Source organism: Lygodium microphyllum, chromosome 20 (assembly GCF_053477565.2).
Source record: "Lygodium microphyllum isolate KBCC chromosome 20, Lygodium_microphyllum_v1.1.10, whole genome shotgun sequence".
Classification (NCBI taxonomy): domain Eukaryota; kingdom Viridiplantae; phylum Streptophyta; class Polypodiopsida; order Schizaeales; family Lygodiaceae; genus Lygodium; species Lygodium microphyllum.
In genome coordinates this window covers 97,772,731-97,844,819 of record NC_141154.1, presented here as the reverse complement: position 1 = coordinate 97,844,819, position 72,089 = coordinate 97,772,731, and the positions used below count along the sequence as shown (strand labels likewise).

At 41.0% G+C, this 72,089-nt stretch overlaps 2 protein-coding genes across 3 annotated transcripts; both read left to right on the top strand.

The window, feature by feature from the left end:
- Positions 1-12,225: 12,225 nt before the first annotated feature.
- LOC148019155 (uncharacterized) lies at positions 12,226-65,601 on the top strand. Of its 2 annotated transcripts, none has more exons than XM_087660679.1 (3): positions 12,226-12,526; positions 44,985-45,249; positions 64,727-65,601. In XM_087660679.1, the coding sequence occupies exons 1-3, from the start codon at positions 12,400-12,402 to the stop codon at positions 64,935-64,937; spliced, it is 603 nt and encodes a 200-aa protein (XP_087516805.1). In that variant the 5' UTR covers positions 12,226-12,399; the 3' UTR covers positions 64,938-65,601. The 2 variants fall into 2 exon arrangements, with proteins under 2 accessions (XP_087516805.1, XP_087516806.1); XM_087660680.1 differs by lacking the exon at positions 12,226-12,526 and adding an exon at positions 38,635-38,777.
- Positions 29,771-37,696, top strand: LOC148019156 (uncharacterized). Its single transcript, XM_087701055.1, has 3 exons — positions 29,771-30,979; positions 37,382-37,465; positions 37,631-37,696. Exons 1-3 carry the CDS (start codon positions 29,771-29,773, stop codon positions 37,694-37,696), a joined length of 1,359 nt encoding a protein of 452 aa, XP_087557181.1.
- Positions 65,602-72,089: the final 6,488 nt, after the last annotated feature.

Here is a 72,089-nt window from a genome sequence, read left to right as displayed (position 1 = left end):
CAAAGCACATTGAGGTGCATTATCACTATGTGCGGGAGAGGGTTTTACTAGGTCTTATTGATCTAGTTTATGTCAGCACAGAGGATCAGGTAGCTGACATATTCACGAAGGCATTGGGCACAGAGAAGCTGCACAAGTTCAGAGACCTACTTGTGTGCAGGAATTAGGATTGAGCTCAAGGGGGAGTGTTGAGATATCGAGCTCCACTCGTGATATGCCAGGGTGACCATTGTGCATTTATGTCACTGACTTGTTAGCTGCAGATGCGGGTGGTACACCACCCATGAATAATAGCTAGATGACAGCTATCCTTATCTACTCTAGTTCGTGGCTCAGTTAGTATGCCACCTTAGTTAGTTGAGTTTGGTTTGAGATCCATATATAGGGTTCTTCTATTTCTATGTACTTGAGTTCTTTTTGGCTTACACAACTAAGAAGAGGAAAACTGTTTTCAGCCTCCACCTGTGTGTGTATTCCCCCATTGTGCAAGCAAGAAAGCTACAAGTGAGACTCCTTCCTTCTCTCCCACAATCTTGACACACATTTGCAATTTCCCTCCCTTTATTCTTCATGATATATGTCATGTACCAACTTTGACTAAAAGCCTTATCTCTATAAGATAGTTGGATAATGCTAGTTATCACATTTCTTCTAGTGATTCTCCATGAAAAATCACTCATGACAACCTCATTTCTGGTAGAGGTGCCAAGATTGGTAGTCTTTGCCCTTTGATTGTCTCTAGATCCACTAATCATGTATTGGCTATTTATTGACCTTCCTCAGGTATCTCTATGGCATCACCACCTTAGACATACGTCACTCAAAGGAATGAAAGTTTTGATCCATTTGCAGTATCTCTCGCCTTTAGATTATTCACATTTTGATTCTTGTGATCATTGTTTGTATGGTAGGTAGACATGTAACACACGTTAGAAGTTTTGTTCCATGTGCATAGTGTTGAGAAATAGACAAATGATGTATGCTCTAGGAAGAGATGTCTTGAATCCCATATGCATAGTGAGGAGAGTGGAACAACCCAACTTCTATAAAGTATTGTACTTGACTATCCCTTTCACAATGGAAAGGGTTCCCCAAAATTCTCTCTCTATCTGTCACAATCCGTGAAACCCTAACTGTCATCTCTGTGGGGGCAGCCATAGCCAAAGCTTCAAAGTTTGATATTTTTCACAGTTTCTTCTCACTAAAGTTATCAACAGTGATTTTAATCACCGAGAAGCACTCTCTGAAGTTTATTACAATTATGAAAGTGCTCAAGGAAGCTCAGAAGTCATCCACAAAGTTTGTAAGAGAAAGCAGATCAAGCACCGATTGGTATTCATTAATACTCAACTAGTGTCAATTTGACACTAATCTTCTTGTGTCTCTTGACACATTAAAATACTTTTTGCTCGTTAATTGAAGCTTATCAACATGGTAGAGCTTGAGCAAATAGCTAAATTCAATGGTGAAGGCTTTCATGCCTAGAAGGAGAAGACCATGTACCACCTTATGTGAAAGGACTTGTGGGACTTGTTTGAAGATGATGCAAATAGCAAGAGGGAAGATGATGAAGATGGGTTTGTTGAAGAAGACCAACTCAAAACCAAAGAATGGAAGAAGATGAATAACAAGGCACTAGGCATCATTGCATGGGAACTAAGTGATGATGTGCTGTATCATATCTTTGGTATTAGAGATGCTAGAACAGCTTGGGAGGAACTTGACAGGATGTTTGGTACCCAAGCAAAGAATTCAAAGGTAAAATTACTCATGCAATTTTATAAACTAGATATAAAAGACAGTGCTTCCATGACCATACACATTAACAAGTTCAAGAGCCTAAAAACCCAGCTTGCAACTCTTAAGAAGAATATCGATGAAGATGAAGCAATAGCCATATTTCTTGCAAGTGTAAACAAGGATCCATATGAGAATAATGTGTCCACCCTAAGTAATGTTCCAAGTCTCTCACTTAAAGATATTGAGCACTCTCTTCTTGATGAAGAGAACAAATAAAAGAACAAAAATGCAAAAGATAGTATTCCATCATCTAGGAAAAACCTCTTATACACCAAAGGAGCTGTTGGGCCCAAAGGAAGAGGTCGAGGATTCAACACCGACAACAAAAATCAGATGACATGTTATTATTGTGGTAAGACTAGCCATATAGCCAGTGAATGCTTTCATAAGAAAAGAGCACAGCTGGCGTAGAATGATCACCATCAGAACCAATTCATGAATGAAGAAGAAGAAGATGATGATTCCGCTACCATCAACAACTCTGACAGACTATTCTAAAAGAATTTTCATTGTATCTTTCATATGTTTTTCCCTTAGTGGATTTGTTTTATAATAACTCCTACCAAAAATGTAAAGTTTTAAGCTTTAACTTGACTAGGCTGCCTATAAGCTAGTCTCCTGTGCCATGTTATCATGTAGGGGGGGAAAAAGCCAACGAGTGTAGGAGCTCATCATTTGAAGGGGGGTGTTGAGAAATGGACAAATGATATATGCTCCAAGAAGAGATGTCATGAATCCCATATGCACAGTGAGGAGAGTGGAACAACCCAACTTCTATAAATCATTTTACTTTACTATCACTTTCACAATGGAATGAATACAATATCATGATGCTTGGTACTTACACATAGTATCTTTCTCATTGTTAGTGTCCTACACAAGATTGTGTTTATGAGTCCAAGCTAATCTACCTTGGAACCTAATTTACTTGTGTAACAGTTGCTCTACATTGTTTATGTCAACATGAATCTAGTCTTCATTTTCCTCTAGATCCGCATTGTTCACATACAGGTAACCCCTAACTCTTCTCTATTTGGATGTTTGTGGGCCCATACCCTATCAATCCTTAGGTGGTGCTAAGTACTTTGTCGCATTTATTGATGACTTTTCGCAAAGAGTATGAGCCTATCCTATAAAGCAAAAGTTAGAGGTTTTAGCCATGTTTCAATGCTTTGTTGCTTTGGTTGGAACCGGTCTACATCTGGATATAGGCTAAAATGCCTAAGTTGATGATAGGGGTGGGTGTGTCTCACATGATTTTGAGCAATTTTGTGATGATCAAGGTATTAAGTGTAAGTTGACCACCCCTTATATCCCACACCAAAAATATATTGTAGAGCGCATGAACATGACCATTGAAGAGAGGGTCTATAATATATCTAGTCATAAAGACTTGCCTCATACATTTTGGGCTGAGGCAATGAATACTACAATTCACTTGATTAATAGATCCTCATGCATTACTCTTGGTTATAGGATTGCTGAGGAGGTATGGTATAGTAAACGTCCCTTATATGCATCTTTCTTGAATATGATGATGTATGTGAGATGAGGGTGATCTTTTAGGAGGAACCTCATGTTACCACGCTGCCATCCCTAATTAGATAGCTTGCAGTTGTTCTTGATACTCTAGTAGCCCACAATCATCATGTTGTGCATAACCATGTTGATGATGGATAGAGAGGATATGATGTATCTGCTTGATAGCCAATTTTACAATGCTTTATTAGAGTCTCTATACAATTTATGTTTGACTCCTCGTAGAAGAATCATACTTGGTGTTTGGTTTTCTTGCCTAATGAAAAACATGCATCGCCATGCAAGTGGATGTATAAGCTAAAGAGCACCCTTGGTCACTCTAAGCCACCATATAAGATTTGATTGGTTTACAAAGGGTTTTAAACAAGAGATGAGAGTTAATTTTGATGGATCTTCTCCCCTGTGGTCAAGATAACTACCCTTCACTTGGTTTTGGCCTTGGTTGCATAGTTGGATATGGACTTATACCGAATGGATGTTAAGACAACTTTTCTACATGGGGACTTACAGGAGGACATCTATATGTAGTAGCCTAAAGGCTTTGTTAAAAAGGGCAAGGAACACCTAATGTGAAAGTTGAGGAAAAGTCTTTATGGACTTAAGTAAGCAGTTAGAGAATGGTATAATAAGTTTGATGCCTTTAAGCATTCATAGTCTTATACCCACAACACTATGGATATGTGTCTTTACATGAAAAAGGCATGTGATGATAGCCTTATCATTTTGGTATTATATGTTGATAATATGTTGATTACAAGGAGTGCTTATGGCGAGCTAGATATTTTGAAGACTCAACTCAAGAGGAGCTTTGAGATAAAGGACATGGGGCATGCTTCACATATACTTGGCATGTGCATTGTGTGCAACCACTCTAAGGACTTCTTTACTTATCATCAGAGAATGAGTATATTCACAGGGTATTTGAGCGATTTCATATGTAGGGTGGTAAGCCTATTGGTATCCCATTACGTTCACATGTGAAAGTCAGTTAATCATATTATCACCAATCATACAGTGAGAGGACCGAGATGGCCAAGATTGTGTATGTATTCACAGTGGGTCATTTGATGTATGCCATTGAAAGGAGTGAGCCTTATGGTGGAAGGAGCAAGAGCAAGAGAGAGAGAGACACAAGATATGGGAACTCCAATAGTCACAATGTGTGATCGGCATTCCCTTTATTCAATGTCACTGAAAGAATAAAGAATAAAGTGACAGTGATTGGTGCCTGCCACTTGCAATGTACAAGTGTGCAAGCAACTAATACACGGTGCAGGTACTATCAGTGTAACTAATACATGGGTGGCTAGGCACAAGTGCCTTTACCCCCAACAACCTCCCACTTAAAGGAAAATGTGCCCCAAGTGAGGAGAGAACAAGGAAAAAAAAGTGATAAAATACAAATGTACATAAGTACAATAGAATGAGAAAAGATGTAATCTCATCCTATGCCCATAAACTTCCTAAGGAAGGCAAAATACTCCACTAAGAGACTTTTAGTGAGTAGGTCTACAGGATTTTGGTCAGTTGAAATCTTGATAAGTTCAATGAACTTATCCTCATCAAAACAATGTCTAGAATAAAGTGATAACACACCTCAATTTGCTTCATCTCTACATGGAAGATCAGATTCTTGGCTAGTTGAATAGCACTCATAGAATCTGAATGCAATGTAGGGACCTCATTAGTAATGCCAAGGTCTACCACTACATAGCCTAACCAAAGAGCCTCCTTATAAGCCTCAGTGGCTGCAACATACTCAACCTCTGTAGTAGATAGTTTTTATGCACCTTAAACATCTAAGAAACAACACCTCTAGCGAAGGTAAAGACATAGCCAGAGGTGGACTTCCTACTGTCTACATGTCCTGCATAATCAGAGTCAATGTATGCCATAACTTCTATATCTTGGCCACCATATCAAATACACATAGCTATTGTGCCCTTCGGGTACCTCAAGATATCCTTGATGGTATCCCAATATTGTTGAATAGGTGTAGCCATATAGTGTGCCACAAGTCCCAATGCAAATGCTATGTCAGGGCAAGTGGTTATCATGGTATATATTAAATTGCCCACTGCGGATGCATAAGGAATCTTGGCCATCTCGGCCTTCTACTCATCACAGACTGTAGACAATCGGCCTAATAACCTTTACATGAGAAGGTAAAGGACAACCAATAGGCTTAACATCATGTAGATGAAACCACTCAAGGACCTTATGGATGTACTCCTTTTGTGATGAACAGTAAAGGAGCCCCTTACTGAGATCACATGTAATGCACATCCCAAGAATATGTGAGGCCTGTCCCATGTCCTTCATCTCAAAGCTCTTCTTGAGTTGACCTTTCAAGGCATCTAGCTCATCATGAGCACTCCCATCAATAAACATATCATCCATATAGAGGATCAAAATCATAAGGCTACCATCACAAGTCTTCTTCGTGTATAAACATGTATGAACATGAATCCATATTGCTACAGGAATAGCCCTATGAATGCATAAAAGCATCAAACTTGTGGTACCATTCCCTAGGTGCCTGCTTAAAGCCATTAAGACTCTTCCTCAATCTGCACACTAGGTTGTTAGTGCTAGGTTTTGCAAAGCCCTTACGTTGCTTCATATAAATCTCATCATGTAAGTCCCCATGAAGAAAAGTTGTCTTGATATCCATCTGATAAAGATCCAAGTCAAGCTAAGCAACCAAAACTAGTACCAAATGTAGGGTAATCATCTTCACAATATGAGAAAAGACTTCATCAAAGTCCACAATGTGCTCTTTCTTGAAATCCTTAGCAACAACCGATTTGGCCATGTATGCCGAGTGAGGGAATCTAAGGATACTTTTTAACTTGTACACACACTTGCATGGCAAAGCACGCTTTTCACTAGGCAAAGGAACTGAATTCCCATGCATGATTTTTCTGTAATGAGTCATACTCTGACTATATGGCCCTCTCTTAAGAGTGACTATCACCTCTGCACATAGCCTCATCATAAGTAAGAGGCTTACCAACATCTATCACTATAACATAATCCATAGAGGGCTCAAATCGTCTAGGGTATCATCTATCTCTAGTCAACCACCTCAAAATAGGTTGGGGGATTGGGACATCCTGTGGAGCATTAGGAACTTGGGCCGCTGGAGCATCAACCCCGTTGCTTCAAGCTCTCTAGCTGGCTGTACAATAGGAGGCTTCTCCTGAAATATCACCCTACATACCTCAACAACATGCTTAGGCTGCTTATGCATTTTCTCCTCATGGAAAACAACATCATGGCTACGGATAACCTTCCGAGCAGCCTATGGATCCCATAAGCGATAGCACATCTCACATGCATCTCCATAACTAAGAAATATGTATTTTCTAGACTTAGGATTCAACTTGTTGTGCTTGTTCTTGGGTACATATGGTAGAAAGCCTCACAACCAAAGACACACAAATGAGCATATGAGGGAGGTTTCCCAAACTAGACCTCCTCTGCAACTTGATAGTCAAGAGCAATATATGGGGATTGATGAAACAAGTGTACGGAATTAGTAACTACCTCAGTCCAAAAATGCTATGGTAGGTATGCCTGGCTAAGTATACTACAGACTTGCTCTTGAATTATCCTATTCATGCACTTAATCATATCATTCTAGGGTGGGGTATACAGGGCAGTCAATTAATGCTTAATACCCCTCTCGTCGCAAAACTACTCAAAGGCTTTAGAGGCATAATCACCCCCATTATTTGACCTTAGGCATTTTAGCCTATACCTAGATTGGTTCTTAACTAAAGTAAGCCAATGCTAAAATGTAGCCAAGACTTCTGATTTCTTCTTAATAAGATATGCCCAAACTTTATGTGTATAGGCATCAATGAAGGTAACAAAATACTTCGCGCCACCTAATGACTTACAAGGCATGGTACCATATACATCCAAATGAACGAGAGCCAATGGCTCACCCATGCGTGTCATACCAGACTTTATATGCGTATTATGCATTTGCTTACTGTATAAACAATGATCACAAGACTCAAAGCACTTATAGTCAAGGGGCAGAAGATACTACAAATGGGTAAGCATTTTCATTATTTTCAAGGACATATGCTCAAGGTGACGATGCCAAAGAGATACATATGAAACTGCATCAATCAAAACAGGTCAACTAATTCAGATACAAGCAAGAGGTAGAGAGTATTGGACTTAGCACCATGTGTAATGACAAGGTTCCGATGGGTAATCTTTCATGAGGATTGACCAAAGAAGCGAGTACATAACCTGCATAGTCTAAAGTGCCAATAGAGATAAAGCTCTTTGTTAGAGCTTGTATATGACAAACATCATGAAGAGTAAACATGTTACTTGAACCAAATTGCAGCTGGACATCACCAATGCCAACTATCTCTAATGCCAGGTCATTGCCCAAATGGGCAAATCCAGTCATTAGACTACAATAGCAGTGGAACCACTCTCTATAATGATGAATCACATGAAAGGAAGCCCTTGAATCTATCGGCCAACACTGAGTATTCCCTGACAAAGCATCGATCAACTATGAAATATCAAGAGAATAAGCTACAAGTATAAAATCATCAAAAGAATTAGTTTGCATGACATTAATCTTTTCAATCTTAACGTTGGACTTGCTAGGGACAATGCTACAATCATCATTTTGTCATGTACTTTGCCCTTGCCCTTTTCTTTGTGCTTGTCCTCATGCATTTTATGGTACTATGGCCAAATATGTCCTATTTTCCCACAGTAGTGATAAGTCAGTGAGGACTTATGGCCACAGGACTTACTACGAGACTGTCCATGTGACTAAGAATGAGATTGCTGTTGAGAGTCTCTCCCATGCTGATCATTATTGCTATTGCCATTATTTCCTCTAAATGTCAAAGCATGAGAGGCACGTGAAATATTGATATTCTCTCTATTAACCTCTTCATTCAAGAGTGTACCCTCTGCACCTTGTAACTCTATCCTATTAGTAGGCATGTTTACACACATAACAATATGAAATGTGTCCCATGATTCAAGTAGTGTAACCAAGAGGAACAAAGGGGGGAGATTGCACTTGAATTCAATTCCCTACGAAAACAAATGGCTAAAAATAGAATGAAACTCATTTAAATGGGCTAACATGGAAGTGCTCTCCTTCATGTGAAGGTCCATGAGTTGCTTCAATGAATACATCTAAGGAGTGGAGTTCTTCTTGTTATAGACATTGTAAATCTTATCCCACAAGTCCCATGCAGTTTGCCCATCAAAGACAACAACATAGAATACTTGCTTAGAGAGGGATAATATAATGGTGGACTTACATAACTCATCTAATTCAACCCAATCCTCTGCATCAATATGTTTGGGCTTCACATCCTCATGTTTCAAAGGCTTAACCTGGATTTTTTACATTAAAACTTGCTATATTTGGGCGTTCTAATAGTTGTAGTTGGTGTTACCCAACTTGTTAATATTAAAAATAGCACTATCATTCGAACCACCAGCCATATTGAGACCAGGTAAATGCATAAAAGGGCATTGCAATAACATGTAAATCAACCCCAAAACCTTTGCCAAAGTAAGTTGAAAAATAAGGGATACTGGCCAAGTAATGAGATGTCCACAAACTCAATTCAAAAAATTGTAAAAAATGGAGGTGACTGCTTGCACAAATAGTGTACTAAATTGCAATTACAACATGCTAAAAATGAAGTACGACAATAAGAAATCAATGCCAAATAGGAGCAATCACTAATGTAAGACAAACTGTAACTGCCAAGAAATAGCTTCAACTAGCAGTGAGTAAATATGGAACTGGCACAAAGAATTGTTAAAGGATTAGTGTATCAGATTGAGATACATCCCATAGGTATAACCATCATGCATAATGTAGGGGTAACAGAAGAGACCAATCAAAGGCACAATGGACCAAGCAATGTAATAGAAGCTCAATAAATAGCCAACCAAGATGTATACATCACTGACAATATCATGACACAGATAGATCCTGGCCCAAAAGTAATATTAGATCAATCCACTAAGCATCGACTGGATACATAAAGCAAGACGAGAGCATGTACATATCACCAAGTCCCATGGTCTCATTGTAAGACTCTTAAGCTCAATTGCATAACCAAATGTTCAATGTAATATCCAAGTGTCAAGTAGTGGCTCCCACTTGAATAAAAGTTGAATGCCGTATGAGCAAACAAAGATCAAAACATCATGTGGAAGGCATCCATACATCCAAAATCCAAGTAGCATATATCTGAGAGCATTCGATCCAAGCAACTTGCAAAGCTCTTATTGGAGCACCAAATAACCATATATAACAGTGAATGACAGCCAATGTCAAGATTCAAAGCTCCAATATCAGCTCAAGAGCATTCCATAAGCATAACCAAGCATGTAAGATCAATGGTATACTTCAATGTGGCATCCAAAGTGCTCGGGAAGCATCAACAAGCAATATGCATGAAGTTTCTCTAACAAAATAGCATTTAGCCTTGCTTATTATAGCAATAAAAAACCTCTGTAAAATTGAGCAAATGAGTGCTTAAATTAGACCCATAACATTTCAATACATTAGCATAACATCCCCTGATAATCTAACATCAAATAGACATCTCAGAAAGCATAAGTGACCTCTAGACAATGAATGAAGTGATGTCATGAACTATATGATAGCAAACTGCCATAAACTTTGAGCTAATGATTAATCACGAGAGCTTCAAATGATACCTAACTTAGTCCCAAAGCATGAAATACAATGCTAAGTAAATACTCAAGAGTGCTTAGGAGCTCAGGAGCTAAATATGAGGAGCAAACTAATAAGGGATGGAGGCCACCAAACTAGCGCAATTCACATTGAAGTGCTAGCCACTATTGTTGCCTTTGCTAAGTTGAATGTGGCACTAGGGAAGATCCAGTAGGTCCCAGGAAAGCCGTGACATGAAGAAGTCGAGTAGAAGGTAGAGCTCAATGCATACCTCGGGGTGAAGAATCCATGGCTGCCATTGAAACTATAAGTTGAAGGTATTTTCCATAAGTTGAGAAGCAATGTTAGGTTGACTGGTGGGCTCAAGCTCTTGAGGAAGATGGCTTTGATACTAGTTGCTTGAGTGAGCCCTGAGGTGGAAGCACATAGTGGAAGCAAGAGCTATGGTGACAGGAGCAAGAGCAAGAGAGACACAAGATGTGGGAACTCCGACAATCACAATGTGCAACTGTCATTTCCTTTATTCAAATGTCACTAAAAGAATAAAGAATAAAGTGACAGTGATGGGCGCCTGCCACCTACAGTGTATAGGTGTATGGGTAACTAATCCATGGTGCAGGTAATAATGCACAGTGCGGGTACTCTCAGTGTAACTAATATATGGGCAACTAGGCAGCACAGGCATCTTTATCCCCAACAGCCATGATAGCCACTAGAATTGACATAGCATTTGGAATGGGAGTTGTGGCTCATTATGCGGCGATACCTAGCAAGTGATATTGAGTGCTACGAAGGGTATCATGAGATACCTTATGGGTATTGTAGACTTACACCTTTGCTATTATGTCTAGGATACTAGAGTTGTGGGCTTATACTGATTCAGATTATACAAGAGATATAGAGAATAGAAAGTCTATCTTTGGCTATATCTTCATATTTTCTAGAGGTGTTGTTTCTTGGATGTCTAGGGTATAGAAATGCATTGTCTTGTCTACTATCAAGGATGAGTACATTGCAGCCCCACTAAAGCTCTATGGCTAGGTTGTTAGGTGGTTGTAGACCTTGGTATCACTTCTATGACTCCTACCTATATTTGGACTTTATGAGTCCCATCTAGTTGGCATGTCATCCGATCTTTTATGCAAAGACCAAAAGCACACTGATGTCTATTATCACTTCATCAAAGAGGTGATTGAGGACAAGCAGATAAAGCTTGTCAAGATCTCTACAGACAATAATCCTGCTAATTTGCTCACTAAAACTCTCATAGTGGAATGTTATGCCTTCCTTCAGAAGATGATCAACATAGGATAAGAAGATCTCTTTCCTCATCCAGTTGTATTCATATGTATACTTTGTATTTTTCTCCTTACTCCAAGCACATTTACCTTTGAGTGAGAGGTTGTCGAGGGATTAAAAGTCGCTTGTGCCTAGCAGCCTATATTTATATTGTACTTAGGATTCCCATACCTATACATTGTAGGTGGCGCCATCCATCTATCATGATTATTCTTCATCCTTTATTATGGAAGACAAGTTGCACATTGTAACTATGAAATTTCCAAACACCATTGTTGCTCTCTTGAGTTTAAACCTCCATAAAACCATTGCTTTTTTGCTTTTACTTAGGCCTGTTACACATTGGGCACAAGGCCCCACTTGGCCTCAAAATTGTTCCAACAGTTTATTTAGAATAGGGTGCTAGAAAGGTTGTCAAAAAGAAGCATTTGTCTTAATGGTAATAAGTGGTAGGGACTGCAAGTCTATTGGTCCCAGATTCAAGTTTTGACAATTGCTAATTCACTTTTTTGAATGTGCATGTTTGTCCTATTCCACTTGGATGATTTTTTCCCCCCTTGGACTGGGGACTACCCCTTGCCCAGACTTGTCTGTCGTGTGTGATTCACGAAACAAATCGGAAGTTGTCATGCCAGCCAAACACCCCTTCTTTTAGCATGCAAAATCGGTCATTTGGGTGTGTGTGTAAGCGGCCTTGTCTCTCACTCTGAACTCCTCCTCACACTTTCAAGTTATAGGCACAACCGAATAATACAAAGCCTTTCGCATCATCGAAAGCATTTAGTGGACTTATCAAAAATGCTGTCGTGGAAAAGAACTATTGGCTTACATTTTGAGTAGAGAGTCAGAGCCTTCAAAATGCTGCTGTTGTAGAAAATCAACCGAAGACTTTACATAACATGAGCAGAAAAGAAGCACCTGCCAGAGCCAATCAAACATGCCCGATGGCGCAAAGAAGTCGTTTCGTCCGCAGTGTGTGAGCCTGCAGGCCTCGTAGACGGAAGGCCTGTCTCCGTCCGCCTCAGTCTGATTCCACCAGAGGAGGCGAAATGGCAGGTAATGCGCTTCCGGTCTCACAAGACTATGGAGACCTCGAGGAGCTTCAGTTCTTTACATTCCAGGGCCGCGATCGGCATGGGCGAAGGATCTTGAGGATTGTCGGGAAGTTTCTCCCTGGTTCGTCTATACATACCGGATTGTTTGTCTGATTGATTCTTTCTTGTTGCCATTATTCAGTCTTATGCTTCCTCGAAAATGTGACGAATTTCGCCGTCACATTTTCAGCGATTCTCATTGCCGTTAACAGTGTCTATTGGCAAGAATCAATGCGCATTTGGATTGTGAAAACTATTTGGCAAAAGTGAGAGAGAAAGGAACAGGAGCAGAACAGACACACGATAATATGCTGAGGATTTTACCAAAAACTGAAATTTAGGGAATCATTTATCGTTAGAATTTTGGGAAAGCTTGACCGTTTAAGGAGAAGTTTTTTCAAGTCTTCCCAATGAGACTGTAAAGTCACTCAACTCTGTGCCTTTACCTTCCCAAAATAAATGATTGGGCAATTCCATGACTTCAATGCATTTCTTGGTACACTCCCACACAAGTCAAGTACCAAACTTGCATATCTAAAGGTGTATTCCGTCATCCATAACGAAGCCAACATGTCCAACTCTTCTTCATAGCTTCATTAGCCGTATTGGATTGTACATTATCTTCTTAAATTGTGAATAGGTAAATAATAGAATCACTTGTTCAATCAGCTTTATTTTCTTACTGCCCGTATCTTTGATGCATTTCATTCAAATGAACACATGGAACACTGTGTAAGCTTAGACAATGTTTCTCATATATCTCAAACAGTTACTCATTTCACTCGGATGGATGGCATTTAGCTCTTAAAGAAGGATTTTGAGGAAGCTAACTAGGACCCATTTTCCAACACACTCAATTTCTAAGTGAAGCCAAAACAACATCACACTGTCATCTTCATTTGCATTAAGTAGCAGATAGTTGTATATCTTCTCCACAGTCAAAAAAATAATGCTGAGGTATGATCTGAAGGTTGCAGAGGTGTTCACTTTGGCATTCAATTATACTAACTGTTGTGTATTCATACCTTAAAAGTGTTCTACACGACCTTTCATGAATGTCAATCAAATCCATTTGTTTAATAGTCTTCTCTGCCTGCTTTGTTGTTCAGTTTGTTGCATATTTCGTTTCTGAAAGTTTGCACTTAGCAGCTCTCATTCTTATACATGTCCTTCACTCCAAAAAATTCTGCAAACAGCTTCTTTTCCTATCCAAAGATTTTTTGCTTGCACATGTCCTTCACTCTTAAAAATTCATATAGACATGTGGAAGGAAGAGATCTGTGAATTGAAGAAGCAAATGTTTACAAAACCTTTTGGAGTAAAGGACATGTGCATGTGGATTGAAGAAGTAAACGTCTACAAAATATTTTGAAGTGAAAGACACATATAAGATGGAACCTTTTAGAAATGAAATAAACAACAAACTGGACAAGCAAATGGGGAAGAGAAATGAGATAGATGGATTAGATTGGTATCTGTCAAAAGTGTTGAGCAAGAAAAATAAAGGCCCAAGTTAGCACAAAATTATCATGCATCTGAGCCTAATTTAACTCCACAAAAACAGCCCCAAAAATAATTATTTATGAAGAAGGCATTGTTTTATTTTAGTAAGACAAATGCTTGAAGATGCCCTTTTCCAAGACTGCAGCCACATGACAGAGCATGTGTGAGACAGAAAAGTGAATGATCTATCCATTGACTATGTTTGCTATATATAGTAGAAAAACTAAAAAATTGGTTGACTAATGTGTGCCGACTGCATTAAATGCACTTGCAAAAATAGTAATGTGGCAGTCAGTCAGTCCGGAAAAAATTGTAGTCACTTTGGGGGGACTGGAAATTATTTGGTAGGGCAGCACAACTGACAAACACACCAGAACTGAGAAGAAAGACACAGTTAGAGCTCCAAATGTCCTTGTCAGACTCTAATTAGGGCTCACAACTAGGAGATGACATATTGACAAAATAAGGCTAACACGCCCTCTCAAATCTTGGGAGAGTTGAAGACCCAACAACAATCACATGTGATGAAGCATAGAAGCCTTGGGCTTAGGCTTTGTGAAGAGACCCACTGCATTGTCCGTTGTAGGATAATAGACCATTAGTAACTTGGATTCCACGATTCACTTCCGTACATAATAATATTTAACTTTTATGTGCTTTGTGCAAGCATGAAACACGGGGTTCTTAGCCAAAGCTAAGGCACTCTGGTTATCCATGCGTATCTGAGTGGGACCTGTTTGCGAAAAGCCAATGTTGGCGGAGCAAAATTACCTCCATATAGGAGTAGAACAATGGGCACGATACTTTGCCTCTGTAGAAGATAGTGCCATAATAGACTGCTTCTTACTGCTCCATGAGATAGCTCTTGATCCAAGGGAGAAAGCATAACCTGTAGTGGAGTGCAAATCCACATCACTTGCCCAATCTAAGTGACTCCATCCAAGAAGAGTGGCTCCCTCTCCACACGTGATCTTGTAGGATGGAGTCCACTAAAAAAAGTGCAGATGGTGCAAAGTGACTCTGCTATGAGTGTGAGTAGAAGTCTTCATAAAAGAAGACAACAATACCACTATAAAGGAAATATTTGGCCCAGTGTGAATAAGCTAAATTAACGAGCCAACAATACAGCTGTATCAAGTAGCATTTGGAAGGGGATCATTGGTTGTCAAAAGCTTGGACTCTAGGTGCATGGGTAAGAAATAGACCAACACTCGGCTATACCAAACTCTGAAAGTAACTCGGAGGTGTACCTGCCCTAGAATATGAAGATGCCCTATGCCATTTGATAGATCTCCAAGCCAAGGAATAAGTATAGGATCCCTAGATCTGTCATGTTGAACTCCTGTCTCAAGATCTTCCAAGTCCAATCAACCTCATACGAGTCACTCCTTGTGATGATTAAGTCATCCACATACAAGATGAGGAGCATACACTTGCTACCCACAATCTTATAATAAAGGTTGGGGTTATGATTTGATCGATGAAAGCTGCTTTGTAATAAGAATCGATCATTTCTTTGCTACTAAGCTTGAGAGCTTTGCTTGAAGCCATAGAGGGCCTTTCGTGTTGAGATGGCAATGTCAACATGTACGGACATTGATGATGGACCACCTGGTTAGATGGGTCCGCACATCTACACTTAGCACGTTAGTGGTCATTATGATGCTTACATGGGCACTAACTTATCACTTATTATATTTGGTTTATTACACTTGTCTACATCTAGCATAATTATAGCGCCAGTTGATTAGTATAGTCAATTATGCACTATTTGACTTAGTAGGCCACTTTCCTTTATGTTGTAACTTTGTGTACATTGTATTTTGTGTGAAAAAAGAAGAAGAAACTGGCAGGAAAATATTTTGGCCTTTATCTCTCTTCTTGGGTCTTAAGTGAGTTTCTTCTTGTGTGTATGGTGTGTGTTTGGCGCAACAGCTCAAATAAGCTCCCCCCACCATGCAATTCTTGACATGGTATCAGAGTGATGCCATTGAGAGAGGTTGGTTTTGAAGGTTAAAGTGAAGGAAAAGAAGCAAGGATTCGAGTATGCAAGCAATGGGTAAAAAGCTCTCCCATTCTTTTACTCTTTCTCTTGGATAGTGCATGTGGAGGCACCAAAACCAGGGTAGAGTAAAAATCTTAGATTGCTATGACATTTAGTATACGAGCAGATACAGATAGATCCCTTTAGGGCTTTGTCTCTACCTTTTTGGCAATCTGAGGCCATTTTGGGTCTCATTTTAGACCCGCAAGGTTACATACAACAGTTTTAGGGTATATTTGTAATTTTGGTTGTGTCAATTGAAAAAGTGGGTGCACAAGCTACAAATTTTGAATTTGTAAGTTTTGAGGTGTTTGTCAGGAAGCAAATACAAGTATTATTTGCTAACAGGTTGCAGATCTCTTTTATTGTTGAGTAGTCAGTGAAAAAGATTGCTTGGTGTATTGCTATGCACTTGTTGTGAAAGGTTGTAGAAGACTTGCTGTTTTATATTGATTTTGCAATAATGACAGATAACAATGGAAACCCAATCATTGAGAAGTCGGATAAGAACAACTACCCATCATGGAAGTTTCGTGTGATAAACTTCCTTATTGGAAAAGTCCTCTATGAGTTCGTTTCTAGTGAAGAAAAGGAGCTAAAGCTAAGAAATTCTATGACTGCAAAAGAATTAAAGGCGTGGAAAGAATGGAATACAAAAGACAAAAAGGTAATGTATTGGCTATGTGCAATCATTGATAACACTATGTTGGGGCATATTAGAAGTATAGAAACTTCACATGTAGCTTGGACAATCTTTGAGAATATGTTTTTTCAGTAAACACAAAGACACAGAAGATTCAACTCAATGAGTACCTTGAAGAAAGGAAATATGTTTCTAAATGAGTATGTTTTGAAGGTGAGAAGCATTGCAGATGCCTTAGCAACTATTGATGCAATGGGTGATGATGATGATTTGGTTTCATCTACTTTGGATGGCCTTAACAATGAGAAGGTTTAAAAATCATTTGTCACTTTTGTATATGTACGAAAGCCGTTTTCAGTTTTTGATGAGTTGGTCTCTCTCATGATCATTGAAGAGATCAACATGCAATGTGAATCATTTGAAAGAAGTGGTGAATATGTCTAAACATTTTACCTCAATTCAGGAAGAAAATGTGATAGATCCTTTTTAAGAGGCGATGGTATGGGACGTGTTGGTAATAATCAACAAAACAGGTGGTAAAATGCAAGTTTCAAGAGGCATGGAAACGTTAGAGACAGTGGAAGCTTTAGAGAAAAGGTGGATGATACAATAGAGATTCTAGTAATTCTAGTATTGTTTATGATTATTGTGGCAAAACATGTCATATTGTGGGCCATTGTTATGCTAAGAAGGATGATATTTGCAATGGTAAATTGCAGCAAGAAAACTATGTATTGTCTTCGTGACAGAATGAAGATAAAAATGAGTGTCTGTTTGTTATGCAATATATGATGAATGCTGTTATAGGAAAGGGGATACATGATGATGTATGGTATGTTGATTCAAGTGCATCTAATCATATGACCAGCCATGCGGAATGGTTTGGATAGATGTAGGATTTACAAAATCCAGGTTATATGTAGACGGGTGATTATTCATGCGACCGAATTTCACGCATTAGAAAAGTTTCATTATCCTTGTATGATGATTAGTATTTGTTGGCCAGATGGTAGAGCAAGGGCTGTAGGTTTGATTTAATGCAAAAGGTTGTTTTGTGGAAGACTTTAATGATAAGTATAAGTTGGTCGCAAAAGGAAGTAGAGTTGGCCGCATGTTCACTTTAGATGCTAGAATTCCTGCTATGAATGTTGTTATGTATGCTAAAGGCAAAGGAGTGGTTGTTTGCAGACATTAAAACATGGCACAAACATATTGGATATGCAAATGTGCAAAGGTTGAAATTAATGCAGTGAAAGGGTTGATTATAAAATTGCTTACTTTTAGAGTTTTAGAATTTCATAAAGTATGTGAAGCATGTTAATTTGGTAATAGACAAGATAACCTTTTTCACATGACAGAGATGTGAGCATGAATATACTTGATGTTATGCATACAGATGTTTGGGAGTCTACACAGAATATATCTCTTGGTGACAACACATATTTTGTCACATTTATTGATGATTGTTCAAGAAAGCTGTGGGTGTATTTCATGAAGGAAAAGAGTGATGTATTTGAGCACTTCAAAACTTTCAAGATTGCTGTTGAAACAGAAACATGCTTGAAAGTTAAGTGTTAAAGGTCAAATAGAGGGGGAGAGTATCTCTCTAATGAGTTCAGTGACTTTTTGAGGTTTCATGAGATAAAGAGACAGTTTACTTGTAGGTATATTTCATGGCAAAATGGGATTGTAGAATAGAAAAGTAGATATATTATAGAAATTGCACGGGCGTTGATGGTTGAAAAGAATTTGCTAAAACATTTTTAGTTTGAAGTTGTTCATATTGTTATCTATATTATGAATAGAATTTCCATAGTTGTAGCTCATGGAATGATTCCCGAAGAATACTTTACATACAAGAAGCTCGATGTGTCACACGTAAAAGTGTTTGGTTATATTGCATATATTCATATTCATGTGCTAAATGAGCTGCAAAAGAAGCTTGATTCAAAGATTGATAAATGTATTTTTATTGAACACTCTTTAGAGCAGAAAGGATATTGTTGTTATAACTAGGGTTGTCCACGTTTGATTGACGGGTTAACTTGTCTGACCCGTCTAATCTTGTCCATTCCCTCTGGACCTGTCCAACTCGTTTCCTACCCTAATTGCGTGCGTGGCCTCATATACCATGTTCATAAAAGTGACCATTTTTCCTTCTTTCTTTTCTTTCTTTTCTTCATTTTTATTCTTTTCCTTCTTCTTTTTCTCTTCTCTATTCTTTTCTTTCTCTCTCATCTTTCCTTTCTTTCTCTCACACAGACTTAAGAGAAAAGTTTAAACTAACAAGTTTAAAATCTCTCTTCTTTTCTCTCCCTCTCTCATGATTCATTTCTCTCTCTTTCTCTCTCTCATATACACACAATTGCAACCATCCTCTCCCGTAGGCTACCATTCAAATTTCAAATTTAAAATTTAAAATTCTCTCTCTTTTCTTTCTCTCTCTCTTTCCTTCCAACCTAAACCCTAAATCACTCCCTCTTTTTATAAAAATATCCCCCCCTTCATCTCATTCATCCTTTCAAGTTTTCCACCCCTCCTTCTTTCAAGCTCTCCGTCCCTCTCTCAAGCTCTCTCCTTTCTTAACTTCTCAACCCTTCCAACTTCCTCCTCCATCAAGCTCTAGCCTATCTCTACTCCCTTTAGCTCTCTACTCCTTCAACTTCTCTACCCTTTCAACTCCTTTTTTCAATCATCTTACCCTCAACCATCCTCTCTTCATGAGGCCTTTTGCTTGCATTGTGCCTACTTCGAACGAGTGAAAGAGAAATCCAACACTTGCAAGTGACAATGAAAGTATTGCTCAAAGCTCCAAATCTCATCCGTCACTTGTCTTCTCATTTGTCTTTGCAAATTAGGAGGGGAGGCTGCACCATGCCCCTATATTTCCGATGATATTTGTGAAGATTGTTGTTGGAAATACTTGCCATTAAAGCGACACAAAGGCCTTTCAAGGGCAAGAGAGGAGATGGTCTCTCTCGATCATGAGGCCTTGGATGTGGAAAAAGATGCCTCTTCAACCATCTCGGTTTCCTTTGTTGGAGGAGTTTTTTCTATCTTGTCTAGAAAAAGCCATTTGAGTGGTGCGAGGCAAAGGCAAGGGAAAATAGAGATTGCATGCACTATAATTGAGTGCAATCTTTCTTTGCATATTCTCAAAATGGATTGATGGAAGCGGATGGTGAAAGGTGTTGCCGCTATTAGTCCATGTGAGGGACGGTATGGTGTTACATACAATGATATGTGTACCAAGAAACTCGATGGGGAGAGAGAGGATTGATAAGTCTCTTGAGCTCGTGTGTGCTGGTTGGGCAAAGTATGGATACTCTATTCTATTCGATGGATGAAGTGACTACAAAAAAGAGGGATTATCAACATCCTCATCTCTTGCCCGCTTGGCATATACTTTGTACGAGCGGTGGATGCGGATACAAGGGAAAGTAGAACCACGGGCTTGTTCATGTATTGGCACATATGACAAGCCATCATTGAGGTAATGCTTCTAAATCCATTACTTTGTAATCTCTATTTTCTTTTAACTTCTCAAATTTATTCTAACTTTATCATGTGTAATCTTATAGGTTAGGCGGCAAAATGTTGTGCAAGTTCTTACGTACAATGCCTCGAATTGTATATCTATGGGGTGAAAATTGAAAGCCGAGTTTTCGTCCATAGTATAGTATGTCATGTGCTACACATTGTCTAGATCATCTTATGGAGGATATAGGTAGTTGGAGTTGGTGACAAGGATTGTTAACGATGCTTGCACAACTGTTGGCTTTGTCAACTTCAAGGTCCGAGTTTTTGCGATTTGTCGCTCATACTTGGATTTGGAGTTGAAAAAGCCTTTCAAAGTCTTGATTTACGGCCATGCGGCTTCTCCTCAAGCGTCTCTATGACGTTTGCAATAAGCTACAAAAATTGGTCGTTTCATATGAATTCAAGGAGTGGCTTAAAGGGGAGTCCACATCAAGCTCACATCAAGCCAAGTGGAAGGAAAGACCGTTCAAAGGCTTTACTTAAAGGAGGAATTTTGGATGGACGTGAGAGACATTGTCATTGTCGTTATTCCCATCGCTTCGCATGTTGGACATGGAGGGGTTTATTATTGGCCTCCTCTATCATCTTATGCGGATGCAATGGAGGAGATACAATCATTGACCATCTTGGATGGGGAGGCCTCTTTTTTGTGGTATTCTTTTTATTTTTTTTTCTCAAAAAATGATTCATGATTCTTTTTAGTTTTAGAATTTATAATTCACATTGTCTTACTCTTTTTCTTTTTAAATTTCCCCTCTAAATCTCTATCCTCTTACACCTATTGTAGTGACATGTTGGATACTACCCCTAAAAGAGATGATATTCTCTTTTTGACGAAGAAGAAATGGGAGTGGATGAAGTGACCCATTCATGGCTTCATAGCACTCTCACATCCCACTTTCAAAAAACCCTCTCTCTTCATGGATGCCAATGTCCTTGTTGAGACTGCGATGCCTTTCTTCTAAAGGCTTTGGTGGAAAAACACCATGGTGCCTTCCTCTAAGAGGTCATTAATTATAGCGATCAAAGGGGCACTGCTTTTGCATCTACCATTTGTTGGAAGCGGGAATCATTGGTGAAACTTCTTTTTTGATGGGAGTAATGTGGCTACCAATTGCCCCATCTCTAAAAAGTGGCCTTACAAATTTTTGTCTAGGTTTAAAAATCTATTTTCTTTTTTCATTTGATTCTAGTTACAACTTGTAAGTTTAAAATTTAAACTTATTTTCTCTTTACATGGTTTAAATCTCTTCTCTTTTTTCATTTGATTACTTATAAGTTTGAAGTTTAAACTTATTTTCTTTTTAGATGGTTTAGGATTGTTCGTTAGGTGCATATGAGAGGAATCGGTTTGCCTATTCCCTTATGCACACTAAAATTTGTAATAAGCTTAGCATGTGGCAATTGAAGCGACTAATTTATTGTTGCTCCAATTTCAGCATGCTACGTAATATGCATGAGATATCTATGGCAAGACATGTATCGTATACCTAATTTTTATATTTTTTAGTTCATAAATTTATTCATAAATTATGAAATATATTTAGAGATGTTTTATTTGTTTAATCTAGTTGTACCATAGCTTCTATCCCAATAGATGGAAAGTTTATTGGGTGCTTCTACTATGGCAAGAATGGTCATCCCACCGAAGACTATTGACTTCAACCTTTGCTCCCCATGCCGTCGGAGCACACGTGTCTATCCCTAGGGACTCTTTGTGCCACATCTCCCTTTTGGGCTACAAAGATTGTTCTGCATTGGCTATCAGAGTATTACGCTCAAGGCAATAAGATGCATTTGATGCGACCTCTTGGAGACCAGTATGCTATGGAGGTTTCCCCCATCTTTTTTTGGGTCCAATGGCTTCTACGGCCATAGCCTGCGGTTTTGCAATCCGCTCCATTGAGAGACGGTGATTCAACAACCCCAAAAATGTTTATTTAATGTAAAGACCCCTAAAATGGGGAGTGTTTCGAGAGAGAGAAAACGAGGAGAGGTTCTAGATTGCTGAGGACTGAAACTTTCTATAGATAGACATGCTACCCTCCATTCAGCGTCAATCTCGTTTTAGCAAGTTTTAGGTGCTCTAGCTTCATTGCCTACACCTTGTTTGCGGAGGATATCTTAGCCAAGGCTGCCTGACATTGTCTCTATTCATTCGACACTTGTTTCCAGCCTCCAATCGGGCAGTCTACATTGATTTTTGCTTTGTTTGCTGATCAGCCACATCGTCTACAGCTGGCAGAATCGAACCAATCCAGTAGGGCTGCATGATCCATTGTTGTTTCCTCACGGGGATCCTTGACGGGACAGGGTATAGGTAGGGTAACATAGGGTAATAAGCTTTCACAAATCGAAGGTGTCAAGTATGCATTCCACCTTACAAGACCAAAGCGACTAGTTGGAACCATCTAGCCAATCCTCTTTGGATGAAGAAGGGAGAACAAACAACTGGATAGGTGGTGCCATGTTAGGCAATTTAAAGCTAGCAGAACGGGCTCTATGGGGAACATGGAGGGAGGGGGGAGGAGAAGAAGAAGATTGCTCTGAACATTGAGAATGTATAAAAAGTCTCCGTGGCCTTCGATAATCACGCTACCATTTGGAGAAGTGAAAGGAGATCTCCTTGTTGAATCATCAAAGCCTGTATATTAGGATTAGACATCTTGGTATAACTTGCAAACACACAAAGGTTGCTGCATTTTGTTGTAGGAGAGTTCGAATGGAGGGAAAGTTAGCAACACCTACAAGAAGAGAGTTATGGATGTCCTGCTTTTGTCGAATGTCATCTCGAAAACTCAAAACATTTGTGCTTACAACAGCGAACAGTGGACCGAAATTTGAGTTTTCAGCAAGAGTGTGGTCTCATCTTTGACCGGAAATCGTCGTTAAGTAGGGGATGATACTATGTGAGAGTGTACAATGGAAGAGAATCGTGAATATGGAGATATGATCTGCACTAAATAAAGATGAAAGTTGAATACAATGGGTATTGATCACTCTCTACATGTAGTTGAAGGCATCGGTGAGGGCACTAGATCAGGTTGAATAATGATGACAACATTTTCAATGGTGACAGAGATGTTGAGAAACCACTTCTTCAGTTTTCACACTTCATTTAGGGTTTTGCAATGATAGCCCCAAAAAGGGCTGGTGTCCACATTTTGGCCACTTTTTCAGTGGGTGCCCACACACTGGTGCACTACCCTAGACAACTTATGCCTATAAATAGGTAGTTACTTCATTCATTCACTACTACCTTCTTCGGTCACCACCCCCACTTTAGTCATTATTTACCCCTCTTTTACGTCACTTCAACACTCTTCCCTCTTCACTCCATTGCTGCCCATACCCCTACGGGAGGACATTGCACTTTGTGGTCACCCTTTTGTCTCTTCTTCAGGCACCCTGTTTCCATCACCCTATAAGTTGCGTTTGGAGGTTTTCATTCTTGTTGGCGTCATCTTCAGATTGCTGGCGACATTATTCTTCACTTGGCGTCACTCCTACGGACTGTTGGCGTCATCTCCAGTGTTGTCCACATCTACATTTTCAGCCTAGATTTTCTCTCTCCTGCCTAGTATCAGCTCACACATCATTGGCATCATTTTTCAGGGCTCAAACACTTGCGTTTGCAACTCATCATTCCTAGACATCTATGTTTCTAGCTCCTAGGCTTCTGACGCCATCTTCCATTTGGCGTTTTGCTACCTAGCCATCTCCCTAGCATTTGAGGATTGTGGTTTGCTCCCTCGATAGCTGATGATGATCTTCTTCATCCTTGATGGTATCAAAGGATTGTGGTTCGCTTCCTTGACAATCGTCCTTTACCTACTAGTGATTTCTTCAATAGCTTATTGTGCGGAGGATTGCGTTTTACTCCATTCATTGTGCAGGTTCCAACATATGTTGCCACCCGATTCAAATAAGACAATGCAATCATCTTCTAAGCTTCGGCTCCGTTGTATCAACTTTTCTTGTCATTGTATGATGCAGTGTTTCATCATTGTATTTCTGTGTTTCTAAGTTTCTCTTCTCTCTTAGTGTTTGCCGTATACACAATGTGTTTCTCCCCGCAAACCTTGCTATCTCTCTAGTCTCTTTCTCATTTTTTTTGACATGGTATCAGAGCGAGAGGCGTTGAGTGAGCCACAAAGTTCCTCTACATTAGAGAAGGCAAAGACAGGTTGTGGACTTCATATCATCTACTGATTTTCCCCTATATTTCCGTTGCATCACCAAGAGACAGAAATATCCTTCTCTTTCTCTCCCACCCACCCTCCCTTTTATAGGTTGACACTTCGGTGCTATGAATTCTCCACAGGATGATGGATAGACCATTGGGTGCTTCTCTTCCGGCATCATTGGAATCTCCACCGATGCTTGCCGACATGGACCTTTCCTCTCTACATTGCCGGAGTATATACGTCTACCCCCAAGTACTCGTTGTGCCACCTCTCTCTTTTGGGCCACAACAAAGAGACCAAAGAGACAGTATGGTTTGTGGGGAGAAACAAAGAGTGTGTATGGCAAACATCGAGAGAGAAGAGAAACTCAAAAACACAAGAACACGATGATGATGCACTGAATCATGCTATGAGAAGAAAAACCGATACATAGGTCGAAGCTCAAAAGATAACTGCATTGTCTTGTTAGGCAACAACACCTGTGGGAATCTACACAATGAAGGGAGCAAAAGCAGTCCTTTGTGCAACGATCTATTGAAGTAATCATTGGTAGGTGAAGGACAACTGTCGAGGAAGCGAGCTGCAATCCTCTGATGCCATCAGGAATGAAGAAGAAGATCGCCACCTTCTTTAGTCACTACCTCCTTTTTATCCACCATCATTCTCCACCTAGCATCACTCCTACATGCTGTTGGCATCATCTGCACTACTATCCGCATTTGCATTTTCAACTTGGATCTTCTCTCTCTTGCATGGTGTTAGCTTACACATCATTGGTGTGATTTTTCAGGGCTCAAACACTTATGTTTACAGCTCATCATTGCTAGACACTTATATTTGCCGCTCCCAGGATTCTAGCGTCATCTTTCATTTGGCGTTTTGCTGCTTGGTCATCTCCTTGGCATTTGAGGACTGTGGTTTGCTCCCTCTTCTTCATCCCTGACGGCATTAGAAAACCGTGGTTCACTCCCTCGACAACTTTCCTTTGCCTACCAGTGATTACTTCAATAGCTCATTACCTAGAGGACTGCGTTTCGCTCCCTTCATTGTGCCATGTTAAAAAAATGACAAAGAGGCCGAAGAGACAATAGGGTTTGCAAGGAGAAACACAAAGTGTGTATGGCAAACACTTAGAGAGAAGAGAAACTCAGAAACACAAGAATACAATGATGATGCACTGAATCATGCTGTGAGAAGAAAAGCTAATACAGCAGAGCCGAAGCTTAGAAGGTGACTGCACTGTCTTGTTTGTAATCATTGGAAGGTGAAGGACAGCTATTGAGGGAGTTAATTGCAGTCCTCTAATGTTGTTGGAGATGTGGAAGATGATTACTAGCTGTCGAGGGAGTGAACTGTAGTCTTCTGATGCCGAGGAGTGACTTGGGCAGCGAAACGTAAATCCCAGAGTATCAGAGTTGTCAAACGTAGAGAGAGCAGCCCAGATATTGACACCATGTGGATAATGATGACGCTAAATGATGGAGGATGAGCCGGGCTGCAAAATCGCAGGTCGTCCTAGCAGCCTCTTTGATAGAGGAGTGATGCCAGGTGATGGAGGAGGAGCCGGGTTGCAAAAAAGTAGGTCCCAACAGCCCCCTGATAGATGAGTGACTCCAAGTGATGGAGGAGGAGCTAGGCTGCAAAAACGAAGGTCCCAACAGCCCTTTTGATAGACGAATTATGAAATCACTGACGCTTGATGATTTAGAATGCCTCTCGAGGCTAGGATGCTATCGGCAAGCTAGAGATGATGACTCCTAGCAAGGAGAAGACCTCCAAACTGAAAAACGCAGGTGAAAGTGGAGCCTGAAGGAGAAGGGTGCTAACGCTAAGCAGATGATGGTGACTCTAGGTGGAAGATGCTCCAAATGCAAGGTTTGATGTTGGAATAGGGTGCCTAAAGTAGAAGAGGAAGGGTGAAGGCAGCTACAAGCCACGAATTGCAATGTCCTCCTGAAGGGGTGTGAGGGCACTAGAAGGGGCCGGTGAGAGAAGGGAAGTGGTGGTGGTGTCCAAAGAAGGTAGTGAAGAATGACTAAAGCAACTGGTAGTGACTCAAGCTGTCTAGGGTGATGCACCATTGTGTGGGGGCGTCCATTGAAAAAGTGGCCAAAACGTGGATACAACCCTTTTTGGGACTATCAGTGCGAAACCTCAATGAAGTGTGTAAATTGAAGAAGTGGTTTCTCAACATAAGTATGAGCTTCAAAGATCTCAAGATAAGCAAAAGAGGGCAGCTGATTATCATAAGCCTGCTTTGCACTTTGCAGAGGGTGATTATGTATAATTGCATTTTGAAAAGACACAGCTGAAAAAGATGAAGGGCAAAGAGTGATTGTATTCAAAGCTGTCTATGAGATGCTATGGATCATTTCAAGTGTTGGAGGGGATCATTGATGTATGCTATAGGCTGAAATTGCCTCCACATTGACATATACAGAATGCCTTTCATGTGAGCTTGCTTAGGCCTTTTCATGGTGGTGTGCCAGAGGATGTATCTGCTGAAATTAAGCTTGAGGTTGAAGAGCTTGATGAAATACTAGTATCAAAGCAAATTTGGGCACACAAAGAGTGGAAGATCAGGAGTAAGGTTTCCAGGAGGTACTTGGTGAAGTTTCACAATTATTCACCAATGGATGCCAGATTGGATGGAGGAGGATGACTTGGGAGACCATCCTCAGTTGTTGTAGCTTTACCTTGATGCTTTCCAATAAGAGCCGACTTTAGTTTGGGCTCAATCAGATTCAGTAGAGCCCTGGTTTAGAGTATTACCTAATGCTCCTGAAGGAACTAGCACCTTCGCTCCTCAGTGATGGACAGCTCTAGATGTAGTGGATCTTGGATGTATTTAGCATACATTTAGGGTACTGTAGTTGATAGTACGTTTACCAAGAGAATACTATTCAGTGTACTAGTCACTATATTTGGTATACAGATGAGTATGGTTTTCATTGCAGCTCTGAAATTGTACATTTGCATTGGCACAATTAGAGCTCCAAATATTTGTGTTGGACTTTGGACTTATAACTAGGAGATGATAAATTGACAAAATAAGGTAGGCTAACATATGTATGGAGTTTTCCAATACAAACTCATCATCGGTGAATGGTGTTGTGGGGTGAAGAATCGTGCTTGAGCACCAACAATTATCCGATATCCTTTGGGATGAAGTAATTTCTACAACGGTTTATATATGCAATAGGTTTCTGATTGTTGCCTTGTATAATATCACTCCATATGAAGCTTTTTTTGGATGAAAGCCATATGTTGCTCATTTTGCATCTTTGGATGCAATGCCTATGTACATGTCAACAAGAAAAAGAGGGGGAAGCTCGATGCAAAGTCCAAGCAGCATGTGTTTATTGGTCACAATAAGATAACCAAAGGATATAGACTGTATTATCTTGATTTCTGTAGAGTGGTGATGAGCTAACATGTTGTTTTTTATGAGACCCTTACCTCTTCTTCAAACACCCTCTCTGATGGTGCACTAGCAAGTGCATTCTAAGCTACTCCACTTCCACCCCACTCTTGGTACTGCCCCTTTTTTCTATGCTACCTCTGTGCATCCCTCGTTCTGGCCCTCCATGAGCCATGTTGTTAGGCGGGCCTCTAAGACCTACTAGTATTGAGCAGCTTGGGTGGGCGGCCGCTTCATCACATCCAATGGGAGATGCCACTATTGTGTGGTGTGGCGAGAGTATTGAGGTGAGGGGATTGTGTACTAGAATCAAGTTGATGTCCACCACGCATCTGGCCCATTGATATAAAAGCAACTCTAACCTTGCATCTCCTTGCTACTGGGATATATGCTTTGTCATTTGGTCATGGATGACCTTTTTCACTCGAGCCTTAAACCATCCACCAAAGTGGGTAATCTAGAGAAATGAATGATTCAACCTAGCCAAAGGAGTCTATAAATGTATCTTGCCATTTTGAGGCTCACTAATCATAAAGACTTCCACTTCCAATGGATGTGCAAACTCTCCATGACTTGCCACCTCATGTACGACCAAGGCCCACACCAATAGAACTCATGCAGAAGGAGCTAGACATGGCATAATGATAGGAAACGGCCGGAACGGCCCCCCGGCACGTGGAATCGCCGTCCCCGCAATGTATCCGTCATGGACCGCGTTCCCAAATGATGGAACGTTCCCTATCCCGTTTCAGACAGAACTGCGTTCCCTGTCTGAAACGGGACAGGGAATGCCACGTGGCAGGCGAAACTTACCTGCGCCCGGTCGCCCGCATTCTGCATCCGCTTGCGCTTCGTGTTCTACTCCCGCCCGGCGCCCAGACTCCCGCCTGCATCCTGCTCTTCGCGTTCTACTCCCGCCTCATCCTGCTCCCGGGATCCGCCTGCATCCTGCCCCCAGCGGCCAGCGGCCCAGCCACCTTCATTCTCTTCCTTCTTCTTCTTTCTTCTCTTCCTTCTCTTCCCTCTCTTCCTTCTTATTCTTTCTCTTCTTTCTCTTCTTTCTCCTCCCACCTCCAACCTCTTCCTTCTCTTTCTTATTCTTCTTTCTCTTCTTTCTCTTTCTTCTCTTCCTTCTGTTCTTTCTTCTACCTTCTCTTCTTTTCTCCCTTCTCTTCTTCCTTCTTCCTTGAACCTTCTTCCTTCTCTTCCTTCTTCTCCTCTTCTCTTGAGTCTTCCCTTCTCTCTCGACTCTTGAGTGAGTCTTGACTCTCGAGCCTTCTCCCTTCTCTCGAGCCTTCAATTTCCAGCCTTCAATTTTTCCTTCTCTCGACTCTTGAATCTTCAATTTTCAGCCTGAAATCATAAATGGCTTCATCTTCCCGCCCCGCTCGTCGGGTTGGTGGTCGAGAAAGAAGGTCTAATGATTGGTCATGGTGGGAAGAAGTAAATGTTGACCGCCCTTTGAGTGGTGGAGGATCTTGACCATGGACTTGCAAGCTTTGCCCATACAAGAGAACTAGTGGAGCAAACAAGGTAATCCATTGAGCCGAGCATTTGTATTTCAAATCTTTTTGATTTTTTTCCAAGTTCCTTAAATATTAGAATATGGACTACCAATTGCCACTTGTTCCATTTTAATATTTATGTATAATCAGGTCCGAGCTCATCTCCTACATGAGCCAAATTCAGAGGTGCAGTTTTGTCCAAATGTGACCTTGGAGAAGCAAAGCGAGCTTCGTGACTGTGTAGCAGGTCAACAAGCTTATCTTGCATCTAGACCACGACGTGTTGCAGTTGACCCTGCAACTTTTGTGACACCATCCCTATCAGATGTATCTAGAGCCGGGTCAGTACCAGGAAGTGCTACCTCCACACCTACTGCAGGCATTGCATCGGCCATGGCATCAACAATGCCACATGTTGCACGTAGACAAAGCACACTTGATACTAGTTGGGATCCCAAGAAGAAGGAAGAGGTGGATACATCAATGGCACGCTTTTTTTATCACGACCACATTCAATTTCGTGCAGCCAGGTCAGAGTATTTTAAATTGATGTGCAAGAAGATTGGTGAGTATGGCCCTTCGTATATACCTCCATCATCAGAGACCTTACGCACCACTTTGCTCGACAAGGAAAAGCGCCTTGTTGAGCAAGCAGCAGTGACTAGAAAGAGCATGTGGGCTAAAAATGGAGTTTCCTTGATTGCTGATGGTTGGAGTGATACACGCAAACGATCCATTCATGGTATGGTTGCTTATTCTCGTGGAGAAATGTATTTCATATCTTCACATGATGTATCGGGGACAAGAAAGTCAGCAGATGTACTTGCAGCAGAGTGGGTTACAGGTGTTGAGCTTATTGGCCCAGAGCATGTTGTGGGATTTGTTGCAGATAGAGAGCCTGCAAATAGGGCAGCAGGTGCTATTATTCAGGGATATTATCCGCATATCACAGTTTCATATTGTATGGCTCATTGCTTGAACAACCTACTAAAGGATATTGGTAACCTGTCATGGATTGCACCTGTCATAGAGCAAGGAGCTCAAATGGTTAGCTTTGTTTTGAATCACCAGTTTCTTCGCCATCACTTCTCTTTGCGGTCGAAGAAGATACTTTTAAAATACTCTGATACCAGATTTGCCTTTAACTTCTTGATGCTAGACAGGTTAAGAGAATGCAGTGGTGCCTTGAGGCAGTTATTTCTTAGTGATGAGTTTACCTCATCAACATTGGCAGATACTCCTATAGGTATCTTATGCTTGGAGAAAGCAAATAACTCCACTTTTTGGGATGATGTAAAGCGGATAGATGCTATGGCATCACCCATTGTACATTTATTGAGGGTTATGGATGCTATGCAACCTTGCATTGGCAAGGTATATGAGGCTATGGACAGACTGAATGAAAAGTTGCAGGAGTTGGCACCAAATGATGAGGCGTATGAGGAAATACACCATTTAGTTGTGACGAGGTGGAACTCCTATAGCTCACCCATGCATGCAGCTGCATTTGTTGTGGATCCTGAGTTCCAGGGCAAGGGTCAGGAGAATGACACTGAGGTTATGGATGCATGGAGACTTATATTGTCTTGTCTAGTGCCTGATCATGGCACTAGACAAAAGATCAGAGATCAGCTTTCATGTATAGGACCTTTCGGGGTTCTTTTGGTTGTCGGGATGGACAGGAGGATCGCTGTAAGATTGGGGCAGCTTTGTGGTGGGAGGACTATGGTTCGGATGGTCCTGAGTTGCAGCAACTAGCCATCCGTATTTTGAGTCAGTCAGTTAGCTCCTCTTGTTTGGAGCAATTGTGGAGTACCTACGCTCACATTGCTTCAAAGAAGAGGAACCGTCTTGGTGTGGAGAGGGCAAACGATCTAGTATTCGTTAGTGCTAATTTGAGGATGTTATGTAACAGTATGACAACAAAGCCTGATCCATTCACAGAGTGGGAGATGCAGCAAGAAGAGGAGACACATGCTGATGTTGAGGGAGATGCAGCAATTCATGGTACACATGATGATGAGGCTGGCACTTCAGGAGTGGCTAGAGCAGCCTCAGATCATGATCATGATCTTTGATTTAGCTTACTTATTACGAGTCTCATGATACATGAGTCATGACACATTTACATTATATATGATATTATGATCATTGATGACACTGTGACACTTGGGCTATTGACAGTTGTGCCATGCCGATATTATATTTGTACTTGAGTCTTGCAGTCTTGCAGTTGCCCTTTGGGCTATTTTGGCATGCCGCATTTTGCTTCAATCTAGAGATTAGACTTTATATTTGTAGTCTTTTTTGGGGCAATGAGCATGTTCTTTCAAAGATTAGACTTCAGTTTCATATTTGTTATCTTTTAAGTTTTTTGGCAATGGTACCATAGGCATGTTCTTTTAGCTTAGACTTTAAAGTTTAGTTCATTGTCCATTGTTTTATCATTTATGATTTTTGGCATATGTATTATGGATTTTATTATTTATAATTGAATAGCTTACCTCTTGAGCCTTGTAAGTTGCAATTCAATTTCTAATGAGTAGTTTTAGAATAATGCATGATATCTTAAAGTTGAAACTTAAAATGATTTGTCCTTGTGGATTATATACCTTGGTTTTAAGTTTTAACACTCCAGAGTCCACATGGATTATAAGTGAAATATTAAAATTTTTTCATGAATTTTGATTTTTTAAATGCCGTTCCCGTTCCCACGTCCCCGTTCCCTAGGTTTGGCGTTCCCGTCCCCGTCCCCGTTCCCCGTTCTCGTTCCCCGTTTCATGTTTCTATGAGACATGGTGAGGTAAGGTATGGCTTGCTATTGGGATTGCTTTGTGCTTCTCCAAGAGAGGGAAGGGGGGCTGCTCTGCTGTTGTTGAGGAGAAGAGACCGAGATGTGAAACTTGTTATTGCTTGTTGAGGGGGCTAAGGGTGGGAGGGAGGGATGTGCCATTGGGGGCGGTGGTGAGTGTTGGAATATTGCATGCGAGAGGATGCTCAAGATCTTCTACGGGGAAGAATTTAGGGGATGTAGAAGGAGGTGGAGTTGGAGAGTGGAGACTGTTGTTGCGGAGGGCTGTGGTAACAAGAGGTTGCGCTTGAAGTGCCCTCTCTTGGTTGGGATTCCTGGTGACTGGGTTGACCCTTGCCATGGTGCTGCTGGACTTTGGTGATGCTATCCTTGTCCACAAACATGTGTCTTTGTTTGATGAGTGGGCTCTTGTTGGGTGGCCTTAAACCCAAAGTATGGACACATTGAGGCTGTGTCTGAAGGTATGGTGTTTGAGGCACTGCCCAAGCTGTATTGTGACTATGATTTATTGACTGATAAGGGATTTTTTGGCTTGAATTGTTAAATTCTGGATATTTTCCTAGACGTCTACCACTACAACATGTAGCTTTGGCACTCTTGGTCTTGCTACTGCATTGGCAAATAAAGTAGTGAGTGCCATGCCAAAGAGTTGCCTTGTAACAAACCTTTTGTATATCAATGGTTACCAAGACATATTGGCTCAATGATACCTAATTAATTTGATGCTTCATGTACTTTGAAAGGCAATTTGTATATATGATTAAATGTTCATCTTTTTATTCAAGGGTGGTCAATGTCGAGAATACTCTATCTATACTTAGGTCGTCATTGACGAGATGCCCAAGAGAAATTAAAAGTTTAGTTGGGTGGTTCGGTTGACCAAACAACTCAGATGACTAAGACTTTTACACTTAGATAGTCACATTGACTAAAAGCCCATATAATGAGTGGCTTCAGAAAGTAAAACTAGATGCTCATGATTGAAGAAACAAACCATGAATTGGTGAACCTATATAATGAAGCTCTTGGAAGTTGTTGAAATGGAAATTTTGTTCATGTCAAAGGCTTTGGAATTTTACAAGGAACAATCTTGTTTTCAATAGCTATTTTAAATTCTTAACCATTTGAGAGATTTTTAGAGTAGAAGGTTTGGAAGCTTATTTCTCTAGAAAAGTGACATGTGGTATCTAGAAGAGGACATTGTCATTTTGAAGAGAGAAGTGTCCCTATACTTGTCATTTTCAGTAAACACTTGTTATTTGTAGCCTCTACTTTTCACCTTTGAGCAGCCAAGCTCTACATCTATATATTGAAGGCCTCTCTCTTCATTTGGAATAAGCTTTCATGTTGAAATTTTGGACACATGCTTTGTACTCTCCTATCTATCTCTCATCTAAGAAGCTTTCTACTTAGTTTGATCTAATCCAAGCACTAAAGAAAAAAATCATATTGCTGCTCGGAGTTTGCAGAAATTAGGGTTTCAAAGCCCAAATTTTCAGAATTGCAGCAAATCAACCGTTTTGTATATGGTTCAGGCACTCGGTGCCCGTGGTTTGTTTCAATAAGTTCCTGTAAAGAGAGAGAGGCCGGTTCCCTCTCAACATGGTATCGACTCCTCTCTCTCTCTTTTAATTTTTATGGTGATAATTGGTATAAGCACTGAGAAGAACGTGAATGAACTTAACCAACTTGATCAATTATCACCATGAAAATTAGGGGAGAGAGAGAGAGAGAGAGAGAGAGAGAGAGAGAGAGAGAGTAGCCGACACCACGTTGAGAGGGGAACCGGTCCCTTCCCCTTTACAAGAATTTATTGAAATAAAACCACGACTGCTGCAATTCTGAAAATTAGGATTTTGAAACCCTAATTTTTGCAAAGTCTAAGCAGCAAGTTGATATTCTTCTTTGGTGCTTGGATTACATTAAGCTAAGTAGAAAGTGCTTCCTGGATGAGAGATAGATAGAAGAGTACAAAGCATGTGGTTGAAATTTCAGTATCAGAGCTTGGTTACTTAAAAGTGAAAAGTAGAGGTTACAAATGACAAGTGTTTACTAAAAATGACAAGTGTAGGGACACTTGTCTCTTCAAAATGACACGTCCTATTTTAAATGTCACATGTCACTTTTCTAGTACAAATGAAAAGTGTTTGTTGAAAATGACAATTATATGGATGCTTTTCTCTTTAAAATGACACATGCTCTCTTCTAGATCGGACATGTCACTTTTTTAGAGAAAGAAGCTTCCAAACCTTCTACTCTAAAAATCTCTCAAATGGTTAAGAATTTGAGATAGCTACTAAAGACAAAATTGTTACTTGTGAAATTCTAGAGCCTTTGACGCAAACAAAATTTCCATTTGAGTAACTTTTAAAAATAGTAACCTCTTAAATTTTAAGAGTCACCAAATTTAGCTTTTGGAAAGCTTCATTATAAAGGTTTACTGTTCATGGTTTGTGTCTTTGATCATGAGCATTTGGTTTCACTTTCTGAAACCACTCATTATATGGGCTTCTAGTCGATGTGACTTTCTGAGTGTAAAAGTCTTAGTCATTTGAGCTTTGTGGTCAATTCGACCACTTAATTTCTCTTGGGCATCTCGTCAATGATGACCCAAGTATAATTATGGGGTGTTTTAGCCATTAGCTACCCTTAAATTGAAAGATGAACATTTCTTTATATTTTGAAACACATACAAATTGCCTTTCAGAGTACATGAGTATCAAATTAGTTGGGAATCATCGAGCCAATATGTCTTGGTAACCATTGATATATAAAAGGTTTGTTACATGCCTAAAGTCCTTTAAGAATTGGTGATATTACTGCAAAGCTTGGGAAGAGAAGGGTGACAAGATATTTGGGCAATCTATGGAGAGCTCAAAATGAAGAGAAATCATGTAGTAAGGTGAAGTGAAGCAGTTGCAGAGTTGTGCTCTAGATGAGTGATCCATGAATTGCTTGAAGACTGCAGTCTCCTCTAGTTCTTTGTCCATAGTACGGATTGTTTGAAGCTGTTCTTGGGAGAGGACTACTGTGAAAGATGCGGATCTAGAGCATGGCTATGGCGGATGGAAGATGAAGATTAAGTTCATGATGACATAGATTGAAGACTTGACCAACTGTTACTCAAGTGAATTAGGTTCCAAGATGAAAGCTTGGACTCATAAACACAATCTTAAGTTGAGATTGACAACGACCAAGACACTAGCTGAGATGGAAAAGCATCATGATATTGTATTGATCATATATGAAAAAGTGGTAGTCAAGTACAATGCTTTATAGTTGCTAGATGGATAGCATCTGTGCATATGGGATTTCTGCAACCTGCATGTCTTCAGTCCAAACTGTCTTATACAAAGAGGCCACAGTGGGTGTGATTGCAAATATCTCAACACCCCTCCTCAATCACAACTAGAAAGTACAAAGTGTGTAGAGACTTTAGTGAGAGCAACACTTGCAAAGTGTGGGCATACCATAAATATGGCAAAACACCAGAGGTTGTCGTAGAAAAGGCTAAGTGTGGGTACTACAAACATGGTGGACATTCAGAGGCTATAACAAGGGCCTTACAAAGTGTACAGAGGTTGTAGTACAAGGCTACATGAGGAGTTTACAAGCTTATGACAGGAGCATTTTGGGCTAGGTAATACAAGGCCAAAAAAGTCATTAAAAAATTAGGTCAAGGACGGTGAGGTCCTTGCGGTTTTCAGCATTTACATAGATTTTCAATTCATTGCAGGTCTTCTTGTCGGTGTAGTCCAGCTTGCTCTTTCTGATCTTGTACTTGTTCTTCACTTTGCTTGTAGCTTCAGTGTCCACCGCTTTGATCCTCTTCTTCTAGATTCTCCTGGTCTTCTTCTTTATTGACTTTGCTTGCATTAGTTGCATTAGTCTTAATGTCCATGTCCCCCTCAAGCAAAGGTGTCATCTTTGAAGTTTGCATGATGACCAAGGTAGCTGGAGTGTCTTCAAAATCTTTAGATGGAATCATTGATTGCACTTGAGTGTGAGCAGCTCCATTTCCTCCTGCAGGTAGAGTAAAAACATCTTCTATGTAATTAAAATAAGCAACAAGAGTAATGCTACTCTTCATGAGAAGCATCCACTTAAAGACTTTTATGTTTGGCATTAGTATGACCAGGAATCAGCTTCTAATGACTGAGAATAACCAGCAATCTAGATGATCTTGAACGTGTTAAAAAAACACGAGTGCCAAGAAGCACTAGACTACAAGGGATACTATGTAATTCAAGCACTTGATGTTGATTCTTGAGCTATGATTTCTCACTTCCCTTGCTGATTTGAATGAGGCACTGAGTAGATTAGAGTTGCAAATTATTGGTTGAGCCCAAGGAATGAGAAATTGAATAGGCTTATGAGCTTTGAGCTCAAGGGCTATGGCTGCCCTTTAGGGTTTGCAGGGAGCAGCCTGGTTTTTCAGTTCATGCAGTTCGTGGATGTAACCATTTTGCATAAGACTTGATGGGAAGGAAGCTTGGGTAATGAGCTTCAGTTGCCCTATGGACACGGACCAGATCACAGCACGGAGAGGCAGCGCGAATTGTACGACCAGAACATGGTGCAGAATGGGCAGCGACTTTCAATTTGTGCAATGCTGGAGCTAGGATTTACCAATGTTGGGCTCTGATGTGACAAGGGGCTGTGCCAGGAGTAGAGGAAAGTTTCTCCAGAAGGAAGCGTGGGGAAATATGGGCTGTAGAAGTAGATCAAGAAGCTCCAAGTGAGCTGGGTACTATTTGGCTATGGCAGACAAGAGTGAGGATGAAGTTGGAGATGGAGTCATACACTGAACTTGAGTTGTCCAGAGATGAAGAGAAGCTGAAAGAGTAGAGAGGAGACCTGAGACATGCTAAGCCATGCTCAGTTGTGCTCTGATACCATGTGAAAGATGCGGATCTAGAGCATGGCTATGGCAGATGGAAGATGAAGATTAAGTTCATGATGACATAGACTGAAGACTTGACCAACTGTTACTCAAGTGAATTAGGTTCCAAGATGAAAGCTTGGACTCATAAACACAATCTTGAGTTAAAACTGACAATGACCAAGACACTAACTGAGATGGAAAAGCATCATGATATTGTATTCATCATATATGAAAAAGTGGTAGTTAAGTACAATGCTTTATAGTTGCTGGATGGGTAGCAGTTTTCCCTCCCTGTGCGTATGGGATTCCTGTAGCCTGCATGTCTTCAGCCCAAACTGCCTCATACAAAGAGGCCATAGTGGGTGTGATTGCAAATATCTCAACAACTACTTGCCAGGTGTATGATTGGGGAGTACTTTGGGATGTGCTAGTGTTGGGGGCCAAAGGTTTCCATTGCATGTGTTCTTTGAAGGCCACCCAGGTAAGCTACAAGTCTACTGAAGGGGGGAACATTGTGACAAAGAGGGAGCAGTTGTTATTCAACTGGAGGTGGAGGGGAAGCAGAGGGTGGGTGAGGGGAGAGGGCAGTAGAGGATGGCAATGTGAGCAGAGTTGGAGGTGCATCCAATTGGGCATTGTGCCACAGGTTCTAGCAATGCCAACAAGCAGTGCAGGCGGTGGTTGGAGGACACAGAGGTATGGGCAGCAGTGATGAGAGACGGGGTGGCAAGCAGGAGTAGCAACAGCAAGAAAAAGGAGGTTTGAAGGTGATGTAGAAAGCAGACGGTAGCTGGGGTGAGGTGCCCCTCACAAGCAGTGCAAGGCTGCTGTAGGAGAAGCAGATGGTGGCAGTAGAGGAAGTGGTGGGAGCAGGAAGGTGGCATAGGCTGTTGGTGGGATGCCAACTTACTAAGTGGGGTGTCACTTTGAGCTCATCAGCCCTTGCTCAATGTGGTCAATATGAAACTTGGTTGTCCTAAGTGTCTTGATTGTCCTAAGTGAGTTCAGGCCAGCTAGGAGGCCTAAACTAGGGGACAGGGGGCATCAATGGGTAGCCCTAGAGATTGCCAACACTGCTGTCATCATGTTTGACAGCTGCAACCTGCTTCCTACACCCATACAATTGCATTTTGCTCCTGGACAGGCTGCCCAATTGACATCATCCCATAAACTGCTTGCATCGTCCGTGATCTGTTGACATGATTGCTCGATTCTGGACAGCTGAATTTTCTTCCACCCAGTCCACATTTTGCTGACATCATCATCTTTGGCATCTGACTGGTTGTAGATGACTGTATTCTGCATCCCTTGCTGCCATAGGCATCATCATCAGCCTGCTGGACTGCTGCTACTGCATTTTGGTAGCTTTCCCAATGTCTTTGACACATCCTAGGTCATCTCATCCTTGACTCCGAGGTTTGAGGCTTCCTGTTGTATCATGTTCAGCATATTCATTCATTAGTTCATTCATCTTAGCATTCTACATCTTGAGTTCAGCTATTTGTTGTTCTTTCTATGTTTCTGGAGCTGTGCCTGAGCATTGCTTTATAGCTCTCTCTCTCTCTCGGGTACTCTGTGTTGCTACCATGGAGCCCATTTGTGCTCACTAATTTCCAATCAATATGCTCCTTTTATTCTTTGTAAGGTACTTTGCACCCTTGTCACCAGAGCCAATAACAACCAACACTTGAGTGCCTCCACAGGGCAGTGCCCTTGCTCCTTCTCTTCCTTAAGGATCGACATGATGGGGATGGGGTGCTTGCTTCTCTTCCATGTTCAGTATCAACGGGATGGTAAGAGGAAGTGCTTTTTCTCTTTGTACATACAAGGTTTGGTTTGTCTTCTTTTATGTTTGGCATTGACATATTTTACTGTTTGTACTTAGATAATCTAGAGTAAGTGGAAATCCCATCGAGAAAGTTGCTCTTCTGAAGACTGCTGCACAATATGTCTCAATTCGCATTACCTTTGCGTTGCATTATGTTTTGTGGTTGGGTGCCGGCTGGGTGAAAATCCGATCAACTCTATCTTCCTCCATTGACCTCATGCTCATTGCAGCATTTCCTTGTCATCGAAACCCTTGAGGGTGGTCTAAACACCCCACCCCCCCACTTTGATAGGCCTCTTGGCGTGACGAGTGACTTCCCTTCTCTCTAGAATTTCCACACTTCTAGCCCACTCATTATCCAGTATTGTCTATCTTTGTCTCTCTCTTTGTAGATGATGTTGCCACCACACTCTCTGTAGGTGCGAATCTCTCATTTTTCTTTCCCGTTGTAAAGAGTAATTATATTAATTACTGCAAAAGTACAAGAGTACAAGAGTCACAGAGAACCTGTCTCTCCCTCTCTAGAGCCAAAGACAGAGGGGCACTATATTTGCGGAAGCCCAGCTTCATTTGCACTTTGCATCCTAATTCATAGATGGCCAGTTCTAACACCACGAAACAAGAACCGAGGCATATACCAGCTACAGAAAAACCTAGAGAACTGAGTTGGACATAGAACTTCTAGCTTGAGCCTTCCCCATATGTCTACACACCCACACACACACACATTCTCCTCTCTCTCTCTCTATATATATATATATATATATATATATGTATATCTGTATGTATGTATGTATGTATGTATGTATGTACACACACACACACACACACACACACACACACACACACACACACACACACACACGCACGCACGTATGTATATACGTATGTATGTGTGTGCGTATGTGCTTGCATGTGCAAGGGAGAAGTCTTGGCATTTCACATAGAGGAGTGTTGGGAAAGCTCATCAATTAGCAATAGTGGGTTGCACAGCCAAAAGGGTTGTAAGCACAGGTTTCAACCCTTGCATTTCACATTGAGGAGTGTTGGGAAAGGTCATCAATTAGCAATAGTGGGTTGCACAGCCAAAAGTTTTGTAAGCGCAGGTTTCAGCCCTTTCCAAAAATGCATGCATGTCTATTCATACCAAGCATTTGCCATGTGGATAAAGCATCACAATTTCCACACCTTTGTATGAACTGATGGAGTCCCAAAGGTATGGCACCTAGGTGTTGTTACCTGCTGTTTTAGGCGTAAGTGGTAGTAGATTCTTGGTAGATACTTGTAGCTGCTGCTTTATGTGGTTGATGAACTTTAGGATTAGGAAGAAGTTAGGAGTTTTGACCTTGCAAGAAGCCTCTTTTTTGCCCACAAGCACATGGAGGCAGTGGACATCCACTTAGGTCTCATGCATCTTGATTGAGGTTTTTGGAGGCACTTGATGAGTGCTAGAGGGATCTTTAGCCTCTTTTCTGTGGCTACGGGGTTTTTGCTTAGCTATTGTGGTGCTGGGAGTCCTTGGGAGGCTTTTGTCTTGTGTTTACTTGTTGAGTCCTCAATCTCAATGTTGCTTCAATTTCAACTTGCTCATGTACAAAGTTACTTATTCATGGTGTACGTAGTGTATTCGATTGGGGTGTTCAAGGGTTCAAGGTATATTCCAAGCTTCAGTTTTTGATTCTCATGATTGCATAGAGCAAAAGTTTTAAGGAAGAGGGTTCAATAATTGCTATACTTGCTCACAAAAGTTGAACCTATAGCTGCCCACACTCAACCTTTCGAAAGATGGTGTGATAGTTTATGGAATTCCATCTGGAGTAAATCCTATTGGTTATTTCAGGCAACAGCCCATGAGTACCTAATGTGCAGCCCATGTTGCTAGGTTATAGGTGGGAGGAGAGAGAGGTAAAGTTATCAATTAGCTATGACAACCTAATCGTTGTCTCTACCTTCTTAACACCATCAATGAAACCAGCCTTCCTTCTCGAAGAGGGTGGTAATCAAGCACTTAATTACAACAATTAACAAATATAATAAATTGAAAATGCACACATTACCATAACATTCTTGGACATTGAACACCCTGTTGGACCCGAAACTGGCACCGCTTGTGATATTTGTTTTAATTTGTATTGCTATTGGATGGAGTACAAACTGAGATTTCTTAATCTCCTCCGCTGATCCAGAAGCCTGTTGCTGCCACAAATGATCAGCAATCCTTTCGGGCAATTTGCCCCTTGATCTTCACCTAGGACTTGTACATGTTGGAACCCTGATTGGCCAAATGCTACCCCAAATCAAATGGGATGGGCTGGCATTTGAAATCTCTGATAATTCCTTGAATTTCAGCTACTGATTTCAGTGGTGGATGACGCCTTTGATTGATGGCACGGGTCCTAAGGTGGCTGCCAAACCCTAATTTTTGCAATGAATCAGGGTTTACAGCAGAATTCTCCTTGCTGTCTACCAAATCTGACTAAGAACACCTTCAATTGGCTGAGAAATATCAAGATACTCAGAGGATAAGCTGGAGAAGGTGAGAGAATGCTGAGGAAAGAGAGAATTCAGAGTTTCCACACGTAAAATCACCAAAACTGGTTGTTGCCTTGTCAGATCAGCAAATGGAGCTGTCACCTCTGTCTTGAGATCATAAAAAATGCTGTTGCCTAATCAGAAAGGCTGTCGCTTGCTGTCCTTGCTGCATTAAATGCAGTCGGTTGTCTGCCTCCAATGGCTGATTTCTGCTCTAAAATCAGATCAACAGCACCTTCTCTCTCCTAGCCAACATACACACTGAATGAGCCTCTCTTAGCCCCCAAACAACCTTCTTCCCCATTGCATGGGTATTTTTGCCAAGTGGCAGCCTTCGGATCCCATTTTTTAGGAGTTTTCAGCTAATTAATTTCGAAAATTAATTTCAGCCCTTCTGACCCTGCCCAAAATTAATTGTGCTCATCCACATTTAATTGGCTAGGCCATTTGCAACCTCAAGTGGTTTCCAATCTTAATTGACCCTTAGACTGGCATTAATTTATTAATTAATGCCTAGTTCCTAGTGTCACCACTGACACTTAATGGTCAATTAATTGTCCTAGGGCCAAAATTGACACCAACTGCTTCCTCGGGGTCGTCTTGAGCCTATTACCATGTGCATAGGAAGCTTATTTTAACCCCACAGAAAATAAGGGAACGCTCCCTGCCAACACACTGCTGCCCGCCATCGCACCTCCTCTCCCTCCTTCCTGTCACGCATCCCCCCCCAGCCATTGCGCCCCCTCCCCCAACGCTTTTGCCCACCATTCACGCCTACCCGCTCGACATGCCATCACGCCCCCCCTCCTGGCCACCATAGCATCTTCCCCCCCCACTTGTCTGCCTTGGCACTCCGCTCCTCCAGTTTGCCTGATGTCGCGTCCTTCTCCTCCAGCTTGGCCGCCATTACGTTGCATCCCAATCTCTCTAGAGGTAAATGCTCCACACCCCCCACCCCAACGTTGTCCCAGCCTCCCTTGTTTGGCAGTCCTACCCGGTAGGCCACTTGCGTGTCCCCGTAGGGAGCCAGCCATACGTGGAGTCCAACACTCCTCCAGCGCTTGGAAAACAACATCCCCCGCTGTTGCTCCCTCCATCTATAGCAACACTCCCCCCTTTCGTATCACAACAGAGTGTTTGGTAGGTTCTTAGCAGGGACGCGTAATGGAAACCTCTGGTCATACGTTGGTGCATTCTGCAAGTGCCCCCTAGTCAAACACCTTGCGTATCTTCCTCTCTGAAGAACAGCTCTTAGCCGTTCGTGCCACATAGCTGGAGCTAAAAGAAACAATGATCTTTGGTCAGGTAGTAGGACATTTCCCATCCAGGGCCTAGCTTCAGGACTGGCTTCATTTCCCTTTGCACATCGGCACAGTGTAGATCGTGGAGGCAGTTCTCATGGGTCGAGGGATCTTCATGGTATGACTCACCTTAGCAGACGCAGCCCGTGAGCTACTAGCTAGTTCACCCTATGCTTCCACGAAGGGGATCATCTACATGGTCCCCTAGTACAGTGGCTTCATAGTGGAGGTATTTGCGCTCCATAACAGAAGTTGTCTGGAGCTTTTGGATATTTACAAGAAATAATATCTAAAATATAAAGAATTGGCTAAACTTGTTCAAACATCTAGTATTTTTGGACCATCCACATTATGGACACTAACATTAATGACTAATATGGCATTGGCTCTCTAGATCAATAAGAAAGCTGCACTCTTGAGTTTTTCACATGGTGTGCGCGTAGCGTCACGATACTGGCCCGCGGCTCGTACTATCAGGGCTTGGCGGGAGGTGTACAGGATGGTGGTCTAGGAGGTGTTGCAGCCGGCATCAGGTTGCCAAAGTGAAGTAGAGTTGAGGAGGAGGGAGATTGATACTGCGATACCCCAAGAGTGGCTTGACCCCCCGTTACTAGAGTCGGTAGAGCATGGTGAGGTATAGGCCGCTAGGTTTTCGCTAATAGGTATCCCTTTATAGGTGGCAGGTAGAGTGGGCAGTGCTCCACAGGGGACCTTCACCGTACAGAAGGAGGGGCGTTTGGTTCTTGACGGAGAGTAGCAGGATGAGGGGATAGTTGGCCTTCTGTGGAGGAGGATTCGGGTGGTTGGCCTTCAGGGGAAGACATGGTGTATGGACCCTTATGTGTTCTGGGAGGAGTTCCGGGAGTGGCGCCTTTGGATATGGGAGAGTAGGCTACTTGATGAGCTGGAGTGGGACCCTGGAGAGTGGCTATGGCCGGCCATTGTGGTTGCCAAGAAGCCACCGAGGTTCGAGGTTTCGGGAGTGGCGCCTTTGGATATGGGAGAGTAGGCTACTTGATGAGCTGGAGTGGGACCCTGGAGAGTGGCTATGGCCGGCCATTGTGGTTGCCAAGAAGCCACCGAGGTTCTTGAAGCACAGCCAGGATTGGTAGACATGTCCTGATATAGGAGGACATGGATTGGGTGCCCTCGCATAGCAGGTATTGGGCGGAGCACAGCATCACGGATGCTTTCCGATGGATTTTTTGGCGCGGTCTATGGGATAGCTGGAGGTGGAGGAGGGTATCATATTTCTTATGGCTATTGGCACATGAAGGCTTGGCGGTGGGGAGCTAGTTAGCCCAGATGCAGAAGGATGGAGATTGTAAACGCTGCCCACAATAGTCTCTGGAAACTCCAAAGCACTACCTTTGGTCGTGTGAGGCGGCGCAACTTGTGTGGCGAGGAGCATGCCACATTCTCCGTCGTATAGCACCTAGCCTTGGATGTATGAGGCCGGGATGCATGACACGATCTTCATCATTGAGGTTGGGTCATGCGTAGTGGTCGGCTTGGAGGCTCTACCCATCCGCCAGGTACTAGAGCCTACAATAAACCGCTTTGAGGTATAGGAGATCGTAGGGAGTCTTACTGGATGGCACCTTTGGAAGATACGGTGTCAGGAGGTTTTCGGCAGGGAGAGATTTTCAGTACAGGTGACTTTGGCAGAGCTCTAGACCTCCATCATCCATTCCCTCCGTGGCTGATGGGACCAAGTGTAGGGCGAGTCTCGAGCTCGTCAGGAGCTCTGTTCTCACTTCATGCGTACTTGGGGCGGCCAGGACCTGTTCTTCATGATACAGATAGGCAGCCCCAGATGGCGATACACCCCCCCTCCATGGCTTCTTGCCCCCATTCCCCCTAGACCGCCTTGAGAGGCTTGTACAAAAATTTCATGTCCTCGTGACAATTAGAGCCACGACACACTATTGCCATAGTGCTTTAATTGCCACTGTAGTGTGTGGCCTCGCAACTTAGAGGTTGGACCTAGACATCGGTTACTTGTAGAGCATAGCATATGAAAACAAGCCATGGGAGATAGGCCATCATTCAAAAGTCAGATATGTATATATTGGGCATTAGTCATTCTACTAGAGTTTCCATTCTTTACAAAAGTCTTCTAGGGGTTATAGTAATCATGAACCTTGAAATATTGTTTCTATTTGAATTACTGGTCAGGCTATGTCTACTTTTGTAGTGCAATATCACAGCTTGCTAATTGTTATTACTATATGAATGTATACTGACTGGCATATGCTATTTGCCTTTTGTCAAATTTTCTCCACTGCAATTTTGTCTATTATTCTTTTTACACAAAGGCATTATTTGTATTTTTGCAGCTCCAATAATTGACAACTCTCGGTTGAAGGATTATGTGATTCACAAACTTTCCAATGAGCTGAAGGAGGAGCCTTTCTGTATTGCATACTTCCACACTCGCGTGAACAGAAAGGAAAATTGTCCAGGTATATTTTGGCTGAGGTGGATTTATGAAGCACTGCCACTCGAATATAGGAGCAAGTTGGCGGCTGTCTACTTTGTGCACCCAGGGCTATTGTCAAGGACACTATTGGGAACAGTTGGAAGATTTTTCTTGAGTGATAGGTAATGTTTTTTCTGCATAATGTGCTAAACAAAAATCTTAGTGTTGTGGCAATTGGATGGCTTGTGAGACTTAAATGTTCCAAAGGTTGCAAAACTATTATCATCACACTTTTTAGTTTGGATCAAGTAGGATGCTTTTTCTTTTGGATGGAGAGAGAGAGAGAGAGAGAGAGAGAGAGAGAGAGAGAGAGAGTTGATCACTCTTTACGAAAAAAAAAAGAGAGAGTTGATCACTCGTGGACATCGACCTTTCCAAAGGCTGGTGACAGAGAATACTGACTACTGGGCCAGGCAACAGACGGGGCACCGAGGACTGGGCAGGGTGACAGAGGATACTGATGACAGAGAGACAGGACAGCTGTGACAGGTATGAGCAGGGTTCACAGGGTGGGCATGGCTCTGCCAGAGTGGGACAGTTTGCAAGCGGGCAGTGCTCTGACAGGGCAGGACAGACAGGCTGTGGGTGGGCAGACAGGGTGCTCAGATCAGGATCAGGTAGGACTGCGGGAGCAGTGACTGCTCCGACGCAGCTCTAGAGGGAGGTGGTGGGTGCACTTCAGACATTGGCCAGACCTGTGCAGTACTGAACAGGCGCAGAAGGAAAAACCCTAACCTGTACCCCATACATAAAAGTGTCTATACCAGTGTGCAGCCGTTTGCACAAACCCTCTCACTACTATCATGAAGATAGCCTTATGGAATGTTAAAGGCATCTCGTCTGGAAGCAAACTGTACAGATTATGGAGGATTAGATTTGCTGGCAATTGGGATGTTTTATGCGCAGTTGAGCACAAGAAACATGCTATGCCTGGTTCCTCTTATGTATATAAGAATTTTACAGTGGTTTTTGGTGGTCGAGCACCTGGTAGATCTGGGTTCATGTTCACTGTATGCTCTTCCTTGTAGACTGCCTTGATTCGCCAGGATGCTCGAGCCAAGTTTATGATTGTGAAGTTTATGTATGAGGGGGAGGCTCTTTGGCTGGTAGGGTGTATGCTCCTAACACAGCTTGAGATCATTGGCAGCTTTGGATAGACTCGTAGTGTCTCACTTTGGCCTGCTGGTGGTTTGTAATGGGTAATTTTAATACCTTTGAGTTTGCAGGATGAGCAACTTCGCCGCCGTATTCTTGTAAGAAATGCACCAGCTATGGAGGGGAGAGAAATGAGAGAGTGAGCAGTAGACAATGTATGAGCTGAAAAGGGTAGAATGTACTTGCTAAACTAAAAGGGATTGAATGAAAGTACAACTTAGATCTAAGGTAGACTTAAACCCTAACTCAATTGAAGTCAACTAACTCTAAATGTGGTGGCACAACTTATTAACTTAGCTATGTTCACATAGCAAACTAAATGATTAGAACATTGGGCACTGCCCATAGAATTGGCAAATTCTAACACTCCCCTGTAGTGTCATGTGATGAAAAATCAATCAGCAAAGGGTAGCAAGTTCAAGGACTCTTGAAAAGCCTCAAACTTCTCACGAGGTAGTGCTTTGGTGAAAATGTCGACAACGTTTTCTTGTGTAGGAACATACATCAAACTAATCTCTTTTGCGTAGCTTCTCACTTTGACATAATGGTAATGTACCTCAATGCGTTTTGTGCGAGCATGAAACATAGGATTTTGTGCCACTACAATAGCACTTTGACTATCAGAAAGAATGGGCGTTGGACCCTCCAATGAAATCTAGAGATGAGCCAACAATCTACGCAACCATACACATTTCACTATTGTTGTGAAGGTTGCCTTGTACTCAGCCTCACAAGACGAGATAGCCATTGTAGGTGGTTTTTTACTTAGCCATGAAATTCATGAATGACGCAGAAAGAAATAATGGCCACTAGTAGACTGCATAGTGTCTGAATCACTAGCCCAACCTAGATTGCTGTAAGCCTATGGGTGCAAGTCTTCCCTTGGGGAAATGATAAAGCATATGATTGAGTACCTTGCAAATATCTGGAGATTTGCTTGACAGCTTGTCAATGTACTGTTTCTGGGCTGTATATAGGTTTGTAATCTTGCATATTACGCCTTAGCAAAAGTTTATCCACATACTGCGATTGCAACATGATGATGCCATATTGATTTCGGGTAAATTGAATCCCCAAATAGTAGTGTAAACAGCCCATATTTGATACAGCAAAAGCATGTTTCAATTCAGCCTTGAAAACTAATTTTATGCTCTTTTGGTCGGTGAGCAGCATATCATCTACATATAGAATGATTACCAGTAAGTCCTCCCCTTCATCTTTTATGCAGAGAGTTCGAGCAATTGGATTGTTTGTGAAGCCAATGCTAGCCGAATAAGCATCAATCTTAAAATACCATGCATGAAGAGCTTGTTTTTATCCATAAAGAGCTCCATGCAATTTGCAGTCCATGTGCTTTTTGCTTGTCGCCACAAACCTTGGAGGTTGTGATACATGAACATCAATGTCTCCTCATAATCTATGCCCTTATTTTGTGCATAGCCTTTGGCTACCAAACATGCCTTGTACTTGTCTATAATACCATCAACCTTGCATTTCAGTTTAAAAACCCATTTGGTACCAATGGCTTTCTTGCCAAGTGGCAATTCAACAAGATCCCAAGTATTATTGGTGGCGATAGAGTCCAATTCTTCTTGCATGTTCTGCATTCAATGTACATCTCATTGGGCTTCTTCCAAGGAAGTAGGCTCATTATCATCTAACAGTGAGCTCATGAACACATATTCATCACAAGAATCATCTACTTTTGAAATCAGCCAACGAGCCCCCATGCATGATGTGGTGTATGTCTAGTAACCCTTTTGGTATGTTGAGGTAAGGGAGCATCCATTTTACTCTCCTAGAGAGTTTGCAACAGCCATCTTGGGACAGTTTTTACTGCATTTACAGTAGCCCTTTCTTGCTATACTGCATGTTCCACTACTGGAGGCAAAACATTATGAAGTACATGCTTTTTAGGAGCATGCGATGCAACAACTTGCTATAATAAGTCTGTCTGGCCATTTACAGTAGGCTCATACCCCAAAGAAAGTGGTAAGAGGCCTTCCAAAACATCACCTGAGTCATAGGTGGCTGGCGTTTCAAATTGATCACCCAACAAGGCTGCATTTTCGGCAAAAATAACATCTCTAATGAAAAATAATTTTTTTGTGTGTGGATCGTACAACTGATAGCCTTTGCTTTGCGAATTGTAGCCCATAAAAATGCAACTTAAGGCCTTGTCATTGAGCTTGCCATGAAGCTCCTTTGGCACATATTCATAGGCTATGCATCCAAACACTCGAAAGTAGTCAACCTTTGGTTTCTTTCCATGCCAAGCCTCAAAAGGTGTGATAGTCTTTAGTGCGTTTGTTGGTGCATTGAAGACCCTCTAGCCAAAACTTATGTGGTAGTTCTTTGCTCTTAAGCATGCATCTTGTAATTTCCATGAGGGTCCGATTCTTTCTTTCGGCAACGCCATTTTTTTGAGGGGTCATCCTCATAGTGGCTTATGTGTGATACTTGTTTCAACCAGAAACGTCTCAAAAGCACGATACATATTTCCCCCCCTCTCTCTGTGCAATGTGTTTGCACTTTTAAACTAGTTTCAACCTCAAGCTTGGCATCCAAATGTTAAAAGTGTATGATTACATCAGATTTTGCTTTCAGCCATACACCCAGGTATACCGTGAGGAGTCATCTATAAAAATGACAAAATAAAGATGACCCCCAAGTACTCATGTCCTCATGGGATTGTTAGCCTGTCTATTTTAGTCATGTTAGTCAGTCATCTCCTAGTTGTGAGCTCTTGTCAAATTCTGAAGGAGACATAGGAGCTTTGGCAGCTTTAGGTACATTGCCTTCAGTTGTTGGCTTCTTGTGTGCATTTCTAGGTCAGTTGCTACTTTTCCCAGATTGTCTCCATGTGTTGGACATTGTCCTTGCCAGTTGGGTTTTTTCTGTGGCCACTTGATATTTTTCTAGGCATTTTGTTTAGTACTACCAGTATTAAATGCTGGTCTGCCAGCATTTGTGGCACTCTCAAGGGAAGGTCAGCTAGTTTTGGGCATTTATGGCTATATTTAGCCAGCCCCCCCACTTGGTAGTCATTCACTCTCTTCAGTCTACTTTCTTTCTTGGTAGTTGCACACTTTGACACTTCGTGCTTGGTGTTGCCATCATTAGCCTGATCTACTTCCCTCACTGATACTATGGATTGCATGCAGGGACTGATCAGTCCATCCCCTTCGAATTAGCATTCTTCTTTAGTCAATGCAGTATTCTTCCTTTATCTTTTGCTTTCTCTCTCTCTCTCTCTCTCTCTCTCTCTGTGTTTCTCTCTATGCTTGTATTTCTCTTTTTTTGCGGACTCTAACATGGTATCATCGCCTAACTGAGGACATAGTTTGCAGATCTTTTATTGAAGAACTTTCCAATCCCAAAATGCAAGCTCTACACCTTGCATTTGATGCAACTGCAACCATATCTAGAGGATTTTTGCAGAGGCGACCACATCTCACAGCTAGTTGTTAGCTTTTTTGTCACGAAGGCAGCATTTATTGTTGTGTCATTAGCATCCTCTTCCTGGCGGTAGCATTTATTGGTAAGGTGACAACTTTTTCAGTCCAGTTGACCCCTTTCTATAGGCAATAGCACCCTTGGTATAGGTGATATCCTTTTGGTGATGACAGGCAATGGCATATTGTGTGTAGGTGGCACATTTACATCCATTGTAGCTGACTGCTTCTTGTCTTCTGTACTGTCAAAACGTACGTAGTCTTTTGGGTGATTGCAAGATTGAAGACGTCTTATGAGTTTACAGGCTTTGATAACTCAGAGAAGGAGGTTCTTTCCAGACACTCTTCTGAGTAGAGATGCGATTATTGCTAATATCGTTGGTAAGAGGAGTCTCCTGTTTGCAATTGTTCCCCTTCTATTTATCTATCACAGAAGGCTTCATCCGAAGTGATGATGCCATCCTTGATACCCTCATAGGATTTTATCCTTGTGCATGTTTGCAGGTTGAAGACCGTGGTAGAAGTATAGAGAAAGCTTGTCTCGTTGTATCAACACAAGATGTTTGCCCACAAGATTTCCCTTGAGAACTTGTGGATGCTCATTCTCGATGACTTTTCTTCCATGAAGAAGCACATCATCAAGATGGAGGACATGAGGGGTGAGCTTGCCTCTCTTGGTTGGATGATATCTTCTGAAGATATGGCTATGATTCTTTTGACTTAATTGCCATCTCCTCGGTTTGATGTTTTCTACACCAGCCTTATCACATTGAGGACTCGCAAGAAACTTTTATGGGAGGAGCTTTCACCGCTTGTCTTGGAGCATAACGAGTGACTGAGAAAGGTTGGGAGCAATGGTTCTGGCTCCACCAAGGCCTTTACTGCAAATACAAGTGGAGGGAAAAAGAAGAAGGAGAAGGCCAAGGCAAAGAAGCAAGAGGACAAGAAGGATTAAAAAAAGGTGAAGAAGGCTAAGTGCCCACAGTGGGGGAAGGGCACTCATCCCGAGGAGAAGTGCTGGCAGAAGTACTCCCATTTGAAGTTGAAGGAGAAGAATTCAAAGGCCACCCCGGCTACATTAAAGTTTGTCTTTATGCATATATTTGCCAAGGAGGATACAACTCTTGCTTCTTCCACCTAGGAGAAGCCTTAGCTCGTGGATAGTGGGGCCTCTTCCCACGTGACCTATAGATAGGATTGGCTTCAAGACATGAGTTCTAGAGGGGGCACAATCACAATTGGTGAAAACTTAATTGTTCCTATTCGAGGAGTGGGGACTATTTCCTTATTGCTAGACATGGAGTCTTCTTTGGTCAGAGTCCTCTATACACTGGATTTGGATAAGGCATCCACCATCTGGTAACGCTGAAAAGTCATCAAATTGCCAAAACTTGTATAACCGTATAGGGCATGCAATTCTATCAGAGTGTCATGAGAGCTCACGTCTCATATGTGTCCAACAAGAAAAGATCTCGTACAAGGTGCCTGATAATTGAAGAGCTTAATCGAGCTCTCTGTCTTTGACGATACATTTGTCATTTTCAAAGATGACCTGAAATCCATGCTTATTGAAAGTTGAAATGGATGAGATTTTTTGTAATACTAGGCACACACAAGACATCTAGAAGCATAAAATCTAAGCCATCTACAGCAATAATCAGCACTGAACCAATGCCACAGACATCATAATTGTTGTTATTTGCACATGTAATGTGTTTCTTTGTAGACTCTAAATGCAAAGATGTGAATAAATACATTCGTGAAGTGATGTACCTAGATGCTTGACTGTCAAAATACCAAGCATGCTATGTTTCAACAATATGAAATGTAGAATCAACCATGGAAGTGTCATAATTGCATGTCAAAAATGCTTAGTCATTCTCAAAATTAACTGTAGCATCACTTGTTGAGAAACCCACTTCTTCAATTCACACACTTCATTTAGGATTTCGCACTGATAGTCCTAAAAAGGGATAGTGTCCACATTTTGGCCACTTTTTGAGTGGGTGCTCACACAGTGGTGCACCATCCTAGACAGCTCATGTTTATAAATAGGCAGTCACTTCATTCATTCACCACTACCACTCTCTTTAGTTATTCTTCACCAGCACCACTTCCCTTCTCTCACTAGCTCCTTCCACTGCCCTCACACCCCTTCAGGAGGACATCATGGTTCTCGTGGCTCGTGGCTAATGTTGGGAATAAAGGGCCATCATGCCTTTTATATGTGCACGAGTGTGAACACACCCTTAGCACATTTGTACTTTCATATATATCTATCTAAAACCTAAAGAGGTACACTCGTCATTGTATCGAATACCCAATGTGTCGTGCTTACTCTCTACTTTGCACTCTTTGCAGTGAGAAAGCATTGCGTGTCTCGATCCTCGCGCTCTTTGCTATAACAAACTTGTATTAGAGCAGGAAGTGTCGCAGGCGAGGAGGAAGTTGTAGGTGTCACAAGCGAGCAAGAAGTGTCGCAGTTGAACAGGAGTTGCAGGTGTTGCAAGGCACGCTATAGGTCGACAAGTGGGTCAGGTAACTAACGCGCTGCCAGGCGGACGGGCTAGGCAGCTGATGCACAGCGATAGGATGGGCTTCAGCGGGCGCTCCGACGGGAAGGCCATGACCTCTCCGACAGGTCACACGTTGAGGGTGGGTCGTCGTCAACGTTTTTTTTTTCTTTTTTTGAAATCTAAAAGAAAAGAAAAAATGAGGTTTCCTTCCCTTTCCCTACCAGACGTTTGCGTGTATAAGCATAGAATACAAATCTGTGCACATTTGCTCCTGAAAAATTGGGGCTTTTCCCGGATTTGGGGAACTTGAACTGGACAATCTGACTCAGAAATTGCAAAATCGGTGCACATTTGGCCAAGAATTTTAGGGCTTTTTACATTTTAGTGAAATTTTTTCAATTTCACTGGAATTTGTGCACACCGGACCAGAAAAATTTGGGGAATTGTCCAGATTTGATGCGAGCAAGACACAACTTTGTCTCAGAAATTGCAGGAATTTGTGACATTTTGCCTCCGACATTTGGGGTTTTTCATGTACATGCAAGAATTGGGCTGAAATTTACCCAATTTCTCGACATTGATGCACATTGGACCCTGTGCAATTTGGGGCTTTTGCTGTTTGGGAAAAATTTGTGCGCATTTTGGTCATTTTAAGTACACGTGGGTTTAATTCCATGCAATTTGGACACCTAGCACTTGGAAAAATTTGGGGGTTTTGCTGAAATTGCTCTATTTTGGCAAAATTGGCCTATTCTATGCATGTTAGAGATAGTGCAGATGTATGGTTGATGCTTTGAGCACAAAAATTTTGGGGCTTTTGACAGTGCGTGTCAAATTTTGTGCCCGTGGGTGCATGTACAACAGAAATTGCAACTAAAATTTGGGACTTCTCATGTAATGTGATGTATTTGTCCTTGGAACAGTTGTAATCAGTTGTGGAGTGTTGTAGCACAAGGTTTAGTGCTTCTGGAAATTTATTTGCAGGTCTGAAATTTCTGCTTTTACGTGGTTACTTATTGCTGATTGGTACTTGTTTGTACCTTGGTCACTTGTGTGACAGTCTGGGCCTGCATTTACTGAAATTTTTGGTCACATTTGGGCTGAAAATCACGGCTGGCGGCAGTGACAACAGTCATCTCATGCACATTAAGAAGCTTGAAGGAGCACATAACTTTGCAGTCTGGCAAAAAAAATGCTATAATATTCTGTTCAGAAGAAGCAGGCAAAGCCGACTAAGACCAAAGGGGCAAAGCTCGCAGATATGGAATAGGAAGACTGGGATGAGTTAAATGAGCTTGCACGCACAACCATCGAGCTATCGATTTCTGATGCCTTGCTGTTTAACATTGAAGGTTTGGATTCTGCCTATGCTATTTGGACTCGACTGGGAGAATTGTATGCCCAGAAGAGTGCCGCAAGCAAAATTTATTGGCTGAAAAAGATCATGGATTTGGGTATGAAAGAGGGTACAACAATGTCTACTCACTTGAGTTAGTTTAACTCCATTTTTAGCTAGCTAGTTGCCTTGGAGTTCAATATTGATTGACAATTTAAGGCTACGTTCTTGCTTTGCACTCTGCTAGAGAGTTGGGATACATTTAGGACTGCTCTGAGCAATTCTAATGCGATGTTTCTGTATGTTGATGTAGAGAGTACTCTACTCATGGAAGAAATGAATCGGCAGAACAATGCATCCAGTAAGTCTTCCGGTGCTTTACATACTGGCGGCGGCAGATCACAGTAGAAAGGCAAATCTGATAGCAAGGGATGCAGTAAATCACGTGGTAAGGATATTGAATGCCATCGTTGTTGCAAGAAGGGTCACTTTAAATGTGATTGCTACAAACGGAAGAAAGAGAAAGAAAAGGGCAAGAAGAGAGATGATAGCAAGGAAGAGAAGAAAGAGAGTCAGCCTAAGAAGAGCAATGTCAAAATTGAAGAGGTGAATGTAGTCACTCATGACAGTGATAGTGGGAATGACGTACTCTTTGTCTCTTTACACTTTAATACATATGCTTTGATACGGATGATGACATGCATACTTGGATTCTAGATTCAGGTGCTTCCTTTCATGTTACCCTCATCGAGAGTGGTTTTCTGACTATACAGGGGGTTGACATGGTGTTGTCTATCGTGGGAACAACTATGCATGTGACATTGCAGATATTGGCAGTGTGCAGTTGTAGTTTCAGCATGGTTCTGTCTTCACACTTTAACATGTACGGCATGTACCTTAGCTCAAGAAGAGCTTGATTAGCGCAGGGGAGCTAGATGACAATGGATTTCATATCACCTTTGGTAATGGGAAATGGAAAATATGTAAGGGATCTAGAGTGATTGCCAGAGGTTGTAAAAGTGATACCTTGTGTCCTCTCCATGTATCTAGTGTGCGTGACCATGTTGTTGCAGTGACCGAGCAGTCAAGTGTTTCTTTGTGGCATGGCCGGTTGGGACACACGAGTCAAATTGGAATGAAAGTGCTTTCTCGTTTGGGTTACTTGCCTTGTCTTCGTTATGCTGATTTTGAGCATTGTGATCATTGTGTTTATGGTAAACATGCATAGACGTCTCATAAGAAGTCTCTTTCGTTGAAATCTTCTCCTCTAGAGTTAGTACATTTCGATGTATGTCAGATGCCAGGGTTATCTTTAGAGGGAAAGAAATACTTTGTCACCTTTGTTGATGATGCTACACGGAAGGTATGGGTTTATCCTATTCGTAGCAAGGACGAAGTGCTTGACAAGTTTAAAAAATTCTTGGCATTGGTTAAGAATCAGATTGATAAGACACTTAAGTGTCTTCGCTCTGACAATGGTGGGGAATATGTGTCCAAGGCCTTTCAGGAATTTTATGACAGCAAAGGGATAAATAGGGAGCTCACTGCCCCTCATAATCCACCCCAAAATGGTGTTGCAGAGCGTATGAATTGGACCATTCAAGACAAGGTCCGTACGATGCTATCACATGCTGCTTTACCTCATGGTTTTTGGGCAGAGGCTGTTATGACAGTTGTACACTTGATTAATCGGTCACCAAACAGGTCTTTTGGGGGGGGGGGGAGGGGGAAGGGAGTTCCCCAAGAAGCATGGTCGGGCAAGCCACCTTCGTATGCACACTTGAAAGTGTTTGGCTGCGAAGCATTTGTGCACATACGTAGGGAAAAATGTAGCAAACTTGAGCCAAAGTTCTATAAATGTATTTTCCTAGGATATGGTGATGAAGATAATATGGGGTATAGATTATGGGATCCCGATAAAAGAAAAGTAGTACGCAGCAATGATGTTATCTTCTGGGAAGATCGCATGTATAAACAGCCCAAAAAGAGTGAGGAGGTCTGTAGGGTTGTATTCCGAGAAAAAATACCTTTTGGACAGCAAAATGTGCCCGCTGTACAGCAGCAAATACCTGCTGTAAATGAACCTGCAAATGCAGAAAATAATGTTGGAAATGATCAGCCAGCCATTGCCCATAATGATGAGCCATTGGATGTGCAGGAACAGCTAGGACAACAAGCTGTTAATGTTGATTTCCAGGCTGAAATGCCAGGACAACAAGCTGAAAATGGAAATTTGCAGGCTCAACTGTCAGCAAACAATGATCATTGGGTTAGGAGATCGTCTAGGGCTACTAGACAACTTGATAGATTCATTCCTGGTGCAAACAATGTGGTTGATTATATCATGTTGACAGACTGTGGTGAACCGTCTTGCTTCCAGGAAGCAATGGACATACATAACAGCAAGAAGTGGTATAAAGCCATGTTGTTAGAGATGGAATCTCTTGAGAAAAATGACACTTGGGATTTGGTGCAGTTGCCTAAAGGACAGAAAACCCTTTCATACAAATGGGTTTACAAGATGAAGGTCACTTCTGGTTCCTCGCCAAAGTACAAAGCAAGATTGGTTGTGAAGGGGTACAAGCAGGAACATGGAGTTGACTTTGAGGAGATATTTTCTCCTGTAGTCAAGATGACTACATTGAGAACCATTTTGGGCTTGGTTATAGCTGAAGATATGGAGCTCATATAGATGGATGTAAAGACTGCATTCTTACATGGTGATCTGCATGAAGACATATATATGCAGCAACTTGAAGGGTTTGTGGCAAAAGGAAAAGAGAAGATGTGTAAACTTAAAAGGAGTTTGTATGGGCTGAAACAAGCACCAAGAGAATGGTATCATAAGTTTGATACATTTATGCAGTCTCAAGGTTTTCATAGAAGTCAAGTGGATCACTGCTTGTACACCAAGAAGGTAGCATATGACAGCTTGATTATCTTGGTTCTGTATGTTGATGACATGTTGATTGCTGGCAGGGATACTTATGCCTTGGACTCATTGAAGCAAAGTCTTCATGGCAGCTTTGACATAAAGAATCTTGGTGATGCAAATCACATTCTTGGCACGCAAATACTCAGAGATAGGTCAAAAGGATTACTTTATCTTCTCAGCAGGAGTATATCTCTAAGGTTTTGCAGTGTTTCAATATGGAGGGGGGGAAAACAATTGGGGTTTCATTGTCTCCATATGTGAAACTCAATGTAGAGGACAGCCCTACATCTGATGATAAGAAGGCTGAAATGGCCAAGACACCATATGCTTCAGCCGTTGGCAGTTTGATGTATGCTATGGTTGCTACACGTCTTGACATTGCCTTTGCAGTGGTAGTGGTTAGCAGATACATGGCAAACCATGGTAAAAAGCATTGGGAAGCAGTGAAAGGTTTGCTCATTGCCGACAGACGATGGGAGTTGGATAGGTATATGTATTTCAGCTTTGTACATACCTAGACTTAGCTGATTCTTTTCTCCTCTTAAGGCACATTGCCTTTAGGTAGGAGATGGTTGGGAATAAAGGGCCATCATGCCTTTTATATGTGCACGAGTGTGAACCACCCTTAGCACATTTGTACTTTTATATATATCTATCTAAAACCTAAAGAGGTACACTCGTCATTGTACCGAATACACAGTGTGTCGTTCTCACTCTCTACTCTGTACTCTCCCTCTCTCTACAGTGAGAAAGCATTGCGTGTCTCGATCCTCGCGCTCTTTGTCATAACAATTGCTTTCATCCTTTCTCTTCTACTTCAGGCGCCCTGTTCCATCATTAGGCCTTGCGCTTGGGGCATCTTCCGCTTGATGACACTATTATTTGCTTGGCGTTAGCACCTTTCTCCTTTAGGCTTTAAGTCTGAAGGCCTTCTCCTTGCCTGGCATCAATATCTCTAGCTTGGTGTCAACATCCTAGCCTTTGGTGACAATCTATACCACCTAGCATTAGTGATTTCATCATTCCTTTATCACAGGGGATATTGGGATGTTTTTGCAGCTTGGCTTCTCCTCCATCACTTGGCATCATTTGTTTATCACAGGGGCTGTTAGGACTTGCGTTTTTGTAGCATGGCTTCTCCTCCATCACTTGGTATCATTCTCTGTCATAGAGGCTGTTGGGACCTGCGTTTTTGCAGTTTGACTCATCCTCCATCATCTAGTGTTATCATTATCCACGTGGTGTTAGTATTTGGATTGCTCTCCCTGCATTTGATGTTTTTGACACTCTGGGATTTGCGTTTTGCTACCCAGGTCACTCTTGGGCATCAAGTGACTATGGTTCGCTCCCTCGACAGATGGTGATCATCTTCCACATCTTTGACGGCATTAGAGAACTGCAATCCACCGACCGCTCCCTCGACAACTGTCTTTCATCTTCCAGTGATTACTTCGATAGCCCACTGTACAGGACTGCGTTTTACTCTCTTCATTGTGCAAATTTCTCATAGGTACTGCTGCTTGATTTAGGCAGGGTAGTGTAATTATCTTCTGAGCTTCGACTTTGTTGTATTAGCTTTTTTTCTCATAGCATGATTTAGTGCATCATCACTGTATTCTTATTGTGTTTTTGAGTTTCTCTTGTCTCTTAGTGTTTGCTGTACACACTGTTTCTCTCCGCAAACCTTACTATATCTTTGCATCGTCACATTTTGACATGGTATCAGAGCGTAGGAGCTTAGAGAGCTAAAGACCATGTTTATCAGAGAAGGCAAAGACAGATTGTGTGTTCGGCATCATCTACTGATTTTCCCCTTCATTTCTATTGCATCACTAGGAGGCAAAGATACCCTTCTCTTTCTCTCCCACCTACCCACCCTTTTGCAGGTTGACACTCTGGTGCTATGACTTCTCCACAAGTAGATGCACATATCACTGGGTGCTCCTGTTCAAGCATCATCGGAACTCTCATTGATGCTTGCCGACATGGACTGCCGCTCCATACACCACCGCAATATATGTGTCTACCCCTAGGCACTCATTGTGCCATCTTTGCCTTCAAGGCCATAGAGTTTATTCTGCACCGCTTTCAGATTTTTATGCTGAAGGCAATAAGACACATCCGATGTGCTTTTGTGATGCTACACATACACCATGTAAAAAACTCTAGAGTGCGGCTTTCTTATTGATCTAGAGAGCTAATGCAATATTAGTCATTAATGTTAGTGTTCTAGTATGGATGGTCCAAAAATACTAGATTTTTGGACAAGTTTAGCCAATTTTTTATATTTTAGATATTATATCTTATAAATATCCAAAAGCTAGAGACAACTTCTAGAGTAGGATGATATGTAAAAGAAAGCATATAGCTTTCAACCATTTCGGGAGGATTTTATGTAAAAAGAAGGATTGGCGAAATCGCACGACGCGCGATCGCTGTTTTTAGGGAGTGAACAACACTCCGAAGTGGGAGATGGAGTGATCTCTGGTAGAATTCCTGCCAGATGTCGTGGTATTTTACCCCCCTTTTTGGAGCCAATGGAAGCATCAGATTGGTGGTCTGAGCAGCATAGAGGAAGGGATTGTTTTATGTACGTTTCTGTCTACAAGAGATTTGGCTTCTCATAATGCAAAAATAAATTGACAGGCTTCCACTCTGTGAGTATTCTTCTACATCTTCTATTTCTTTCAATCCCTTCTCTTCCATGGACTCCTCTTCTTGAATGTCCCTTCACCCTGCTGTCTCTTACCCCCGCGGTAGACTTTCGATTCCAAACGCTCTGACAGCGCACTAAGTCCTTTCGAGCCACAAGAGGATTGATTGGTACCACAATCTCCTCGCAACAACTGCAATGTACTACGGAGGTTGCTTTTGCGTTTTCTAGGGTTTTAGGAATGCCACTTCAACAACCTGCGGTTCTATAATCCGCTCCCTGAAGAGACAATGATTGTTTGCTACTATCCCCTTGGCAGTCCGCCCCTTTGAGAGATAGTGATTGTTCGACGCCTTCCTTTACTTTGGCTCCGTAGTCTGCTCCATTGAGAGAGAGTAACTGTTGCCTACCCTTGGTTGTGCATGAGCCTCACCTTTCTCCATCCTTGACTGCTCAGGTTTCAAGAGGCCACCTCTGGGAGTTCTTCGACATCTTCGCTACACCAGATACCTTCTTCGGCATGAACGAACGATGGCACTTCCTTCGTCATTTGATGATTCAGAGTGTGTGATTCATGAGTTTTTAGATTCCTTATCTCTTGCAGAGAGGGATTTAGAGGGGGATGTATTCTCTTTGTCCTTAGTGGGGGCTTCTACTTCTTCGGCTTAAGAGGGGGCCCCTACATCTCTGCCCTCTAGGGGGCACCTACTCATCATGAAGTTTGTTACTCTTCATTTACTCTTTGGAGATGGCTGTCTTTGAGCAATTGTTTCTTCTATTGATACCTAGGATCTTTAGAGTTCGCCTAGATTGAGGCCTTCGACGTCCAACCGCGACTTGGTGATGAGGCCTTGGAATTCTTTCTAGTATGGAGTTACGAAGCTAGTGGTTTCTCTCGTGAGGTGGAGTCAAGTTCTACAACTCATTCCGTCTACTGTTTTTTACTATAGGCTACCTTTCAGGTGGAACTCTTGGATCTTTGGGATCCTCTTCTTCTTCATTGTGTCTCCTTTGCTTCTCTTTCTTCATCCCTTTTTGGGCTTGAGAGGGGGTGTTGAGAAACCAAATATATTGGTCACATAGTTGACCAATGGTACAAAGAGAAGGGCAAATAGCAAGAAAAACGACATGCACATTATGTGGCTACTCACTCCATCCTAGCTGCCCACTACATCTGACAAGGCCCTTCTTGTTGCAGTTCAATCATTATCTTTAGGCAAACAAAAACCTTTTAAGTATGCCCTTTAAATTTGCTTGAAAAATAATACAAATGTGTTTAGAATTAGAGAGTGACCATGCTCTCGCATGTGTTAAGACCTTTTCAACACATATGTTGCATGTGTGGAGTACTATCCAGTTTTTTATCCAAAAGGATATGTATCTTCTTTTTTTATTATTCTATTAGGAACTATGTTTCAACAAGGATTGTAACCACTTTTTATGTGACCTCTGAGTTAAGCCCAGAACTCCAACAAAACCTCAGGTGATAAATTATGACGGAGAAGGAGGAGCCTGAATACAAAGAAGAAAACAATGGCATAAATGGTAGCAGGTCGGCCAGTATCGAACGTTGGTTGGCCAGCAATAAATGCCTAAATATGTATCATAAATGCCACAATAAAATGCCTAAAATGCACGGTAATGTTAGGCATGACCTAGACTTACATGAGTTGACTAGATTGATAATACCCTCTCTCAGATCACGGGTGATCCGATACAATACAATGATACAATGATAATGACTCATCATAGTCTATACAACAAAGACTACTTGAAAAGGACCATGGGTACCCAAGCAGTGGGTGATCATTGATCAAGCCACCACAAAGGTGCCTCGGAGAGAATCTCATGTCGATGTCGATCATACTGGAACTTGAAAAGTGATGGCATGCATAGGTGAAGGAGCCTTGTACAATGTTTGAAGCTTCACCTAAATTGCTGGAGAAGTCTTGGAGGTGACCATTGGAATAACTTCTTTGGAGATGCAACGAAGAAGAGCAAAATATGCATGGGCATCATTGTTGGTTATCAGGCACAGTCTCTTGAAGAGGATTTGCCACGTCCCTTTCTTGAGCTTGAGTAAAATGCTTGGACCTGTTCACCATTTCTTTCAGATGAGTTACCCTGCATATTGATCTCTTTCGTAATCATAAGAGAGACCAACTCATCAAAATCTGGAAATGGCTTCCGTACATACACAGAAGTGACAAATGATTTCCAAGACTTCTTATTATTAAAGCCATCCAAAGTAGATAAAACCAAATCATCATCATTAGGCATTGCATCTTGAATCTTAGCTTATGCTCTCACTATTGCTACTTGATCAAACATTTTGCATCTTCACGACCTTACAAAGAAAAGATTCTTCCAATGCAAGGAGACAAATAAGGCGATTTTCATGAAGTTGAAAATAGTACTCACTTTTATACTCGTTCTTATTATTCCAGATTTTGTAAAGCCATTCGTGGTGGAAGCGGATGCTTGTAGCAATTGTATGGATGCAATGCTCAATCAAGAAGGCCATGCCATAGCTTTTTAAAGCCATCATCTAAACGATGTGGAGAAAAGGAATGGCATTGTGAAAATGAGCTCTTAGTTGTGATTCATGCTCTAAAGATATGGAAGCATTATCTTTTAGGAATGAATTTCTGGTAAATATTAATCATCAAAGGTTAAAGAATTTGAAAACTCAAAAGTATTTACATGAGAAACATGCAAGTTGGGAAAATTTATTGTCTGTGTTTTATTATCAAATTATGTGCACCCCTGGGAAGCATAATATAGTTGCTAATACACTTTCCAAAGTGCCTTGGGTTGCAGCCATTACAATGCCTTGTCATGAAGATTTTTAAGCAATGAGTAATGCCTATAATAGAGATGCTGATTTTGCAATAGTTTGAACCAATTTACAACAAGGAGATTCTCATCCAAATTACTTCATTGAAGATAATTATCTTCTTGTGAATAATTGCCATTGTGTCACTTCTCTTGTTCAATAGAAGGTACTTAAACAAAGTCATAAACCTTTTTAAGTAGGACATATAGGGATGGCAACCACTTTTAAGTGTAAGTGAGCACTTCTTCTATAAACAAATACAACTTCATTGAGGTTTTCCTAGCTTGTTAAAAATCCAAGTATGATACACAAAATACTCTAAGATTGCTCCAATTTCTTTTGATACCTAATGTTCCATGGAAATCTATCACAATGGGTTTCCTCAAGTCACAAAGAGATATATTTCATTGTTGGAGTGTGTGTGTGCTCATCCACGGGGAAAGCTAAATTTAATAATATATGGTAAAGTGATTCCTCCCTAGTCAATTGCTCTAAAGCTATGAATTTTGTTGTTGATGAGTTTGCTTCAAATTTAAAATAGCAATGGATCAAGTTTGAGCCGCTATTAAAGCAGAAGCCTAAGAGCAATAAAAGAAGCAAGCTGACAAATGAAGAAGATATTTAGCTTTTGAAAATGCTCAATATGTATTGCTGAAATTTGATAAAAGCAGGGGGAAATAATGATCCGGTCAAACTTTCAGTTTTTCCAAGATTGTCCAGTAGATACGATGGGCACTTTAATCACATGACAAAATAAATGACATTTCTTAGTGACTTGAGTTTCTTGCTCATTGGAAACCACATAATACCTTCCGTGCAAGTGCTTAAGCCTTACATGAGACTAGAACTAGAGAAACACATTGTTGAATATATTCAAAATGTTGAAAAAACAAAATAACTCTTTGAATTTGAATAGAGTTTGTTTCATAAGCATCGGACCACAAGAAGTGGTTTCGTAACATGATCAACCGTTTACCCACAATAAATGCAAAATGACTAGATAAAATTTTTATGAATTATTATCTCAACACCCTTCAATCATATAAGGAAGCTTTTTAATCAAGGACAAGTAAATAAAGGCCGGAAGGTTGTTACGACACAAAAGAAAAAGTTGTATCTTCTTCAATTGATTTTTATAGTCATTTACCTATTGAACTTGTTTCCTTTGTAATTATTAGTTATCTAGAAAAATGCATAAGAGCTGTGGTCACATGTTATGTTGGATCCATGCAGTGGATAAAAAGAAGGTAGAGCACACTTTCATCTATATGACCCAATTGGGTCCATGTTATTGGACCTTAAGCTTGTTAGAGTAAAACTTACACGTAGAAAGGATTGATGCCTTGAGTTTGGGCTAGATTCACTAGACTAAGCTACAATGAAGAAGATGGTGTGATCATGAAAAGTTTATGCAATGTGCATGTGTAGACTAAAGTTTAGAACGAACATACACTTTTATAGAAAACTCATATGTGGATTTATGAATATTTTATAATGTCAGTGGAAACAGCTTTCAAGATAACATCCATATTTAGGGCTCCCTAAATTTTAGCTGATCCCTAAATTTTAGTTTCTCAACTTTTAGGAGTCTCAGATTGGCTTGAAAATATTAATACTGAAAAACTAGGAATGACATTCTTAAAATAGTAAGTTTGTGTTCTGTGGTTATTACGAGGTCTGGTTGTTTCTAATTCTTGGCAGTTCTCAGCCACAAAAGGAAGGCATAAAGAAGAGAAGTAGCAAGAAATTTGTTTTCATAATGCTTTTCGGTGGATAGCTTATCAGATACATCCAAAGATTGAGGAACTAGAGGAGATCTTGTTCTTGAGCTAGATTTTGGCACACAAGGAAAGGAAGGTAGGTTCCTGTTGCTATTTGGTAAAGTTTTAGAATCATCCACCGATTGACGTGAAATGGATGGAGGAAGGTGACTTACCAGATTCACTTCACTTATCAAAGGTTTACCTTGATGCTTTACAATTGAAGTGGACTTCGGTCATGGCTCCACTAGGTGCAATGGAGTGCATGTTTGGAGCATTGCCTAGTGTTTAAGAGGATGGTTGGTACTTCCACTTTCTTGATGCACACAGATTCAACTATTTAAAGGTTGCTTGGTGATTCTTTATGTTTCATCAAGCAAATCTTTAGGTTTCATCCAAGGTATTGTATCTTGACAATATATCTGTTTTGGGACTTCTATGATCACTATAGTAGAAACATTTGTGTTGTACTGTAAATGTATGGACATGTATATGACAAGTTGTACTTGGGTATTTTATAACATGTATTTGCTCTTTGGTATGCCTTGGTGGATCCTATCTTAACGCGATCGTGTAGAGTATGTAAGTGGGATGTTTGCTACTGTAAATCAGGATGGTTGGCTTGGCTATGGTATGTGGCATGTGTTGAGGTTGATGATTTGCCACAGAAACTTAAGTTGTCCGCCATGTTATGAGAGAAAGGAGGGAGTACTATCTGAAATTATGTTGTACACACTATCTGAAATTATTTTGCACACACTATAACCCGTGTACGGCTCATGAAAGCTATATGGAAGCTCAGCTTGTGTCGATGGTTGAGTAGCTTTACTCGGATTTTTCAAGGGCTCACTTGTACACACGATGCTGCTGTTGTCTGTTTGACATGTGGTCTGTCTCTGTTTTGTGTTTGATAGGTATTATGTTCTGATGAGCCTTGTTTCCTTATAACGCAGGCTTTATTATAAACTGAATTACATCAGTCGTATAGAATTTCTTTGGAGTCACATCAAGCAAGGAGAAATTCAAGTACCTGAATTCGTCTTTGAGCATGATGAACTGCTTGAACGCCAGCCTCTGATGGACTATTGGTTGGAATCGGATCCTATTAGTGCATACAATACAGCTGGGCTTGGCTCTAGGGAGTCTCTGAGATGGGCCCCTTGATACCTTATCGTGGTTACTCTGAGGGCAGAGAAACACGATCAAGAAGCTACCAAGTCCCTGTACGTTGATAGCTGATCAATTCTTCTTACAAGCTTGCAAAGGAGAGAGAAGTTTCCAGTGTGTTTTTCTTGAACCATATCAGTATTGGAACATTTGTCAAAAGCTGCTAACCACAAGCATTAAGAGGAGACTGGCGGCTGATTGCATTCTGCAGAATATCAGGTTTCCAGGTTTTTGCAGAGGCTGAGGCTCATGCTTTTGCAGGTTTGTAAATCAGTGATGAGTATCTTCAGCTATTTAGGAGCTGGTTAGGAGTGCATAAAAAGGTTATGAAGTTTTTGTTTACCAAGATATGGGTTGGTTGGAAGTTGGATGTACAGTCTAATGCATCATATAAGCACTTGGATGGTAGGTCTTTAACTGTGCCCATTGATTTAAAACGCATAACCCTTTGTTTAATACCAATCGCAACCGGATCGAGGTTTCAATCCACAAGATTGCAGTGGGTTTAAACCTGCAATATGGACTCGGAAGGTTTTTAATCCTTGTTGATGGGTTAGAGTCCACATTGCAGAGAATCTGGCCACCCGCACAAACACCTGCAGTGGAAGTAATGATGTGGATATGGTTTCCCATGAAAAGAAACTCTTTCTGGGGCGCTCAATATAGATATGCTTGTGGCCAAGAAGCGCTTCACCACGTCTCAGAGAGTCTTGGAAGAACTCCTGTAGCAAATAGTTTCTGCATGACGACCAAATAAAGTAACGTCATGTTAAGAAAAAGGTCTCAATAGTGATATAGGCAGCAAGTAGGACACATTACAGTTAACATGAGCAACAAAAAGCATAGAAAACCCATGTCAATGTACTAGAGGTCTAACACAAGTCATGCGCTAGAATTGATAAGGCAAAAAATCTGAACCACTGTCTTTGAAATCGTTCATTTTGTTAGCTTAGCAGCTGGTGCACTTAGGAAGAAGCTATCGGGAATTGTTTGTGTGTTGCTTGGGCTAGTTGTATGTGTTATTGGTGTTGCACCGAGGTTGTTACATGGTTTTTGCATTTGCCTTTTAATATCATGTTGCACGGAAAAGTTGCACATTTGGGTTGGGTTGGTGTTCATATATGCATTATCAAGCCCTTTCATTGCAAAACAACTAGTTAATTAAGGAAATATTTTGAAAGCTTAGTGCAATGTTTAGGATTTCTAATCGATGTTGTACTTAGATTTTGAAATTTTGTTATCAAACATGAGATAATGTGAGAAGAACTTTTTGGTAAGTCCACTTAGTGCTTTTTAGAGTGTTGTAATCATTAGTTAGTTTCATGATTTGGTCATGGATGGGGAGACATTGCAATATGGTCTTTAAATTCTTGAAAGTTTTGCTAATGTTGTTGCATTTGAATCTTAATCTATTATTTCAATATGAAGTGTATGTTCGATTCAATCTACATTCTAGTTTTATAAAATAAAAAATATCCATTATTTGTTTCATAACTAAATTTCTTAATTCATAACATTTCCAAACCCTAAACCATTAATTGGTACAATGCCTTGAAGAGTATAAATATATAATATCTTCTAGACATTCAATGCACCAAGGGAGGATATCATAATGTATAAAGGCTTGAAAAGTGTAAGAGAGAGGAAGTATTGGTATATACTACATCAATGTTTGCTATTGAGGAATAATCACACCTACGGAAGTGAACCCAACAATTGAAGGAATAATGTCCTAGAAACTAGTAGAAAGTTTTGAACTATGATATTTCACCACCTTTTTGTTAGAACTCCCCATTCTAATGGTATCCCCACCTTCATTTTCTCCCATAACACCATTGTCTTTGATGTTTTTCTCTTTTTCTTTCTTTCTTTTCTTATCCCAAGGGTGTTTTCACTTTTCCTCAAGAAAATGTCATTACGGTAGGGATTCTTGTCCTTTTCTCCATAATTGTGTATATTTTTCTTTTGTGCTTTTATTATTTGTCTTTTTGTATTGCAATGTTGTCCATGAAATCCATCCATACTAAGTTCACAACATTGAAAGATGAGGTGATGGGTTTGAGATGGTGCTAAAGAGGAGGGTATTGGCGCATTGCACCACACATTTAGAATAATCAGAAAGATTATTGATGAGATCAAATGAATGAATAACAATGTGAATTGGCAAAGTGGAGATGTAGGATGGTTTGATTATCAAGAAACCTTAGGTGGTGGTAGTATTTTTTTCAAGTGATAGCAGCTTTTGATGAGAAAGGGATCTTTTGAGGTATCTCCTTCCTACACATGAAGTAGTAGGATTAAGTGTATGCACTTTGTAAGGCCCAAGTTAACACTACTAAAGCTTACTAGAAAAGCTTACCAAAGTGTGAATCATAAGCTAGAACCAATTCACTTTTCTTGAACTCCTTTGGCTTGATCTACCCATTATGATAAGCTTTCCAATTGTGTAGGAGTAGCTTCCATGCAATGCAAGTATTCATTGAGACTCATTCAAAGATTTAAGGTGCATTGTGTGGCATTGGAGGGATTCTTCACCTTCTAATCGCTTCTTGGTAGCTTCTTGTAAAGAAGGCACCTCTTGTTCAACATGAAAGTTACCTTCTTTACCATAATGTGCTCCATTCTATTCAATCTTTTATAGTTGGTAGTAGAATAGCACCAATGTTATGTTGCTTTTGCTCCACTCTTTTGATGTTTTACGTTTGGCAGTGGAAGTGTTATGATATGTTTGCAAAGGTGGATATGCTACATAGTTGTTAGGAGTGGGATAGTACGAGTGTCGTGCTATTTTTGCTCAGTCTATTTGACACTTTATTTGTTTGGAAAGGTGAACGCGCTTCATGTGATTCAAATTCCATCTCGTGTACATGCAGTGGAAGTATTACGGTTGCCATCAACTATGTTACATCACGTAGCTTCTACCTCATGGATAATAGCACATGGTTGTTTTCTTTGAGAAGCTATATTTGTCAAGTCTTCATAAATACATACTTGAGCTTGACTCGCTTGCCATTTTGAGACCTTTTGAATAGTGCTATGCTAGTTTTCTAAGCCATTGTTATAGATCAACACCCTATCACCTTCCTGTGCCACCCTTACCTTCAGTCAATGTCTCTTATTAGATCATTTCTTATTCTAGAGCCTTGCTAGCTTTAATCTTTGAACTATTGTCTCAATGTCTTTCGGTCTCCTCTCTAGTTGCCTAATGCGTAGAGCCTACAATTCCTCTCTATTCAACCCCTCCTCCCAAGGCAACACACTCCGAGTAGTAGCCACCTCTTCAATAGGCATGATGAATTGTTTTCCATACATCAATTTAGGAGGCGTGTAAGTACTGAGTCATTGCACTATGCTTCATCTTGTCGTCTCATAAAGTATATGGTAATAGATGAAGCGACTTCTTCATTCTTCCCCTACATGACTTTGCGAGTGCTTTAATGATTGGTAGATACCCTACTCATTCTTCCTCTATTACCCTCTTGATTATAGGCTGAAGTCAATGCAAGTTTAATTTCCAACAACTAAGCAAAGAATTCATAAGTCTCATTTGCATCCAACTCTACTTTATCAAGTGTAAATTTTCCCACATAACCATAATGGCAAAAGACCTCTTTCAAAAGAAAAGTGCATACGTAATGTGTTGTCTTTGTATTGAGAGCTCTTCCTTCCACCTAATTTCTCAAATCTTCACTGGCAAGCACTAGATATATCTTCTATCATATACCTATACTTGTTGGCTCTTGTTTATCTATTTCCCTTCAAGCCCATGGTTGCATTTCAAATAGAAAACCATGTAGTTTCGTAGTAACATCCATATCTAGCAAAAGTAAAGCATTAGGGCTTTGTAGTTTTGTACATAGTCTCTTATTTTCATGGATGTTTGTTCTTCATTCATCTCTGACTTTATATGACTCCTTCTTTGGCACAAAGTAATCTTTCATGTTCTTCTATAGCTCATCCCATGATAGTTTTTGCCCATGGGTGTGTACTCTTCCACAGGGTGTAACAAACTTGGTAGCATGCATGATGAATGTAATGAATAAGGTACTTAGAGATTGCATACCATAGTTGACTATGCCCTTTTTGGATGATGTACTAATCAAGGGTTGTGGAGAGAATGAGAAGAATGAAGAATTGGATACTCATGGATGTAGTGAGTTTGTTGCAAAATGTATAGTCAAACTGTGAGAATATATTAGCTTGCTTGGAAGAAATGCACTCGACTCTTTTAGACCACAAGTCTCCATTTGGAGTTGAGGAGGTCTTGATTGTGGGCCATATGTGTGGACCCTATGGCAAGAAGCCTTCACCAACAAAGATAATGGTATTGACAAGATGTAGGATATTTGTGCTAGTGTTTTTGAGGTTATAAGATTTTTGGGAGAATATGACTTTTACCTTATGGATCCCTCATTTTGCAAAGCTGGCTAATGATCTTTATCAGCTATGTTGAGGAAATGACAAAGGTTTGAGTGGGGTCAAAAGCACACAAAGCTATGAAGAAATTGAAGAGACTCTTGAAGTCAGCACCAACATTGAGAAATGTTGACTACTCAAAGGGAAAGCCTATAATCATCACAATGGATATGAGCATGATTGGTATTGGGTGGGCAATTGTACTATTGTTAAGGTTGAATTTGTAGATGTTGTAATTATATGTGAACTAGCAAGGAAAGGTGATGTAATAGTGAACACAACAATTGATCATGTGGGTACAATGATGGCTGAAGCTTGGACAGTAAAGAAATGGTACTATAGATGCTATGGGATAGCTTTAGAGGTGTTTTTGGAAGACTCGTATGCAAGGGACTGGCTAAAAATAGGGTAGTACTTCAACAAACTACAAATAGATGCTAACATTCTCAATCATACATGCATAATTGTAGGCTGTTAGTGTGGCTAAGAGTAGGTTTGGTACTTAAGTATGTGAGAATGGAAATCGATGGAGAAACTCAGTAGCTCTTGAAAGATATAAAAGTAGGAAACACTCCCTCAGGTATGTATGAATTGAGGAATGGCCTTATTTATTAACAAGGAGCTCTAGATATACCCAATGATGATGATCTTAGAAGACAGGTGCTTTGGGAATGCCATGATAGGCCCATAGGTGGTCACTTTGGTCAATTTCATACTCTCGATCAACTCAAAAGATTTTTCTATTGGTGCAAAATGTGGGAGGGACGTTACATAATATGTATGTACCTGCCCTACTTGTCAAATGGTAAAAGCTCAATAGATGAAGCCAGTAAGGGGAGCTTCAAGAGATGCTAGTTCCTTCTCGCCCCTAGGATGTGGTCAACATGGACTTTATTTTACAAATTTGCCAAAATCTCATGGATGTACATAAATTTTTGTGGTGGTAGACTACTTTTCTAAGCAAGCTCATTTCATTGCCCCCAAACCTCCCAACATAGAAAGTGGCCAAGATGTTCTTTTCCAGGGTGTTCAAATACCATGGTCTTCCATTGGCAATTATTTCAGATTGGACCCAAGGTTCCTTAGTACTATGTGGCGGGAGCTATTCAAGCTTATGGATACTTAGCTCCTTCCATGTCGAGAGGTTGAATCAAGGAATTGAAGACTACATTCGTAGCTACATTTGAGCAAGTAAAAAAGATTGGGCACAGTATCTCGACATAAATAACATCTTGATTGCCAAAATATATAATGCCAAGCACCGTAAGCATGTAGAAATTTTCCCTGGCGACTTGGTATATTGATCAATTTCAAAAACATCGAATTGCCCAAGAACCTCACTCCCAAGTTGAACAATAGGTATTATGGTCCATACAAAGTAGTTGATTAGACTCAAATATGTGATATATAAGATCCCTAGCTACTGCCTAATCTCCTTTTTCATGATGTTTTCCATGTGCAACTGCTATGGTGATTTCATGCAGATACTAGATTTGATCAATAGAGACCACTCCCAGTTCAATTAGCTCAGCTTCCTTTCGAGCAACAACTCATCTTGGAAACTTGTTTAATTGCCAATCACCTAGAGTTCTTTCTCAAAAGGACGGACTCAATCAAAGAAGCTTCCTGGGTGGTTGAATAGGTGGTCATTGATGAGCACGATCGAGATTTGTTACTCCAATTCTATAACAAACGGGAAAATACCAATCTCTATCATCCTCGTTTATCTCATGAATGATTGTCTACTTCACAAATTGTAAGTGAGTAGTGTATATACTAGTTGTTATCTTTTGCAATGTTTGCTTCATATGCTGTACTGAATCGTGGGTAGACTGTTTGTTGTTTTCTCAAGACCTTGCATCCACACTTGTAATCGAGTCAATTGGGCAAGACAGCTAGTTGTGAATCAATAATTGTAGTTTCAATAAAAGTCATTGCCTCACAATTGTATTGAGTTAGTAGGCAAGGCTACATCCTAGGATAGAAGTATTTTTCTAGCGGGTAGATATTGATTAGTTCTTTAGTGTGTTGATTAAGACCCCCAAGTTTGTGAGTTTACTAGTCCCACTATTGCTCAATGAGAATATTGAGCTTTCTTGTAGGGTGGAAGTGTATGAGGGAGGTCAAGTGCGCAAACAAGCATTGTAACAAACTTTCATCTTGCAAATGTCTGAGTGTTCCTCCCTTCACTCGAGCCTTGCGCCTTCATAATACAACTATTCTCCTTTGCTCTCAAAACTCTCTTGCAAGCTATACTCTCTCATAGAAAAGTGCCTACTTGTGAACTAAGGTGGTTGATTGTCTGTAGGGGATCATGGTGCCAATCGTGGGTGACGTGGGAAGAGCACTCCACTTGCTAGATTCACACTCCTAGTGCATTACAGCCCAACTCCTACGACTAATGTTTAATCAATTGGAGTGAACTATGAGGTTGGGGAGTCTTCCAAGACTAAGGAATTTGATTCTAACAATCAATATCTACATGAGGAAATATATGAATAAAGAAGATTATCCCATGGACATTCTAATGGGTAGCAACACTCGTTTGGGTAGCAAGACTCATTTGGACAAACAATACTATATTGGGAATAATTGTACAAATGGGGGACATAACTATTATGGGTAGCAAACATGTTAATGTGCATTCTTATGGTTACCCTCAAGCTCAAGGAAATATCTATAATCATTTTGGTAATCCACCTATGCCATTGACTTATTTTGGGAAGCATCAAG

Excerpts from the sequence above, each read along its gene's own strand:
- LOC148019156 (XM_087701055.1), top strand. The coding sequence starts at position 29,771 with ATGGCACGCTTTTTTTATCACGACCACATTCAATTTCGTGCAGCCAGG. Across the intron at positions 30,980-37,381 it reads GGATGGACAGGAGGATCGCT|GTGTATGATTGGGGAGTACT; the intron begins GTAAGATTGGGG and ends ACTACTTGCCAG. Across the intron at positions 37,466-37,630 it reads GTTCTTTGAAGGCCACCCAG|GTTCTAGCAATGCCAACAAG; the intron begins GTAAGCTACAAG and ends ATTGTGCCACAG.
- LOC148019155 (XM_087660679.1), top strand. The coding sequence starts at position 12,400 with ATGGCAGGTAATGCGCTTCCGGTCTCACAAGACTATGGAGACCTCGAG. Across the intron at positions 12,527-44,984 it reads TGTCGGGAAGTTTCTCCCTG|CTCCAATAATTGACAACTCT; the intron begins GTTCGTCTATAC and ends GTATTTTTGCAG. Across the intron at positions 45,250-64,726 it reads AGATTTTTCTTGAGTGATAG|GCTTTATTATAAACTGAATT; the intron begins GTAATGTTTTTT and ends CTTATAACGCAG.